The sequence below is a fragment of the Sminthopsis crassicaudata genome, chromosome 3, assembly GCF_048593235.1.
Source record: "Sminthopsis crassicaudata isolate SCR6 chromosome 3, ASM4859323v1, whole genome shotgun sequence".
NCBI classification, from domain to species: Eukaryota; Metazoa; Chordata; class Mammalia; order Dasyuromorphia; family Dasyuridae; genus Sminthopsis; species Sminthopsis crassicaudata.
Genome location: NC_133619.1, coordinates 16,469,275 through 16,540,705, shown reverse-complemented (window position 1 = coordinate 16,540,705; position 71,431 = coordinate 16,469,275). Strand labels below are relative to the sequence as shown.

Below are 71,431 nucleotides of genomic sequence, written 5' to 3'. Positions count from 1 at the left end.
AGATCAAAAAAACTGAGGCTGAAAGGAAGGGGACTTGCCCAGGGTCACATAGCTAATAAGTGATTTTGGGAAGATTCAAATTCAGGTCTTGCCTGAACTTGCCTATAATTTCTGTATTGATTCCAAATGTGTTTAATGAGCACTTTCTGTGGGTCAGGCACTGATGCAAGACAAAAACAAATTGGCCTCTGAACCAAAAAAGACTAGAGATTAGGGTATGAACGTTTTGTAACCAAAATCTATATGAAACAGATTAGAGAGTAATTTCTAGGGAACGGCATTAGCAACTGAGGGATGGGGATAGCTACAGGCAGGAAATGGCTCCTGATGGAAAGATTGGAGGAGTCTGGGATTAATTCTAATATTGATGAGGAGTATTTGGGGAAGAAGGGCAGAAATAGGAGACAAAAGGGTACAAAAAGCACATGAGATGAGGGGCAATGAGCCAAGAAATCAAGGCAAGAAAGTGAGCCAGATGCCCAAGAACAAGAGTCCATTTTTAATCCTAGAGGCAAGAGGGAGCCACTGGGGCTTTCTGAGCACAGTCAGACCGCTGCTTTTGTAACGTCAATGTGGCAGTGGTGGGGAAGATGGAGAGGAAAGGAAAAAGGGAACGGTGCAAGCACTTAATAAATTGTCACAATAATCCGGGCCAGAGGTGAGAGAGAGTCTGGACTAGCCTCGGGGTCATGTTGGTGGCGAGTAAGAAACGCCTGCCCAAAACACGATGCCAAAAATGGTGGAAGCTGAGTGGGTATGGTGGGAAAGAGCAAGGGGTGACTACAGGACCGTTCAGGTTGTGAACCTGACCATCAATACAATAACGGCTTTATTTCCTCTCCTATCTCCCTTCCATAAATTGGCTTTGAAATAATAATTTCTATTATTAATTTCTTGAAGGGAAAACTTGTAGGTCTTAAAGGAAAAAAAGATAAGTTGAAAGACAGACAATAGACATAGATAAATAATGAGAGAAGTAGATAAATTTATAAATGATAGGTAGATGATAGAGATATAGATAGAAGTGGAAAAAATAAATTGATAGACAATAAACATAGATAAATAGGTGATATAGAAATAGATAAATTGATAGATGGATAGATGATATAGATAAATTATAGACAGACAAATAGATGATAGAGATAGGAGAGGATAAGTAAACTGACAGATGATAAACAACGATAAATAGATGGTAGAGACAGAAGTAGATAAAGAAATTGGTAGATGAAAGACAGGTAGATGGCAGAGACAGAAATAGATAAATAAATTGATAAATAGACATTAGCTATAAAAGACGATAGTTAGATAAGTTATAGGTGGTAGACAAAGATAAATGGATGATAGAGATAGAAGTAGACACATTGATAGACAGACATACAGATAACCTGTATTTCAATAACTGATTTCCTTTATAATCCCTAAGTATTTTATTTGTTCATTTAAAAACATTTGGAGAAGGGAGTCACAGCTTTACGAAAGTGCCAGAGAGGTCTAGAATATGAGCGCAGTGAAGAAGTGCTGGTTACCGTGGTTCCTGCTGGACTCATTTACACTTTAATAAGGAATGCCTGAGCATAGGATGCTGTCATCAGTGGAGTGGATATAACCAACTGACGTCATGGAAAGCTCTCTGGCCTTTGAATCAAAAGCCCCAAGGGGCAATGCCAGCTCTACCCCTCCCCCTCACGCCTGCCTCAGTTTCTCCATCTGTAAGGTAGAGGTAAAGGTGTTTACGTTCCCAGCTCACAGGGCTGAGCAAGGGCCAAATGAAGTCATGGCCGCCAAGCTCTTTGTACCCACAAAGTGGCAAATAAATGGGTTGTGGGTAAAGTTTTTGTGACCCTATTTGGGGTTTTCTTGGCAAAAATGCAGGAGGCATTTACCATTCCTTCTCCAGCTCATCTTTTACAAATGGGGAAACTGAGGCAAATTTTCTATGTCTACAAGGGTAGTGTAAATGATACATATGCACCGCCCAGAATCAGGAAGCCAAGGGTTCAAATCCTGTCTCTGAGCCCCGGGCTGAGCGCCCCAGAAGCATGGAGCTCCCGCATTTCCCTCGGATTTCTCTATGGAGCCACGTGCCGGGCGCCCGCCGAGGAGGGGAAGGTCCCAGAGCCGCCCGTATTTTTGCACGTTTTAAACTGTAAAGCGGCGAATAGATGTTAGGCCCGAGCAGCTGGTGCAGCGGAGTGAAGGCAACCGGCCCCGGCAGGGGAAAAATCGATACGCAGAGTGGGCTTTCACCGCCCCCTGGCGGCTGCTTGGGCGCATGACACCGACGTTTCCCTTTGGGAAGGGTCCGGCGCCCTCCACCCAAAATCTGTGGGAAAGAAAACCCGGGGATCGGAGCTTGGGGAACGTGGGACAAGCTCCGTGACCCCGGGGCCCGGGATTCGCTGGAGAGACGCCCAGACAGAACGCCTCCGGCCCAGGGAAACTCGCCGAGGGCCCCCGGCAGCACGTGGGAAGCCCAAGCAGATACAACCTGACTCCCATCATCCTTTGCCTTCATGGGCCAGGGGCCTTCTCACCTGCAGCAGATGGGCAAGGCTTCCCAAAGAAGCATCATGCAGAGACAGGGGAAGTGGCTTAAGGGGGAATCTTCAGGTCTCTTGGAAGGTGCACTTTTTAAAGAAGGGAATTCTTGAAAGACAAGGAACTTAATTAACCCTTCTTTTTTTTTTCCTTTTTCCTTTTTCCCTGAGGTGGAGTTAAGTGACTTGCCCAGGGTCACACAGCCAGCAAGTGTTAAGTGTCAGAGACCAGATTTGAACTCAGGTCCTCCTGACTTCAGGGCTGGTGCTCTCTCCACTGTGCCATCTAGCTGCCCCTAACCTACTTTAAATACACACAAACACACAAACACACACACACACACACACACACACACACTTGGATGGATGTTGGCAGCCTCCCTACAAAAATGTCAGGGAACAGAATGGATGGCAGGGAGCATCTCAAGGTCATGAAGAGCTCTGCTCACTTCCCTAAATAAAATTCTAATTCATTTTCTCCTCATCTGCTCCATTCTATGCCTACTATTTTGTCCCAACACATTTAAGTCAAGCCACTCTGGACTAGCCCGGCCATCTTGTGTCCAAAGTCTGAACAATATTTTCTTTCAGCTGCTTTGTTAAGTGTAGGATGTATGTAGGGAGTAGGATGTAGGATGTATGTAATGTAGGAAGAATGCAGGGTGATGACTTAGAATGAGAAAGGGTGGGTCGGATAGAATGGTCTTCTGTGGGTTTCACTGGGAGGCCAGTCGATCAAGAAGCAGAAGGTGAGGGTGAGATGAGACAAACAGAAACAATGAGACTGACTCCTGACAGCCAACATCTCACAGGATTTCCAGAGTCTCAAGACCTCCCCCAAGTGATTGTTCCTTGGTGATTGGTCCCGAAAGCTTCATGATTGATGTCTACTATCCCTCCCTTTGTCTGCTAGAGAGACAAAGTTACCAACTGAGAGCTGAGATCCGTGCAAATAATGAACCCTGAGAAGTGTTCCCATATATTCTAATTCACATTGAAGTCATAATTGTATAAGACGTTGTCCTTGGTTCCAAGCCAATGGAAATTTGCGGTGTGGGTTGGAATGATGTGGATTCATTTTTTGCCCTCATTGGGACTTTCTGAGCCTTCTTCCCCTCATCTGTATAATGATACAACACTTCTGAACTACCTGCTCATACAATTGCCATTCCAAAAATATTTGTAAACCTTAAAAAATAAATACATTTCATAGTTTCATAGCACTTAAAAGTTTAAAAAATATCTTAAGGGGCAGCTAGGTGGCACAGTGGATAGAGCACCAGCCCTGAAGTCAGGAGAACCAGAGTTGTAATCTGGTCTCAGACACAACACAGTCTAGCTGTGTGACCCTGGGCAAGTCACTTAACCCTAATTGCCTCAGGGGAAAAAAAAAAGACTTTATGGGTAGTTTGCCCAAAGTCCCACAAATAGAGTCTGGAGCAGCATTTGAACCCAGGTCTCCTGATTGAGCATAGTATCCACTACTATATCATTAGAATCCCCTGCCCCCTTTTGAAAGCTCCTTTTCATGGCTATCATATATTCTATTCTGAGCAAACAGGGCTCTGGTAATTATGGTCATCTGCTTTCCTCCATCCGAGCAGACGGGAGTTTCCACTTCCTTTTTTTCTTGCAGAACACAAGAGTTGTGATTACTGGTCACCATGAAGCAACGCACCGAGGCAAGACAGGTTTTCTGAGTTTTACAGAGCCAGGGCCCATGTTGGCAGAGATGTCCAAAATGCCCCCCCAACCAAAAAGAGACTTCCAGGTAATTAAAGGAATTAAATCGACCTTCTTCCTACCCAGCCCTTGTGAGTCCTTACTCTCTCTGGGGGAATGGCTATCATCCAAACCCATTTCCTCAGATGAGACTGACTAGGGCTGACTAGAGCTTAACCAGGCAAAAACACTCTAGAGCTCAACTAAGCAAAAACACAATGAGGCAAATTCAGCAAGGAAGAGGGAGGGAGGAGGGCTGAACATGGGGGAGGGAAGCAGCAATATGAAGGAAAACCAGAATCAGGGATGAGTGTACTGCCCTCAATGTGTGCCCCTGGAGCAGAGCCCCATTGGCACAGGGCTAGTTACAGCTCTAAATAGGACAAGAAACAGGAAACAGCCTAATGTCCTTGACAATTGAGGACTACTGACTGTAGAACGTATGGAGCAGACCTTAATGCAAGTGAAGCGTCCCGTCCTCAGCTAGACCTTTAGAGTTAGGATTCTCACTTCATTATTTTGAAGTCAGCATGAATAAGAAAGAAATGGACGGTTCTGTGATCTTACTTTGAATCTTCCTATTTGAAAATAGTCTTTGAAGAGCATTTTAATCAAACAAAATAGCCAACATTTATTGTATTATATATATATATATATATAAAATATTATGTACTTTCTATATTATATCAGGAACCGGCCTCTTGACGGTATCTCATTTGGTCCTCACGGTTACCCTGGAAGCGAGGTGCTGTTATTCCCATTTCAAGGATGAGAAAAATGAGAATGAGGAGCTAAATCATCTGATCGTGGCAAATCTAGCAAGCAGGAGCCCTTTGATTCAAACTCAGATTTCCCAAAGCTTTGCATTCCATTCCCCCACCCATTCAATCCTGCAGTATCTCATGTTGTCCTCTGGGGGCAGCACAGTACAAAGAGTCCTGGCTCCGACCCAGAAAAACCCACTTCCAGGCTGCCGTTGCTGATGGCAACCACCCCAGAATCTTTGCTGCCCCGCTGGACAGTTCCCATTCACTTACTGGCCACGTGATTTTAAGTAAGTCACTTATCCCCACTCCCAAACTCTTTTCTCATCTGCAAAATGGGTATAATTCTCTCCCTCACTGGTTGGGAAGAAAGCACCCTCCAAACTACACATACCACATAAATTTGGACTATTATCACTGCTTTCCCCAATCCAATGGTTTACTAGCTTAAGGTTAGAAGCCAAGTTTTCTCTAGTCCTCTAAGAACTGGCCGCGCAGTGAGGGCTCCATAAATACCTGGAATATCTGAATGTCTGATTCTCCTTCTAGGTCTCAACTTTGTATTTCCTATTTGTTTCTATGTTTCCCTTAGTGAAACCCACAAAAGACCATTCTATCAGTTTCTTCATCTGAAAAATGGGAGTAATAGTAGCACGCACCTCCCGAGTTGTTTTGTGGCTCAAACGACATAACATGAAATGATGATGTAGACCTTAGACAATGATATAAATACTATCTGTACTCTTGATTCTTTTCTTTAAGGAAGGGAATTGGAGTTGAGACTTGCTCAGTCAAGCTAGGAAATGTGAAGTATCTGAGGCTGGATCTGAATTCAGGGCTGGTGCTCTATCCACTGGGCCATCTAACTGCCCTTGTACGATTTTATTTTAATAATAGCTTTTTATTTTCAAAATATATGCAGACAGTTTTCACCATTGTATTATTAACTCTTAAAAAATCAAATGGGATATTTATAAAGAGCCTAGCCTGCGCCTGGCACATAGTGGGTGCTTAGCACGTGAGATCCTTGGGAGTGGGGCCATGCTTATTTTGACCCCAGTGCTTAGAGGGCTTGCCCATGTCTCCAGCAGGAGTGATAGGGAAAGGGGGATAGCCGTGGTTACATTAATGTCATCTCCCCATTCAAATCTGTTTATTCTGCACCGAGTAAAAGCACCTGGCTTCCCGCTCAGATTTGTTTTCTTTCATGCTCCAGATGTCGATACGGTGAATGCCCTTCGTCATTCAAACGAGCCCTCCATAAAGGCCCAGGCGGACCCTGACCCGAGGCTGCAGAGGCTCCTGGCCCCAGCTCGGGCTCCGGCCTTGGGCCACCAGGGACGCAGAAGCCCTCCGCACCCGCTTCACCTGCCTTGGAGGAAAGCCCCAGGAGTTGTCATGGGTTTGGTGCCTGATCTGAGAACTTCCACCCACCCTGAAGCAAGGAGCAGCCAAGCTAACAGAGGGAGATCGCTCACCCCTCTGCTCGACAGCAGCTTCCCTTTCACAGAAGGGTGTTGGATTGGAATCTGAGGTCCAGCATTGGAATCTCCGTTCTGCCATCGAGAACCTAAGCGACTTTTGGCTGGTTACACCCTCTTGGACTCTCTTTCTCCTTAGTAAGCTGAGGAGATTGGGTTAAACCATTGCTCTAGTCCCTTCTTCTCCTCAGTCCCTGCCGGCTGGAAGGGGAGTCAAGGAGAATTGGGTCCCAGCCCTGCTTGAAGGCTGCAGCCCCAGGTGGTGGAAGATTTAGTAGAAGAAACTGTCCGAAGTGGGAGTTCCCTAAACTGACAAAAACTCAGGACTGGTAAAAGATGATTTGTCGTTGTTTGGTTTTTTTCAGTCTAGTCTGATTCTTTATGACCCCGTTTGAGGTTTTCTTGGCAAATGGCTCGCCATTTCCTTCTCTAGCTCATTCCAGAGTTGGGGAAACTGGGGCAAACAGGTTAAGTGACGAGCCAGGGGTCACGCAGCTAGGAAGTGTCTGAGCAGAACTGGACTGGAACGGTGAGTTTTCCTGACTCCAGGCCTGGCACTCTGCCTCCTGGCTGTGGCACAAAATAGTTATTTGCATGAATAAAGATTTATTTACACTTTCACTTCTAAAAAGAGATGAAGCAGACAGACAGCAGTAAGAAATGGCCTTTAGGAGTCATGAACAATTAATGGTCGTCAAGAGACCTGTGATGTATAAACTGCCCATCAGCGTCTGTGCCAGCAGACAGAACAAAGTGTTTACTTAGTTTAGCAGCACCATAGTGGCTCAAAGGAAATAAAATTAGTGAAAAAAAGCGAGGCTTAAGGAGGCAAACCCGGACGGGACTCTAGACTGCGGTTCATGAACACAAGAGGGGCCGCCCTTTCTCTTCTCTCGCTCACTTTTTGATCCCCTCCGGACTGGGACTGTCGCATGTCCTGAGGAAGGTTCTGCGCGAGGCTGTGGCAGGAACCCCCCCACCTTGAGCGGTGCTCCCCTGTCTTTTCCCTCTGCTTTCCCACAAGGGGAAGCTGGCGGTCTTCATGGAGCCCGACCCTGTATAATGTCACATCTCTCGAAGGTTCTTTGCCAGGCTGTGGCAGGAACCCCTCCTTGATCCCCTGCCTCTCCGGTGCTCCCCTCCCCCAGAGGTGCTCCCTTCCCCCAGAGGTGCTCCCCTCCCCCAGAGGTGCTCCCTCCCCCCAAAGGTGCTCCCTCCCCCCAGAGGTGCTCCCCTCCCCCAGAGGTGCTCCCCTCCCCCAGAGGTGCTCCCCTGCCTCTTTCCTCCGCAGCGGTGGACCAGTGGAGGCTGACCCTGTATGTACATGTCCTGAGGAAGGTTCTGTGGCAGGCTTTGGCAGCACCCCTCCCCCCTTGAGCGTGCTCCCCTCCCCCAGAGGTGCTCCCCCGGCTCTTGGCTCGGCTTTCCCACGAGGGGCAGCGGCGGGCCCATGGAGGCGGACGGCGGCCCGGGGGCCAACGCGTCTCGGGAGGCAGGGTGGTGTCTCGTGGCGGAGGACTACAAGCGCTTCTACCTGCCGGTCACCTACAGCCTGGTCCTGGCGCTGGGGCTGCCGCTGAACGCCGCGGTGCTGTGGCTGTCGTGGTGCCGCACGAGGCGCTGGAGCTGCAGCACCATCTACCTGTCCAACCTGATGGTGGCCGACCTGCTCTACATCGCCACGCTGCCCTTCCTGATCGTCAACTACGCGCTGGGCGACCGCTGGCCCTTCGGCGAGGCCTCGTGCCGCCTGGTGCGCTTCCTGTTCTACGCCAACCTGTACGGCAGCATCCTGCTGCTCACGTGCATCAGCGTGCACCGCTTCCTGGGCGTGTGCCACCCGGTGCGCTCGCTGGCCTACCGCACGCGCAGGCTGGCCCGCCGCGGCGCGGGCGCCAGCTGGGCCCTGGTGCTGCTGCAGGCGCTGCCCACGCTGGCCTTCTCCGAGACGGGCTCGCGCGCCGGCCGCACCGTCTGCTACGACCTGAGCCGCCCCGACAACTTCGGCCACTTCTTCGTCTACGGCATGCTGCTGACCCTCTCGGGCTTCGTCCTGCCCTTCCTCATCATCCTCGTCTGCTACTCGCTCATGATCCGGAGCCTGCTGAGGCCGGCCGAGGTGCGGGCGGGCACGGGCTCGAGCGCGCGGGCCAAGTCCGTGCGCACCATCCTGGCCGTGTGCGGCCTCTTCGCCCTCTGCTTCGGGCCCTTCCACGTCACGCGCTCCGTCTACTTGGTGGTGCGGCTCCGCACCACCAGCTGCCCGCTGCTCACCGGGGTCAGCGTGGCCTACAAGATGTGGCGGCCGCTGGTCAGCCTCAACAGCTGCCTGAACCCGGTGCTCTTCTTCCTGTCCGGCGGCAGCAACAGGGTCCGGCTGCTCCGGGAGCTGTGGCCGCACCGGTGAGGGGGGAGGGGAGGCGGGGGGGGGGGCGCCCACACGCTAGGGAGGGGCCCCTCCGGCAGGCCACCAAGGTCCAGCTGCGCCCGGAGCTGTGTCCGCACCGGTGAGGGGGGAGGCGGGGAGGGGGACGGCCACACGCTGGGGAGGGGCCCCTCCGGCAGGACCCACCAAGGTCCGGCTGCTCCAGGAGCTGTGTCCGCACCGGTGAGGGGGGAGGGGGCGGGGGGGGGGGGCGCCCACACGCTGGGGAGGGGCCCCTCCAGCAGGACCCACCAAGGTCCGGCTGCGGGAGCTGTGGCCGCACCGGTGAGGGGGGAGGGGAGGCGGGGGGGGGGCGCCCACACGCTAGGGAGGGGCCCCTCCGGCAGGACCCACCAAGGTCCGGCTGCTCCGGGAGCTGTGGCCGCACCGGTGAGGGGGGAGGGGGCGGGGGGGGGGCGCCCACACGCTGGGGAGGGGCCCCTCCAGCAGGACCCACCAAGGTCCGGCTGCGGGAGCTGTGGCCGCACCGGTGAGGGGGGAGGGGAGGCGGGGGGGGGGGCGCCCACACGCTAGGGAGGGGCCCCTCCGGCAGGACCCACCAAGGTCCGGCTGCGGGAGCTGTGGCCGCACCGGTGAGGGGGGAGGGGAGGCAGGGGAGGGGGGGCGCCCACACGCTGGGGAGGGGCCCCTCCGGCAGGACCCCAGCGAGGACTTCCTGTTCCCAGGGCACTTAATCAGGCAGGGGAAAGGGGCAATCCAGGCCATCAGGCTGCAGGGGGCTGGGCAACTCATTCCCAACAGTCGCATCTGTTCCCCATCCGTCCTTGGAAACCGGACCATTGAGCCCCCACTCTGGGGGAAGGGGGCCTTGGAAAGGGACCACAAAGGAGACAGGGGCCCAGGATTAAGTCCCCCAGAGTTAGAGGGACCACAGGCTGCCACTCCCATGCAGTGTGGGACAAAGCCCCCGCTGCCCTGCTGTGTTACAGCCTTACCCCTCTGACCAGCTTTCAGCAAAATTTTTAACGGAGAAGTGACGGAAACTTTTTGGAAGATCAGGAGACGATGCTGAGCAAAGGGAAAAGGGCCCTGTCCCAAAACAAGGAGGAACGTGGCCCGTTTATTCCCTGCTCTTCTAAGAGGTCCCAATGAAATCCCCATCACTGAGATGAATCCCAACACCTCCTCCCCCAACCCCCCCTCCCGGGGACAGGGGGAGCCCAAGGAGGGCGGGAGAGAACATATCAGGAGCGTAAGCTATTAGAGGAAGTAATTTTGAGCAGTCCTGCAATTCATGGATGTCCCCAAGTGTCCTTTCCAAATTAAGTTTAGGTCAAACTGCCTTATTGGAGAGGGGGAAGGTGAGAATGGGGAAGGAGGGAGAGAAAGAGGGAAAAGAGCAGAAAAGAGGGGAGAAAAGAGGAAGAGGAGGGAGAGAGGGAGGTAAAAGGGAAGAGGACAGGAAAGCAAAAGGGAAAGGGAAGAAAGGAGAAGAGGGAGACCGGAAGGAGAACAGGAGAGGAAGGAGAGGAGAGGAACATCATTTGGAGAATATCAAGTACACTTTTACTGCTTTTAAAATGTTCACAGTAGCTTGTATAAGTTCCTTGTAATTCTTTCTTCTAATGAAAAATATTGTACTTAAGTGTGTCGTGCATCCATTTTTTTCCACATTTACCAGCATATCATTGCCTGGGTACCTGGATTATTCTTCCCAACATGTAATTCCCCATTTCTGCAAGTGAAAAACTGTCTTTTCTCTGGGATGACTTCTGATGTCGCCTTCCTCTTATAGCTAGTCTTCCCTATTCCTGATCATCCCAGTCAAAATTGACCTTTTAAAGTCTTTTGACTTTGTTTTAATTCTATTAAATAGTAAGCAACTGGAAGTCAGGTGCTATGTCTTATTTACCTTTGTTATTTCCATTAGCACATGGCATAGTAATTTGTGGAAACTGAATAAATTTTATTGAATTAATCTTTAAAAAAATCTTAAAAAAAGAAAATATTGTGGTAAGTCTCAAGTTTCATGTCAAGTACTGATGGATACTGGCAAAGTCTGGTGGCTTGTGGTTTTTATTTTTTTAATTCTAGCTTACTAATATGACAAAGGAAAATAACAAATGTTGAGAGGATGTGGGGAAATCGGGACACTGATGATGGAGATGTGAACTGACCCCATCATTCCAAAGAGCAATGTGTGAAGCTCCACCGAAAGGATTTTCAACCCTTTGATCCAGAAACACCACTGCTAAGTCTTCTCTCTAAAGAAATCACCGAAAAGGAATAGGACCTATGGGGACAAACAATTACCGCAGCTCTTTTCACAGTGGCAAAGAGCTGGAAATTGGAGGGGTGCCTGTCAATTGGGGAATAGTTAAAATAAGCTATTAATGGAATACTATTGTGCAAGAAGAAATGATGAGCAAGTCGGTATTAAAATAAAAATTGCTGAGTGATTCACATGAATTGATGAGAACCAAGAGAATATTGTAGACAGTAACAGTAATATTATACAAAGATCTATGACTGACTTAGCTCTTCTCAGGGGTACAATGATCCAAGACAACTCTAAAGGACTCATGATGAAAGTTGCATCCACCTCCAGGACAATAACTGGTCTTGTCTGAATACAGACCAAAGCACACTATTTTTCTTTTTTTTCTTCTCCTTTCTTTTTTTTCTTTCTTTGGGTTTTCCTGCACAAAATGACAAATATAGAAATATTCTACTCTTGCTTACTATCTCGGAGAGGGGGTAAGGAGGAAGGGATAGGCTTTGGAACTCAAGATTTATATAAAACCCAAATGGTAAAAACTTTTTACATGTAAATGGGGAAAAAATAAAATATTTTTCAAAAATTATTTTTTAAAGTGAAACAAAATTCTTGCTTATTCAGACAAACTTCCCAGCACAGGGGGAAAAAAAAATCACAGGATGGGGAAAAAGAGGGGCTTCCAGTTCCATTTTTTTACAAAGATGGGGGCGGCAGAATGAGTTGGGTTCAGGGGCCAAGCTATGATCAGACTCGTGGTGCAAGAGTCCAACAAAGGTCAGAGATTTGGGGTGCATTGGAAGGGGCAGAGCTCCCAGGAGTAGGAAGGGGACTGGCCCATTATCCTCTGTAGACCTCATCTCCAGTACTGGGCACCACAGAACAGAAGGGCATGGGCATCTGGACAATGGCCAGGATTTCAAAAATAACAAAGTGTTGTGAATCCCATGACATCAGTTTGGCCAGGCTTCAATAATACTCGGGATGACCTCAGGAAAAGGTGAAGGGCTGTCCTACAGAGGAGGGACTGGGTTTGTTCTTGGGGCCCCAGAGGAGAGGACCGGGAGGAAGAGGCAAATTTAGCCTCTGATGTTAAAAAATAAATTTAAAAAGATCTAAAGTCAGAACTGTCCCAGAGTAGAACAAGCTCTGAACTTTGGCTTCAGAGTGGCAGGCAACCATTTGTGAGGCATGTTAAAGTCTCTTTTGGTTTAGGATTGGACTGGATGGACACTAAACTGCTTCCAACTCTCATATTCTGGGGCTGAGGATGATTATTTAAACTGTAACTAGATTTTATTATAAAGCAAGATTACTGCAAATTAAGACAACTCTGAGATACCACTACACACCTCTCAGATTGGCTAAGATGATAGGAAAAAATAATGATGAATGTTGGAGGGGATGCAGGAAAACTGGGACACTGATGCATTGCTGGTGGAATTGTGAAAGAATCCAACCATTCTGGAGAGCAATCTGGAATTATGCCCAAAAAGTTATCAAACTGTGTGTATCTTTTGATCCAGCAGTGCTACTACTGGGCTTATATCCCAAAGAGATCTTAAAGAAGGGAAAGGGACCCACATATGCAAAAATGTTTGTGGCAGCCTTCTTTGTAGTGGCCAGAAACTGGAAACTGAGTGGCTGCCCATCAGTTGGGAGAATGGCTGAATAAGTTACTGTATATGAACGCTATGGAATATTATTGTTCCATAAGAAACGATCAGGAGGATGATTTCAGAAGCCTGGAGAGACTTACAAGAACTGATACAATGATGCAATGTGAAGTGAGCAGAACCAGGAGATCATTATACAAGGCAACAATACTATATGAGGATCAATTCTGATGGACATGGCTCTCTTCAACAATGAGATGATTCAAACCAGTTCTACTTGTGCAATGATGAAGAGAGCCATCTGCACCCAGAGAGGGGACTATGGGAACTGAGTGTGGAACACAATATAACATTCTCACTCTCTCTGCCATTATCTGCTTGCATTTTGTTTTCTCAGTTTTTCTTCTTCTTCCTTCTTGAACTGATTTTTGTTGTGCAGCGAGATAACTGTATAAATATGTATACATATGTTGAATTTAACATGTATTTCAAAATATTTAACATGTACTGGACTACCTGCTAGCTAGGGGAGGGAGTGGGGGGAAGGAGAGGAAAATTTGGAACAGAAGGTTTTCCAAAGGTCAATGTTGGAAAAATTATCCATGCATATGTTTTGTAAATAAAATGCTTTAATAAAAAATGTTTAAAATAAATAAAGTAAGATTATAATAGCAGATTAGCAATATGGAAGCCAAGTTACCAGGTGCAGTGAAACCACACTCCATTTAAAACAGCTTTAGTTAAACATTTTAAATAAACAAACACCTTTCAAAGTCTACCTGTTCTGGAATGTGATTTACCACTTGCCACTGTTTAAATATTTGAGTTAGCACCAGCAGGAGCAGGCTCATAAATAAATATCTGGCCTCCCAAAGCGGCTCAGACAGTGAGGAAACCAATTCCTGAAGGTGACTCTTTCAGGGTATTATCAACCCATAGACTCATGGTACAAAAAATGGGTTCCACCCCATCATTTTGTTTTCTTTTTTTCTAAGATGATGGCTTTACATCTTATTTCTCTAAAAGCTAAACCATGTAAATGTTACTCATCTGGGGAGGGATTTATTTTCAAAATTAATTCAGTGGTTGTAATATGTCCACATTTGCTTTGTCCTGACTCACCTATTAATTTCTGATTGAGATTGGAAATGTTGTTTATGTATGCTATAAAAACAAAAATAAATGCTCATTTATATATTTATTAAAATAATAAATAGGTTTTTCCTTCTGTAATTTTTCATCTAGTTGTGTAAAGATATAAAATCATCATCTTAATTAGTATATATTTTAGTCATTACAAGAAATGTAAAACTTATTTTGCCAACAGGACTACTGTAAGATAAAAAGAAGTCAAGAAATAGAAAAAGAGCTCTATCTTAGTTAAGGAGATCTAGTCATGACCAGTCATGAATGTCCATAAATAAAAACTGCTTTTACCTTCATAGGCCCCATTACAAAAACAGAAGCAATATACACTTCAGTTTACACTCCATTTTATTTGGTATAAAACTTTAAGTTTCTTTTGGTTGGTTGGGGAGTGCTGGGCTGTTTGGTTTTGGTTTTTAAAAAAAATAACCTACTAAAATTTCCAGATTTGGAAAATACAAAAAAAGAGATAGCCTAAGGGAAAGCCTCTGGGCAGAGCCAGTCCCTCCCCTTCAGTCCCTCCCCCTGGCAAAAGGAGCCAGGCTCTCCAGAGCACCTTCTCCAGACTTACTAAATTTAATTAAATCATTATTAAATTCTTAGCAGGCAGTTAAAGGCAATTCCTTCATAGCCAACCACAGAAAAGACATGATTGAAGGTCATGGATACTCTTAAGAAATACACTGGGAGAAAAAAACTCTGAAAATAAGTTGTTGCTGACACAGTAAAAAGTGATTTCCAAAAAGCCATTTCTCTCTTTTCTGACCCGTCATTACTTCCCACGTGTCCAGCTCTCCTAAGCACCACGTGCAACTGCCTCGCTGGTGACTTCTCTTCAAATTCATCTGCAGAAACACATAAAATGAGTAATTAGGAAGGAAATAGGACTAGGACTCATGAGGACTCACAAGAATGCTCTAATAAGCTTTCAGAGCCTTCATCTTAGTCATACTGAATGCTGGGATTTTCTGTCTTGCTCTGTAAGGGCCAAAACCCAAATGCACACAGACAGGATCACTAACTGGTTAAATGGAGGGATCTGTAATATATAATTCCCAGAATGCATTTGCTGCTCAGTTATCCCTTCCAGGAGATATCAACGTAATCAACGCTTCTCTCCTATTATAAGAATACCAATTCCCCAGTATTAAAGAGAATGGAGACTTTCTGAAGGAGCGGCAGTCAGTCTTGCCTGCCCCGATTCCTGCAACCTTCTTTGTGTTAGGTGCCTATAGTATTACAGCATCTTCTCACTGAGGAGTCTTGGCAAGACTAATCAATCAAACTTACTTTCCTGGCAAATCTCTCTCCAAAGCAGTCAATCTGAACCCATTTTTCACAGCAAATAGGGAAGAACAGAGATGCACCGATCAAAAGTGCCTGGAAATGAGCCTAAGATACAGTATGTTGTTCTAGCTGCTAGAGAAGCTTCATTCAGGCCTAGTCCCGACAAGAAACAATGCCTAGAGCTATCAAACTGTACACACCCTTTGATCTAGCAGTGTGTCGTTATTGGGCCTGTATCCCAAAGAGAATTTTTAAAAAAGGGAAAAGACCCAAATGTACAAAAATGTTTTATAATAGCCCTGAATAAGTTATGGCACGGGAATATAAGAAAACACTATTGTTCTATTAGAAATGACGAGCAGGCCGAATTTCAGAAAAGCCTGGAGAGACTTATAGGAACTGATGCTGAGGGAACCAAGAGAAGATCATACACAGTAACAAGATTATGTGATGATCAACCATGATGGACTTGGTTCTTCTCAGCAATTCCAATAGACTTGGGATGTAGAGAGCCATCGGCATCCAGAGGAAGATCATGGGGACTGAATGTGGATCAAGGTATATTATTTTCACTTTTGTTGTTATTGTTATTTGTTTGTGTGGTTATTTTTTTTCTTGTGTTTTTTCCCCTTTGATTTGACTTTTTAAGCCTATGGAAATATGCTTAGAAGAACTGCACATGTTTAAATTATTGAGAATTGCTTGGTGTCTTGGGGAGAAGGGGATAGGTAGAAGGAGAAAAATTAGGAACACAGATAAATTTTGAAAACTATCTTTGCATGTATTTGGAAAAATAAAAAGCTATTAAAAAAGAGAGAGGGGCAACTAGTTGGTATAGTGGATAGAGTACTCAGGAGGACCTGAGTTCAAATCTGAGCTCAGAAACTTAACACTAACAAGCTGTGTGACTTGGACAAGTCACTTAACCACAATTGCCTCAGCAAAAAAAAAAAAAAAAAAAAAGAGAGAGAGAGAGAGAGAGAGAGAGAGACAGAGAGAGAGAGACAGAGAGACAGAGAGAGAGAAAGAGAGAGAGAGAGACAGAGAGAGAGACAGAGAGAGAGAGAGAGAGAGAGAGAGAGAGAGAGAGAGAGAGAGAGAGATATGATGGCTGCTTTCCAAGGATCAGCCTTCCTAATCCAGGGAGGCCCATCACAAATAGGCTGGTCCCCCAAAGATGAATTCTCTAGCTATGACAAGTCATAACACGAAATTTAAAAGTTCAAGGGTTAAAACAATGTTTTACAAGCTGCTAATTGAACTTTCTTTAAAGTCCCAAAGACAGTTGGATAATAAATAGTGTTAACTGAAACCCAGACATTAAGCCATGGAGTCTGTTTGGGACTAATTTTGCAAGAAAAGTAATTCCTAGTGGCCCTGATCCCTTCAGACTGAAGCTGAATTGAATCCACCAGAAAGAACTTTTGTCTCAGCAGGTCAAAGAACCAAAAGAGCCCTAAATTTTATGTTAAGATATCTTACGGCTTCTCAACATGAACTAAAGAATATTCCATAAATGTGCACACCCTTTAGCAGTTCCAGAATAAAACAACTGCCTTCTTTTTCCTTGAAGCATTAAAAGCGATGCTGACTCTCTGTTTCTCCTGGTAATCTAGGATTGTGGCCTTATCCTCTTTGTCAGAAGGACAGGGTGCTGGGCACGTAAAGTGGCCACACTACAACAAAACAATCCGTTTGATCTCGTGGGGAAATGAATGGGTTCCTGATGTGGGTGACCGAGTCAGGACACGGTCACAGGACACTGAGTATCCCAATCCCAGTAAGGACATGGGACCTCAGAAATCCTGCAGGTTACTCTCCCTGCCCCCACCTAACTGATCAGGACTCCAAGGAAAACCTCTCACCCAAGGCCCCAGAGGAGGTGAGCTGACCAACAATCGGGACACAAACCCAGGTCTTCAGGGGCCGAGGCCAGTGGAATCCTACATGCTTTTTAAAAGATGCTTTGAGCCTTTGCGTGTGACAGAAAGAGAAGCTATATAAGTGAGAGCCAGTCTGAATGGCAGCACAGCACCAGCTCAACATCAGCACTGTGCACAGTGGTCGCGGGCGCCTCCAACAAAGAGCATGGGCAGAAGCCTGTACCAGATTTATAAACCAAGAACGAATTCCATGTACTTCTGCCACTGTGACACGGAATATTAAATCAGAGAAACCCCCCCTTCCCTACACCTAATTTCACCAGGAATTAAGAGAGCAGCTTGATTCCAGGGCCAATTACTCATCCTTGCTGCCATTCTCCAAAGACCCACCATCACTGGGGCAGGATCACCCAAGTACTCAGGCAGGCCGTCCTCACCAATCACCACTTATATGCCAGTACAGGATGGCAGGAAAGAAGCTATCTGCCCTTCTTACCAACTCCTAGGTCTGAGAGAGCTCCCCACTATCTACAACCGGCCTCGCCTCCCTTCCCCCAATGTGCACAGCCGAGGCTCCACATTCCTTCAGCTACTCGACATGAGAGCATTTCTGACCCTGACAACAGGACAGAGTTAGCAATCGCCACACAGCCCACGGTTAATAAGTAAACGAGTTCAGGACGCACTCAGGACTCCTTGCCTTCAAACACTTACTTGGTGTTGGTCAGCTTTGACAGTGCAGCCCTTTTCCTGGCAGAATAATTCAGGTTACCTCCTACAACACAAAAAGGGGGAAGATGCTCAGTCAGGTAAATGCTCACAGCCCCTTCCAGGTACAGAGCAGCACTCCCAGCACACAGTGGGTCATCTAGAGCTCCCCCACCCCTCAGGAGGTGCCTAGGGGGCTCCAAGAGCTTTTGCTCATAGTAACCCAGTGATGTGAGAAGGGCATGTAGTCCAGTTACAGCTGAGCAAACAATCTGGGAGTCCACTCAGCTAGAGAGCTGCAGGCCAGGCCTTGAACCCAGGGCTAACCCCAAATTCAGTGTTCTCTTCCTTATACTACACACACACACACACACACACACACGAAAATGTGTGTGTGTGTGTGTCTACAAAATATTATTTTTTATGTGTGAATGTACGTGTGGGTGTGTAAGTTACTCTATGGCTAGAATGTATATATAACATTTATATAAAAAATTTTATATATGTATATAAAAATTTATGCTCAAGTATTCTTTTGTAGGCCTAAATTGAAATATATAAAAATCAAGTCCACTAACAAATGCTAAATACTAATGACAAACCCTCCTGAAGAACTTTTGTAGAATGAAATTGTGCCTCTGCTAAAATGAAGAACAGCACAAAATGACCACATTTTGCTAAGGCTGGGGCATAAATGTAGCTGTGTTTAATATGACACAAGGAAAAGAAAGGGAAAAAAGAAAATAACTTTTCAGAAGCGCCCACTTCCCGACACCCAGTGTGGCAACTTCGGCTAAGGATGTTCTATATTCCAGGGGACTGATTTGGCAATGAACTGGAGAAACACTGAAATTTTAGGGCGAACAGTATACAAAATAACATCCCTAAAACAGGAGGCCACTTCTAGCGATGCACATTTAAAAACCAAGATAGAGGAAATTATGGGGGAGAAAAAGAATCCTCATCAATGACCTCGTTTTGGATGATCTGAAACGGGAATAGCCAGGGTTTGATATTCCCCTTAACACAAATGGCAAGTGTTTCAACGTCACCGTCAGAAGGACATTCAAAATCCACAAGACAATTAGGGGGACAAATTATGAGCACCATTAACAGATTTAAAAGCCAAGATTGAATTCAATGTACTTCCGCTGCTGTGATAAGGAAAATGAAACCTGTCATAGAGAAATTCCCCTTCCCCACACCCCAATTTCACCCAGAATTAAGAGAGCAGCTTAATTACCTCGAGTACAATCCACCAAGTACAGTAAAACCACTGCCAAAAAGGATACTAGAAGAGAAACAAAAGGAAAAACTGTTGAAAGAAGTGTTGCTGCACGATTAAGTCTGAAATCCTCCTCGACAAGCTTTGAGAACTCATCTTCAAAGGACACACTTTGCAGCTCCTCCTCCCAAGGAGCCAAGGGGAGCTTAGAACTTACTCACCATAATCAGGGATGACAAAGTAGGGTGGGGAGCCTGGCACCCCAAGATTACCCCTGCCATCATCTGCACCCTTCCGAAGCCTGGACTATATCTTTCTTAGTTATCAAAGTTTAGGACTATGATGGCTGGATCTGAAAACTAACTCGGTCATTAACCCCAAATCACAGAGGGAGGACATCAATGGCACCTCCACCCCTAGAACCCAGGTCTCCTAACCCCTCCCCCAAAAGGTCATTTTTCCACCTGCCCTATTGGAAGGCACAAATCTCAACACATCCACTGAACAACTCCCTACAGTTTGGCCTCAGGAACAAAAGAAATCTCCCCTTACTTATAAAGGCCAAAAAAAGACTCCAGACATGTTCATTATCAAGTACTTACCAGAAACACAGGCAATGAAGAATATTTCCAGAAAGAAATACCCACAAAGATCCAATATCACACCAGCAACAATGGACATAACGGCCAGGCCGAGATTCTGGATGGACTGCATGCTAAGAAATAACAATTCAAAGATACAAGTTTTTCACTCAGATGCTGCAAACATATCATTTATGGGCAAAATCACCAATGTGACAACTAAAGCCAATGCACAAAATGTTTATGAAGTAGAGGAGCCTGATTTTGAGTGGAGGCATCTCAGCAGTGTGGGGTCCTCCATCTCACACAGATCTACCTTGCCGAGGCCTTCTCCCCCAGGAGGATCCCTGCTCCTGCCCTTCCAGGGTCCGCCACAAGAGGCCTTCCTTTGGGATTCCTGACATTTTGTGGCTCCTGGACGATCCCCGGGCGGTCTGCCAGCCTAAGCGGGAGCTGCATGACCAGTTCTCCTCTGCTCTAAGCCACAGTTCTACTCAATGATGACATGACTTCCACCTGTGTGCCTTTCCAGAGGCCTCTGGCTGATCTGGATCCACACAGTAGCAGTGGGAGAATGACCAAGTTCTCAAAGCCTTCTGAGACTGGTCCATGCAAGGCAAGCGTCACTGATGGAAACGAAAAGCCGCCACATCTTTATGGCAGAACCATTTCTTCCAGTGCTGTGAGTGACGCGGAAGAGCTCACTGTCTGTGGAGGACAAATGAGCATCCCACTCGGGTGATGACAAAAGTAAGCATCCTTCATGCATCTATTCAGGTCCTATCAGCTTCCCTGGGAGATGCAGCCAGGAGAGAGGAGAGGAGGAGGTGCTCCAGGAGTTTCCCAGGCAGATTCCCAGAAACATAATCCGCACCATGATAAAAGATGTTTTGGACTGGACAAGAGCAGCTCGTATAGGGCTCGTCCTTCAGTGCCAAGCTCGGGCAGACATCCTCTCCACAATGGGGCCCACGGCACTCCGGGCATCTCCCACATGGCCCGAACACCGGCTCATCCTGGAAGATTCTGTCAGTGAGGAACTCATCCCAGGGAAGGGCCCTTCCCCGCTGGGACCCCTCTCTCTGACAGACCCCAGCTGTCCCTTCACCCCTCTCAGCAGGCTGCTTAGGAGACGTCTCCATCATGCACCTGCACCCCTGCCCCTTAAGCTTCCTTTTCCATACTGCTGTCCGCATTAAGATGGAAGCTCCTTGAGGGCAAGGACTGTGTGCGAATGTATGCACGCCATTCTCAGAGCTTAGCGCAGCGCCCAGCATCCAATGTTCTTGTGATAGAGCCAGAGAAGGACTGTGAGGACTGAGTGTGAATCAAAGCTAGGATTTTCATCTTTGCTCTTGTTGCTGTTTGCTTGGACTTTTTGTCCTTATGTTTTTTTCCCTTTTGATCTGATTTTTGCTGTTGCTGTTCAGCATGAGCAATATGGAAATGTTTGGAAGAACTGCACATGTTTAATCTACACTGGATCATTTGCTGTCTACGAGAGGGGGAAAGGGAGAGGAAAGGGAGAAAATGTGGAATTTGCAAAGATGAATATTGAAAACTCTGTATATTTTTAAAAATAAAATGCCATAAAAAAAGGCTTATTCTCACCTTTCTTAAGGACAGGACACTGAGTATAATTTCATTTTTTTCTTTGATATGTCAGGATTGTCATTACGAACATCAGTTATTAGTGCAAACATCAAGTGGAAGGGGGCCAACGGGGCGGAGCGAAGGAATAAATAACTCCTAGCCCCAAGGACTGCTCTGCTTCTGGGCCCCGACATAAAAAGTACAGGGAGGCAGAGGCCACCACAGGACCTTTAGAATAGAGTTGTCCAACCACAGTCAAGGGGTCAGAAAGTGAGATGCTGCATCCTTCTCCAGGAAAATCGCTTCTTGCTGCCTTCTCTTATATGTGTGTTGGGCGCCCACCAGGTAAAGGAAGGGACAGAATGGCCAGTCGGACACAACTTGGGGTCACCATGGAGTGTATTTAGACCACAAGGCTCCAAGTGGCAAACACAGTCAGGACATTGGTGGTTAATTTGGTGGGCTCCAGTTCTCACGGGGGCACAATCTGCCAGCAGCTTCTCTTGTGTGCACAGGGTAACGAGCCCACCAAGAATCCCACAGGGGTTTTCCATGGGGACAGGCCTACCTCCTGTCATGGCCCCAAAGCCTTCACAAGCTACCGCTGGGGTTGGGGCTCCTGAGTGGCCAGGGCCTAGTCAGCAGCCTGGCCCCAGCCACACCATGGCCCATGGACCCTGAGCCTCCCTACAGCCCAGGCCTGCTCTAACCACGGCTGTGGGCAAGCCCGGCCATCACCGACCCCAAGTGCTAGCATTTGCACCCCACTGAGGTGTGGCGTCCACAGAGAGACTCCCAACTATGTCCCAATGGAACATCTACATCAGCATCGGTTCTCCTTCATATCTTGCCTCACTGGATCTAATAGGAATGAAGACTCCCCTGCCATTTCGAGAACCATGCTCGACCATTCACAAAGGGCCTGAGTCAAAGCCACAAACTTCTTCACCTTCCATTGTTTGGAACAATCTCCAAACGCTTACCCGTGAACCTATAAAACATTTCATTTGGTGCACAGAACAATAAATCTTTAACCTCAGTACAAGACTTGGGGTCCCGCACACGGACCATCTCCTTTGTAAGATGGCACGCTCTGAATGCATTGCAGTTAGATGGGGAAGGGGAGATGGGAGGCTACTCTTGGGATGACAGACATTAACAAGGGGCCGGGCACTGGGCCGCAGCAGGCGCTAACCAGAGCTGCCGCCCCTCTGCACACTGACACGCACTTACACTCAGGAAGCAACAGGTCAATTGGGATACCTTTAAAAACTCCCCAATGCCTAAAACGTTCCCACAAACTTGGCTTCTCTATACGAGAGCCCACAACCCCACACTTAAGCCCGTGAAATCTTTACTTAACTGGCTGAGGGGAAAGGGGGAAAGCATCCCCCAACTGGCCTCCTCACATCGGTTCCACCAAAACGGTGGAGAAACAGCCAGTAAACACAGGGGGCTCTCAGAAGAGCCGTGGATGCTGCCACCAAGCTAGATAACTTGGGCACGTTCCCTCTTGCTCTCAATCACAGCATCCCATGGGGAAAGGGCCTGTCTAAAAGCATGTGGGGTGGGAGAGAGGCACCCCTCACAGACATCCCTGACCCAAAGCCGGCCATTCCTCCTGGCTCCCCGCACATCCCTGGCCACGTGGTAGTGGTGGCGAGAGACTTCTTTCCTTCTACCAGCCACAAGCCATCCAAAGATCTGGATAAAGCCTGGCTTCCGCACCACAAACTGGAATAAGGCACAAGGCCCCAGGGAGCCCTGCGGCGGCCCCAGGCCGGAGATACTTACAAGCCGTATGCAGTCCCCAGCTGATGTTCAGGGATGACAAACGCCACCATTGGCCACAAGGCACAGGCAAGAAGGGAATAGGAGACTCCAAGGAGAGACTGTAAGAAAGAGAAAAACAGAAACTTTTAAGTTTCCCCAGACTTTCCCCCAAAGACATTTGTTTTGCTTTGTAGCATGCTTCCAAACCAGAAAAAGCAAGACTAAAAAAGCTGATTGTGGCTCAAAAATTCATGTTATAAAGAAGCTATGTAGAAAATGGAATAAATATGTACGCACATATTGGATTTAACATATATTCCTACCATGTTTAACACATACCGGACTACTTGCTGTCTAGGGGAGGGAGCAGGGGAAGGGGGAGGAAATTGGAACACGAGGTTTTACAAGGGTTAATGTTGAAAAATTATCTATGCAAAGGTTTTGAAAAATAAAAAGCTTTAATAAAGAAAAAAAAATTAAAAATGAAAAAAAAATTTTTAAAAAGATGGAATAGAAAAAAATATATATTAAATTTTTGTACCTTAAAAAAAAAAAGCCATGTGTCAATTATTTGAGATTGATAGCAAATCTGAATTAAAAATCACACAAAAAGATAGCTTACAGACCAGACCTGCTGCCCCCTTAAACCCGCGAGTGCTGACTTGGCCCGCCATTAGTATGCAGCAACTGTGACATCCCAAGAGCACGCTGGATTTGCCTGGACGTCCACATGGCTGCAGCCCTCCAGCCCGGTGCCCACAAGTACCCCCATGAACATGGGCTGACTGAGGGGTGGCTTGTAGCCCTCTGCTGAGTAACCAAGCAGAGTGAACTAGGTCTACATGGAGGCTGGAGCTCCACAGGAATTAGCAGTGGCTCCCACAAGTGACAATTCCTGCCATAACGAGAGGACAACTGGCCAGTTCTCATTCACCAGCACAAAAACTGAAGCGAAGAATGGAATCACTTTTTCATCTAAATGAAATTCTTAAAAGAAAAAAAATTCATTTTTAACCTTCAAAAAGCAACCATTTCAAGTAGCTTTGACTCTCTGAGTGCAGGACTTCACACCATTATTGGGGCAGCTAGGTGGCGCAGTGGATAGAGAACTGGCCCTGAAGTCAGGAGGACTAGAGTTCAAATGCAGCCTCAGGAACTTAATAGTCACTATGTGATCCTGGGCAAGTCACTTAACCCCAATTGCCTCAGCAAATTAAAAAAAAAAAAGATTACACCATTATTAACATTTACTGAAATTTACTGAAATTTAATTCAAGCCTCATTCTAAAAACACACGGACCTACAGAAAAGCCTTATTCAAAAGTTGGAGATTCCCGATGGGATGCAATGAGAAGAGACAGCCAAAAACCGCTCCTGTGTTCTTCTGAACGGCATCCCGACTTTCGCCAGCTTCTTACAGCGAGAGAGACTTAAGTCTACAGAAGGTGAAAATGCCATCTCTCCCCCCACTTCAACCCAGCTAATAATAATGGGGATGATGATGGGAGCTATGGGCCAGGCGCTGCGCTAAGCCCCATAGCTCGGCCGTTCAGCCCAGTGACTGCAGGACGCAGGAGCGAGGATTGTTTCCATTTTCACAGAAGAGGAAACTAAGGCAAACAAAGCTAAATGAGCTACCAAGGTCATTCGTGCGGCCAGGGAATGGAGCATCAGGAGGGAGCACAGGAAGGAGGCCCACGTAACTGAGCGCAGATCATGGCAAAGGCACCGGAGAGGGACTGTAGGGACAGCTGGCCAAGGACTCTCAAGCTTCCATGTGCGCCCAAGGGCCATAGGGCGTCAGGGACAGGGAGGATGCACTGGAGAGGAGACTCGGGAAGGAGGGCAATGAGAGCACACCTGCGACAGTTGAGGCAAGAGGTGCCGGGAGCTGACCTACGGTGGGAAGTGAGGGAGGGTACAGAGGCAGCGCTCCCCCAAGACTGACAGCCATCAGGCCTGTGCAGTGAGAACAGGGTCAAAAGAAGGCTAAGAATGTGGCTAAGGAGATGGAAGCTGCATCTGGGAGACATGAGGATCTTTGGGAGACCCAGAGGCCTCATGCCACGGGATGACTGACCAGACTCTAGGACAGCGGGGCTTTGTGCACACACTCCCCACAGGGAGTGACCCACACGGAGACCACAACTAACCCACCAGAGCTGACAGGGTCAAACTGAGAGCAGGAGGCCCCCTTGAGTCTAGCAGGCGTGCCCCAGGTAGGAGGCAGGACAAGGACAAGGAACCACAGGCCGAGAAGGGGCCGTGGTGAGAAGTGGACCAAGAGAAGAACAAAGCCAGGCTAAGGAGAGGATATGCACTCCCAGGGAACACTGGCAGCAGAGGAGGGGATGCAGCAAAGGCCCTCACAGTCTGCACTTAAGCACCCTAATTCTGGGTGGGACAGTTGTTTCATGAAGCCACTGGGCCAGGTCGAAAGGCCTGGAGAACAAACAAGAGGAAAGGGCAGAGGATGGCTACCAACTGGCACATGCTCTCAGAGCACGGCCAGGAGGGGAGGTGACATGAGACAGGAGAAAGGGGCTTGTGTCAGGCAGTGAGATCGGGGTTCCGGGGGCCCCAAGGGAGGGCCCAGAGAGAGGCCAGGCTCATCCCTATACAACCGTCTCCTGGAGGCCCAAAGGTTGGCATGACGATGGGCCCGGACAAGGATGAGGGTCACCCCATCCCAGAGACTGACCTCAGGAAGAGCTCACAGCTGACTCATCTCTGATTAAGGATGAGGGGATGCCCTCACCTGACAGGGAAGGGGAAAGGGAAAGGAGACAGACTTGAGGAGATGTGGGGGGTCTGACAGGGCAGAAGGAGGAGGGGGCGTGGGCTGGGGTGAGGCCACAGGACCCCCCCCCCCCCAGGAAAGTCAATTGGATCTCTCCACTGCAATTGCCACTCAGAGACGCTGCTAAGCGATCTTGACCTAGCCCAGGGTTGTAAAAGTTCTTAGAGAAGCCGGAAGGGTCTCCTCATGCCCTCACATTACCATGGCAATCCACGGGTTCCAGAAGGTAAGCGCCAGCAGTGCGTGGGAAGCCACGGTGGCCAAGACTGCACACAGAACCCAGAAGATGTTCCGGCCGACTTTGTCCACCATCAGCCCGAAGACAGGAGACAAAGGAGCAGAGATGATGTAGACGATGCTGAGAGACAAGGGGGGCAAGCACAACGGGCCGGTGAGTGCAGGCCAAAAGCGGGGCTCCCCTTACTGGAGCTCAGGTGAACCCTTATCTGGCAGAAGTGACCCCCAAGCCCATCAGACAGACATGTGCACGCACACACATGCCCATCTCTCCCGCCTCTGCAGGGGGCCCTCAGGGCAGCTGGACCACCTCAGCCCTCACTATTACTCAGTGTCACGCACTATTTCGTCTAAAAAACAAGGAAAAAAACCCTTTTTTTCACACCAATTTTGCATTCCCCCATAACAAACAACATTAGTGACGAATAAATGTGTTTGATTCAATACCTGTTAATTGCACTTGCCTCTTGTGAGGATAAATTAAATTTCTCTATGAAGAAGACCCTGAAATTGAAAGGGAAAGAGAAAGAAGAAAACAGCATTTTTTAGAAAAGACTTCATTTTTCAAAAAGGACCAATTATGACAACATGTCTTCCATGCGACGACACTGACGGATGAGGTGGAGGGCGCCGGCGCCCAGGGCAGCCCCTTCCCACCACTCGGGCCCTCCATGGCTCCTCCCACCTCAAATTCCATGAGCCTCTGCTCCTAAACTGACTTAAAATGAGGCTCTTTGGAGCCTATTCAGTATTAATTTTGAAATCTAGAAGTTAAACTTGAGTGACCGCACAAATACCTAATTATCTAAATGGAACAAACCACTTACTATCAATTTCCCGACGATTTCTGACACATTAATTGTAAATTTCAGGAAACAAGAATAACATCCAATTGGATAATGAATTTCCTCTCATAAAAAAAAGGACCGCACTAATTTTCCTAATTGAGTTCCCCCCATCATCATGATTCCCAACTTGTACAAATCTACTTTAAACCATGAGTTAAATGAGAGAGCCACAAGGCCAAAAGTGGTCTGTTCACCCACGTGAGGAGGTGAGAAAAATTCAAGGAAGCCCAGTCAGGACTACGAAGCTGCAGCTCTGGTCAAGTGGATGTCCAGCCGGACCCACGTTTCCTGCTCCCGGCCCAGCTGAAAGTACTGAGAACTTCAAATTTCTCCCAGCATTTTCTGTGATTCAGTCATCTGAGTGACTGTCTAAAGGGAAAGGACTGTTAGGAGAAGACCAGAAGCTTCCTGAAAGGGGCCGAAGGGATCGTTTTGGTTCACTTTGCATCTCTAAATCGCAGCTTCTTAAACTGTGGGTCATGACCCCATATGAGGTCACATAACTGAACATGAGGGTCATGAAATTATGATTTATTATCAGTAAATAACATTTAGTTTGTATACCTATTTTGTATATCTATATACTTGGGTATAAAAAGGGGTGACAAATGGAAAATGTTTAAGAAGCCCTGCTCTCTAATCCTTCCTTTGCAACAACAACAACAAAAGTCGGTTCTGCACATATATATTGTACCTAGGATATACTATAAGATATTTAATCTGTGTGGGAGTGCCTGTCATCTAGGGGAGGCGGTGGAGGGAAGGAGGGGAAAAACTTGGAACAGAAGGGAGTACAAGGGATAATGTTGTAAAAAAAAAAAAAAAAAAAAATACCTATGCATATGTACTGTCAAAGAAAATGTTATAATTATAAAAATTAATTAAAAAAAAAAAAAAGAAGCCCTGCTCTAGTACCATTGGACAAAGGTGGCTCATGACGATAATGTGTTTATTTAATTAATGCTGAATATGGCAGTCTTCCTAGCTGCACTGAAACATACTAAGACTTAAGAGGAATCAACTACCGGGCAAGTCACTTAACCCCAGCCTCAGAAAAAAAAAAAAAAGAGGAATCAACTGTGCCAGTCATTATTATAAAGGGTTTCCTCAAGATTAACTACAAACACTAACCAAAGGCTATCAGAATCACTTATGCATCCAACAGATGCTTATCTTTTTTATATATTCCCTCGTCTCCACAATCTAAGTCTATAACCAACACCTAAGAGTACCAGATCTGCCACTAGAGTATCGCCTAGTCCAATCCAGGAACACAAGCGATACGCTGCTATCGCACAGGGGAGGTGAGATGCTTACTTGCCAAGTCCGATAAAAGGAAACACGGCCACATAATAACACGCACAAATCACAAATATGAGCCACAAGGATAACGAGAAGTCCTTCATGTCTCTCAATTGGATAACTTCACCTGTAGGAACAAGAACAAATCTAAGGCAGCAAATCTCATCAGTTTTCTTCCGCCATTAGGATTTTATTTACTTGAGTTTCCCATGAAGTTAAATAATCTCTGAGCCAAGTAAGTTACTAACAGAAGGGCAGCTAGGTGGCGCAGTGGATAGAGCACCAGCCCTGAATTCAGGAGGACCCGAGTTCAAATCTGGTCTCAGACACTTAACACTTCCTAGCTGTGTTACTCTGGGCAAGTCACTTAAACCCAGCCTCAAAAAAAAAAAAAAAAAAATTACTACAGAATATTTGTAGAGAGAACCAAATGCATATATGCAACCTCAGTATCTGAAATGTCCAAAGGGAGATTATCCCCTTAGTAACACTTATTTTTTTATTTTTTTGCAAATATTCTACTTCCAAGAAACACAATATAATGTTTTCAAACATGTTTGAAGGAAAACATTTAATTTAGACAAAAAGAAATTGATTTTGAAAGTAAAAACAAAACAAAACAAAAATCACATCATTTATTAAGCCCTCAATTTGGGCAATGCACTAAGCAACTTTTCCCAAATTTGTAATCCCCAAATTGAGAGTTTAAAAAGCTTACCAGTTTTCCCTTGTTCTTTATGAAGGATTCGCTCTGCTCTCCAGTCCAAGTATCCAAGGACCAATGCACAGATTAATGAAAAGACACATGTTATGCCCCCTGAAATAAAAGCCAAGAAAGAATTTAAATCTGCAATATGGATTGCAAAGTGCCTAAAAGCAGGGATAGACTTTCATAAAGGAAGCCCCGAGCTTTGAGGGAATCGCCACTAACCATCCTTCCAAAAGAAGGTCCTCATCATTCTGGAAGGGTCAGAATGGAGCCAGGAAAATCCTACCAGATCTAGGGCTGGACTGCTACAGACAGGAAAGCCTCAGGCTTAAAGCCAACCAATCCCATATCCCTTTCAATGATGACTGATAACTGGAGGAAAGGCAAAGCAAGTCAAGTCTACTTTTGTTATCTCTTCAGCCCAGGTGCCCCACTGGCAGCCCTGCAGAAATCTCTTCTGCCGCCTGCCCTCCACCTCCCCCAAAATGCCCATTTCCTGAGCACAGCAGGGAGAGCCAGGTACTGCCATTTTGTTAAAGCAATCTGAGTAAAGGAATAAATGAGGGTCAACTATCCCAAAGGGCTTTGCTTTTGAAAGAGCTGCTACCTCAACAACAATACTGTAGGAGGATGGATTCTGATGGAAGTGGAGATCTTCAACAAGAGAAGATCTAATTCAGTTCCAATTGATCAATGATGGACAGAATCAGCAACAGCCAGAGAAGGAACACTGGGAAATGAGTGTAAACTGTGAGCAATTTTTGTTTTTCTTCCCAGGTTATTTTTACCTTCCGAATCCAATTCTTCCTGTGCAACAAGAAATTTGGTTCTGTACACATATATTGTATCTGGGATATATTTAACGTGTATGGGACTGTCTGCCATCTAGGGGAGGGGGTGGAGAGAAGAAGGGGAAAATTCGCAACAGAAGAGAATGCAAGAGATAATATTGTAAAAAATTACCCATGCATATTGTACTGTCAAAAATGTTATAATTATAAAATTAATTTTAAAAATAATAATTTTTTTAAAAAATTTTTTAATTAAAAAAAGAAAGAGCTGCTAGATCCCACACCATCTCCAGCTGGTAATCTGCCTAAAAGAGTGACATGGTTTCTAGAGATTCAATATCAAAATAACATCTAAGCTTTTGCTGCCTCTTTAAGATAACTCTTCTTAGTAAATCTGTCAGGAGGTTTACTATAAACAATCAGCATGTCTGGGCACCCCAATATCCCCCTTCTCTGCCAAAAATCCTGCAACATTTGGGGCTGGATAAGCCAGTCACCATCATGGCAGATGATGTTTATTAGAAACTGAAAGACACCAAAAGTACTTCCTCATATACACCCTCTCCCTATGAGCTAATAACTATCTGAAAATGCTCCTCCCTTACTTCTTTCTCAAAAGGGAGACAAAGCCTGGATCACTACCTCCACTTTCCAGATTAGGAAACACCCTTCAGAGAGCCGGTCTGACTCGCTCTCGGACTCGTTTCCAGGAGGAGCAGGTGTAGCCCTTCTATCTTCCAATTACTCAACCTCTTCCACTATATTCTTTAAGTGACAAAGATTCACTAACCTATCATGAGTGTGACGCCCAGCGTTGTGTGACCAGAGAAACCAAATAAAGCCTCGATCCTGGAATACAGCCAGCCCATGACATTCAGGTTTACTGTACTTCCCTAAAAAGTGAAAAAAAAAGGAAATTGGATTCTTTAGTCATAATAGCTTTTAAAAATACAAAAAAAGGATACAAGGGCAAATTAAGCTTCTGGCACACCATAAAAGCAGTGATCAATATTTTCAATTTCTTTTCCAAGCATAATTTATAGGAGTGAGTTAAGTTTGGGAAAGATTAAAAACAAAAGAAACACACTTTATTCTAGATCTTTTTAAAGGTTATTGAGAACCCCCCCATCTGCCTGATAATCAAAACTAACAAATAACAAATATTTACACTGCATCAAAGTGAAAATATTCCCATAAGGGGATTCCACTTGTTTAAAACCATCTGAAGCAAACAAACAGCAAAAGCGGTCGATGAGTCTGCTTCTGACGATGCTAAAACCCAATGTGATTACTGAACGAAGTGGTGAGTTACAAGTCATCCTCATCTTGAAGGAAAAAGTGCCTAAGCCCAATAAATTCTAGCTCAGTGGTCCTCAAACTTTTTAAATAGGGGCCAATTCACTGTCCCTCAGACTGTTGGAGGGTCAAATTAGAGTAAAAATTAAAGCTCGCACTCTGTCTCCGCCCCTCAGCCCATTTGCCATAACCCGGCGGGCGGCATAAATGTCCTCGGCAGGCCACATCTGGTCCACGGGCCGTAGTTTGAGAAGCTCTGCTCTAGCTTATAATTGTTAAAGCTGCAAAATGGACTGGAAGGAAAACCAGCTTAAATCCCTCCCCTCCAGGCTAAGAGGGGCCTCTGGGCACATCCTGTCTATCTGCATCCAGAGAAGCCACATTATAATAGGATGCTGCTGGTTTGTACCGACCAAAGGATTATGACTAAATATGCTACTATTTCTTGAGATCATCCTTTCTGAACGAATGAAAGAACTGCAGTTCAAAAGAAGAATCTCATTAAAAGCTTCTGGGGAAAAAAAAGTTTATCGGCATTTACTCATTACACGAAAAAAATGAAAACTTAAATCATGTGGGCACTGAGACCCTGCCAAGCGTTACCGACAGCCATGTGAATCATGGGTGATTTAACTCTTCTAAAAATCCTCATTAAATGAAGCTGGCTGAGCCTGGAAACTCCCCAAGCACAGGAACACAGACATTCTGACCCCATCCACGTAACCTACCACAGACACTAGTGCTCTCGCTCCCAGCAAGAAGGCATCCAAGTCCACAAGGAAGGGCAGTTCACGTATGCAACAAGAGACAAGACAAACCCGCTCCTTTTCTTAAAGGCTGGGTGTCCCTTCCTCTCTGAGGCGGGGTGAATCAAAGGCCTGACCAGATCACTCTTTCTGACCCCCCCCCCAGGAGTCCACCACACATATTAAAATCAAGTTTGATTGATGGACACCCAAGGGGCTTATTCCCTTCCGGCTCAGAACTTCCAGATCGAGCGATCCCCCAGACTCAGTCGGCGCCCACCACCACCACATCTGAACACAAAACCCTCCTCCTCCCATCCATCTATACATTTTACCACATTATCAGTCATTAAAAATAAGTGTATTTAACCACAGACACTATTTTCAAAAGTCTCCAAACAACCAGCAGCCCAACAAGAGACCTGTTTGGGGGGCAGAGGGGAGCACCCGCTGAGTTTTCTGAAGGGAAATCTATAAGGGGCCTTCAGGCAGCATGCAGATGGGGCCATTGACTTTTGTTTCTGCTTTGTCTATTAATAAGAGAAAACTGTCAGCTTAAACAGGGTGCCTTGAACAAAACCTTAAGAAAAACCAGAAAAAGTCCCAATAAAATCACAGAACTACAGAAAGTAATTGTGAGGGAAGGGGTCCCCCTGTAAAGAGAAAACACCAGTTCTCGCCCTTGCCCCTAAAGCCAGGAGCAGGCTGGGCCTCGGGACTCTAGGGAACAGGAGAGGCCAGGGGAATAAGAAGTAACTCTGGAGGCCCATCCCCAGTGGGACCTCCTCTCTGTAGATCATGGTTTTCACACCCTGAGGAAAAGGAGGGAGGACCACAGGGCCTCCAGTGCCCCCGCTACCTCCCTTTCCAAGGACTGGAGGACAATCTCCCCATGAGCAGAAGAGGAAACATCACTCTCCCCATCACAGGGACCCAGAGTTGTACAAAGAAGGATCTCCCTCAGCATTCCCCAAGTGGTCGTCGGTGGGAGGGAAGCCAAGGCAGAGACCACTCCTCGTCACTGGCACTTTCCCACCTCCTTCTTCCCCTCAGCCCTCAATTGGACTCTCGCTGCCACCTGGTGCCCACAGCTCTGCCCCAAGGGGCCAAGCAGAACGAGACCGGGCCCCTTTCTAGGCAACAGGCCGAAGGCTGGGCCTCAAGGCCTTCCCAGTCCAGGCTCCCTCTTGCTAGTGACTCTCCTCACGTATTCCCCTTTATCCTGCTGCCCCCAATGCTCCTCCTAAACTGTGGTCCCAGAGTTGTCCTAGTAGCAGGGCAGGGTCCCCTGGACCGGCCCCTCCCCAGGCCTGGATGAGGGTTGCCCGTGAGGCCGTCAGCCATCCTTGCCTCGTGGCCGCCATATCACAGCGCCGACTCCCACCAACCTCAGCTCTGGCCACTGCACTGCCCGGCCCAAGGGGCGAAGCTTCAGATGTAACTCTTCTACAGTTCACTTCTAGACCGGCCCCACAGGCTCCCAGGCCTGACCAGCACCTGAGTGCTCCATTTCCAAACCCTGACAAGTTTGCTCTTAGTGATCGATAGCAACATTAACTAGCACAGGACCGGATACAGATCCCGGGACCCTCTTCCACAGGTGACCCCAAGCCCTCCAACCGCTTCCAAACACTCTTAACTTCCATCATCCAGGGCAGACCTTCCCATCTCATCCATGAGGGCAGCACAAGGTTTTGTGCCACACCCTTTACTAAGATTTTCCAGCCAGGAACCCTGTCAAAGGACACCCTGGGGGCATCCTGGGGCCTACTCTCCCCTTAGGCAGAATTCTGCCAAGAAAGCAGTCCTGTTTAGCAGGCCACAGACAGCAGATATTCTGAGCATTACAATGAAGAGATATACTGAGACCAAGGCAAAAGCAGAAAAGTTTGGAAATCGTTGGATCTCAGGAATAATTCAGGGAATCCCAGTGATTACCTACTATTTGACAGCCCCAGAGCTATCTGAAGCCAGGTAGCAGCAGGAGGTCAAAAGGGTAAAACTGCAAGGCAGTCATTCGGGTTCTAGAGAATAAAGAACTTTCTCAAAAACTTGTCATTAAAAAAATTACCTCAAAAATAGGGAGCTTCTCAAAACACCTTCCAGGAGGGATAGGGTGAAAGGAGAGAGAATAGAATAAATAGGTGGGGAGGGGAGGGAGTAGCATTAGTATTGTGAAAAGAATTTTGAAGCAAAATTTCCCCAATGGGGTTTCATTTCTCAAACATATAAGGAACTGAGTCAAATCTATTATAAAAAAAATTATAAAGTCAGGAGGACCTGAGTTCAAATCTGGCCTCAGAAATGTAACATGCGCTAGCTGCATGGTCTTGGGCAAGACACTTAACCCCAATTGCCTTAAAAGAACAAGAATTAATAATGATAAAGATTGAGAATTATAAAAATAAGAACCATTCCCCAAATGATTAATGATTAAAAAATATAAAATCGAATACAGAGAGGCCTGGAGAGACTTAAATCAACTGATGCTGAGTGAAATGAGCAGAACCAGAAGATCACTGTATACTTCAACAACAATACTGTATGAGGATGTATTCTGATGGAAGTGGAAATCTTCAACATAGAGAAGATCCAACTCACTTCCAGTTGATCAATGATGGACAGAGGTAGATACACCCAGAGAAGAAACACTGGGAGGGGAATGTAAATTGTTAGCACTAATATCTGTCTGCCCAGGTTGCATGTACCTTCGGATTCTAATGTTTATTGTGCAACAAGAAAATGATATTCACACACATGTATTGTACTTAGACTATATTGTAACACATGTAAAATGTATGGGATTGCCTGTCGTCAGGGGGAGGGAATAGAGGGAGGGGGGGTAATTTGGAAAAATGAATACAAGGGATAATATTATAAAATATATATATATATATATATATATATATATATATATATATATATATATATATAATAAAAAAAAAATTTAAAAAAAAAAATATAAAATCTTCAGTTAAACTAATTAAACTATTTATAGTTAATTTGAGTATTTGTAATAATTAATGATCAAAAATATATAAAGTCTTCAGATAAACTAATCAAGCTATTTATAGTTAATTTGAGCATTTGTAATAATTAATGATCAAAAAATATAAAGCCTTCAAGATAAACCAATCAAGTTATTTATAGTTAATTTGAGTATTTGTAATAATTAATGATCAAAAATACAGTCTTCAGATAAACTAATCAAACTATTTATAGTTAATTTGGGCATTTGCAATAATTAATGATCAAAAATATAAAGTCTTCAGATAAACTAACCAAGCTATTTATAGTTAATTTGGGTATTTGTAATAATTAATGATCAAAAATATAGTTTTCAGATAAACTAATCAAGCTATTTATAGTTAATTTGGGCATTTGTAATAATTAATGATATAAAGCCTTCAAGATAAACCAATCAAGCTACTTATAGTTAATTTGGGTATTTATAATAATTAATGATCAAAAATATAGTCTTCAGATAAACTAATCAAGCTATTTATAGTTAATTTGGGTATTTGTAATAATTAATGATCAAAAATATAGTTTTCAGATAAACTAATCAAGCTATTTATATTTAATTTGGGCATTTGTAATAATTAATGATCAAAAAATATAAAGCCTTCAAGATAAACCAATCAAGCTACTTATAGTTAATTTGGGTATTTATAATAATTAATGATCAAAAATATAGTCTTCAGATAAACTAATCAAGCTATTTATAGTTAATTTGGGTATTAATAATTAATGATCAAAAAATATAAAGCCTTCAAGATAAACCAATCAAGCTATTTATAGTTAATTTGAGTATTTGTAATAATTAATGATCAAAAATATAAAGTCTTCAGATAAACTAATCAAGCTATTTATATTTAATTTGGGCATTTGTAATAATTAATGATCAAAAAATATAAAGCCTTCAAGATAAACCAATCAAGCTACTTATAGTTAATTTGGGTATTTATAATAATTAATGATCAAAAATATAGTCTTCAGATAAACTAATCAAGCTATTTATAGTTAATTTGGGTATTAATAATTAATGATCAAAAAATATAAAGCCTTCAAGATAAACCAATCAAGCTATTTATAGTTAATTTGAGTATTTGTAATAATTAATGATCAAAAATATAAAGTCTTCAGATAAACTAATCAAGCTATTTATAGTTAATTTGGGTATTTGTAATAATTAAGATAATTCCTTTATTCAAAGTTGTTCTAACAACAATATTGCTGTTATACAACAACAACAACAACAAAAGGGAATTTTTCATCCAGTAAAGATTGGATGATTGAATAAGAAATGACATCAGGGGAATTCCAGTGCCCAGGAGGAGACCTTCTAACACTCACTACATATATATTGTATGTTTTCTATATTTGAAAATGGTTCAACAATTATATAGCAAGTAACTAACAAAATATTGCAGAATTTTACAGAACCTTCTCAAAAGTCAAATGTTAACAGCTTCATGTACGTGTTTATGTCTCTAACACTTACATAACAAATATAAATAAAAAAATTTTAATAATCCTAATGATTTACTAGCTTTACTCATTAAAATACACACACGGAGTTATCTACAAGACTAAATAAGAATACAAGAAAAATAAAACTACTTCTTTACTGTCTAGTCTACTTGAGTAACACAGACTTGTCAAAGCAAAAGTGCACGATATACTGTCATGGAAACATTCAACAGATGGGAAGCGCAGGGTCCTACTCACAATTCTAGCCATGCTAAGTTGGAGTCCAAATACCAGGTTTAATTCTTTGCCCTTAAACCAACTCACAGCATAGGTATTTTGTGCAACTGCTAAGGACTCCCCACCAATCCTAAAAAGAGAAAACGCAAGTCAATCATTCAGTTCCAACAACGAGGTGCGATGCATCTTAAAAAGTATCTTAGGAAGCCAAAGATGAAGGGCAAGGATGTCAACGTCCACTTCCATTGGCCACAAATCCCAACCCGAGTGCATCAGAAATGTTCTGACGGGGATGGGAGAAGGAAAAGGGAAGAAGGTTGCCACCAAATTCTTAGAAGACAAAGATTTCAAAAAAGCAGAGACGGAACAGAAGATTTCCAGCAGGGCTGGCAGCAAGAGCAGAGACAAAGGCAGGAATCAAGACCAAGGAGGACAGCTGGGGGTCCAACTCAAGACTCTGAAGAGTCTCCCCTTAGGAAACCGCAAGTGAGCATCAGCTAGGCTATCTTGTATTTTCACTCTGTTAAACGCTTCCCAATTGCATGTTCACCTGGTTCTGTCCTGGGGAGTTCTGCCCAGCTCAAGGCTCCGTTGCAGAGAATCATTAAGTAAAGGCTGATGTGTGTGGCTGCTAATGAGCAGCAGAGACTGAGGATGATTCTTAGCAGAGAGGAGAGGAGACTCATGCATTGGGAAGCTCCCTGGCAGGTGTGGGAAGGATGAATGCGAAAAAGAGAGAGCAGAAGCATGAGGTTGAGGAAGAAGCGCTGCCACGGGGCACAAGGGCGAGGGGCCCGATGGGGAGCAGAGGGGCAAAGGCAGCCGGGGAACACCGCTCATTCCGACACACATTCTCTCCACTCCACTGCGTCCTGCCCAGGCCTGGGTACTCCGCTCCTCTTCCCACTATTACCCCAAAGGCTGGGCTCCCCACTGCACCACAGCTTTCTTCCTCGTTCCTCCTCATCTCATTGGAGACAATCAGGGGCTCTTAGCGCAACACCCATGAACCCCAAAAACCAGGCCACTCGAAGGTTGACCCCCAACAACACCCATAGAGCGCATCCTGAGGCTGCAGAATCAGCCATCCTGGCGGCATGTTAGGACACTTGCTGGTAGGCAATGGTCACTGACTTTGTGTTTTTGCCATGCACCCACTCCCCGACACCTGCCAGAGGAATCCCCTCCACACCCGGCCTGACCACCTGGCTCTTCAGCCACTGTCTCAGGGCTTTGCTGCTCATCTCCTCCGGCCAGCCCCTGGAAAGGTCTTCTCCCCTTTCCCCCATTCCTTCCCTAGAACAAACCTAGAGCTTCCCAGGCACTTTTTGGTCTCCTCTGACGGACTGCTGGCACCTGAGTCTCGACACATTAACCTAAGGAACCCCACACGCTCTGGCTAGCAGACGTTATTATGGGTACGGGCAATCGGCAACAATCTGCTAATGATCTATTTACCCTGCACTCAGTCCTTCATGGTACAGTGCTCCGAAGGCTGATCTTGGCTCCCTCTAGCCAACGTTAGTGCCCCTGGGTATCTGAGACACCAGTAAGGTATGAGGCCCAAGGTTACAGTATGCCCCTAAATACACCCACGCCTACCCCAGGGATTCATCAGCAAGCCTCCTCCATCAGGGGATCTCTTCTCTCCCCAGATCCTACAGCTTCAAGAAAGAGGCCAGCTCCTCACCGTGAAAAAGTTGGGGACCTGAAAGCATCATACTTTGCCCTAACATTCCTATATTCAATTAAATGTACTCCTTGCCTGAGTTATCTTAAAGTCACTTCTCATTGGGGAGGCCTCAGTTTTCTCATCTGTGAAATGGGGTTGCACTCAATGACCTCTGAAGTTCCATTCCAACTAGATACAGGGATCTCAAGACCCCCTTCCCAACTGCCACCTCATGAGGAATTGACTAAGTTTCTCCTTCCCTTCTAGACACTATGCTCTCACTCATTTACCTCATCTCATATTCTTTAGTCACTTCCTGCCCGTCTCATTTCCACAACAGGCCTGGTAAAGCCACAGAAAGGCCACAGGCTGCCTCCCCCTATCCTTCCCTTCACCAACTTCATCCTCATCTCATCCCCTTCTCCCATGACAACTTCCGGCTTAATGGCCCTGAGCCCATTTCTCCTGGGAAGCTTTTCCCATACTCCCCCCAGAGTACCTCTGCTCTCCCCCACAGGGTAGCTCGACTTTCTCTATTTTTTTTTCCATTTTCTTATTTGTGCACATATTGCAGAAAAGCCTCCAGGCAAGTGCAGTGTGGTGCTGGGAGTTGGGAAGAGCTGAGCCTAAATATTCCTCCTCCCCCACTCATTCTGTGGTCCCTCTCTGTGCAATCCCTATGAAGCCAGACTGTGAGTGCTGTTTCTTTCTTGGTCTTTATATAATTGTAACATAATTGGGGCTGTATATAATTCTATTAAAAATTTTAAAAGGGAGCAACAAGGTGGCGTGGTGGATAGAGCACCAGCCCTGAAGTCAGGAGGATCTGAGTTCGAATCTGGTCTCAGACACTTAACATTTCCTGGCTGTGTGACCCTGGGCAAGTCACTTAACCCCAATTGCCCTAACAAAAAATAAATAAATAAATGAATGGATGAATAAATGAATGAATAGATAGATAAATGAACAAATGAATGAATAAACAGATAAATGGATAGGTGGATAAATAAATGAGTGAATGAATGAATAAATAAATATAGATAGATAAATGAATGAATGAATAAATAAGTAAATAAATAAGTAAATAAATGAGTGAATGAATAAATAAATAAACAAAAACCCTGCTTCTTGGTCTTTATATAACTGTAATATAATTGGTGCTATATATAATTCTATTAAAAGAAAAACTATTTCTTAGTCTTCACATAGTTTGTATAATTATAATATAATTGCTGCTTTATATAATTCTATTAAAGAAAAAACTAACAAATAGAGAAAGGAAGAATTTTCAATAAATTGACAAGTTAGCCATGAAGAAATAAATAAATTTAGATTTCTAACTTACCCAAATACAAATCTTCCCAGCTGCATCAGCCAAAAAGCATTAACTAATGCACCCATGGCAAAGATGACCTGTAATTTAAAAAAAAAGACATTTAAACAGAAGTGGCAGAGAGTCAAAGGGGCCTGCCAGTCCCACTGCCATCCTGTCCTCCTGGCTCCCGGTGCAGCTCTCAGCCAGCCCCGCTGACCCATGAAATCTACAACGTTGACAAACATCTCTCCTCAAACTGAAGGCAGATATGGCGTAGATACAACCTGGATCCACCACCTCAGAGTCTGTATTCGCAGCTCACATCTAGCTAAGTCCGTAAGAATTCATGATATTTTTAAAATGCATCGATTCAGGCAAGAATTCCAGTCCTCCTTACCTGTCCAATGCAAACAATGAAGCTAAATATAATGGAGCCCCACCTAGAAAGAAAGAGTTGAGAACAAGTTACTATGATCCAATCACTACCAACAATCTCTCTGCTCTCTCGGGGGGAAATCCCAGTTAGTTTATCATGGAGGTAGATTGTTCTATGGAAACCAAAATTTCTCTAGAAAATTCTGAAGGATTCAAGAACAGCAAATTGTAATTTAATTCCTTCCTTCCTTCTTAAACAAAATTACGAGGTGAACGTCACAATGTTTCTGACGCGGACCACCCTGGCTGGGAAATGAGTAACCCCAAGATCCCAGCAGCCACACCACCTTCATCTCCAGCCAGTGCTGGTTTATCTAACTTCTTCCTCAATGCAGATAAAATGCAAAAGCAAAGGTTAAAAGAAATTCTGGAACGTGGAATCAACCTCCCCCAGCACAGCTGGCTGGCACGTTCTCTCCTTCCCTTGTTCATCTGCGGGTGGAAGTGCGAGGATGGGATAAGGGAAGGGCAGCCATCCCTCTCCCTAGACAAACGCAAGCTGCCTCAACTGCAGTGAGCTTCATGTCTTCTGCCGAATAAAACAGCGCTGATTTACCTTACGCTACTTTGGGAACCAGTTCTGGAGAGAGCCCTGCGGACTTCTCGGAAAAGCCCAAATCGCATCGATCCCAAGGGTCACAGGGTACGGCTGCGGGCTTACCGGATTCCAAACACCCGATCGATCAAAAAGCCTCCAAAGAAACAGAGAACCACGTTGGGCCAGGAGTACCAGGAGTACAGGAGCATGAAGGACGCGGTGTGGAGCCCCATGTCCTGGAAGGAGAGAGCCGCCATCGTCATCGGCACACTTCGGACCCGGGCCAGACGGCTCAAGACCGTCCGGGGGCAGAGACTCTTTCTTTGCTGGGAGACCAGACCACTCTAAGGGAAGAGGCTGATCCTCCTACTGAAGGCCAAGCCTAGGAATCTGCCCTGTGCAGAAACCAAGCTTCCGGGAAAAATGTCAATATCTGAGGGAAGCAGAAAATTATTCTACTCCATTTAAACTTGTAAGAGACAAATAGCCAAAGGTTAAAATGTGTCAGGAAAATTACAAATGAGCAGCAAAGTCATAACAAATGTAAATGTGCGATAGGAAACGAAGCAGTTCAATGGTCAGAATACAGAGTCTGGGGTCAGGGGTCAGGAAGACCCAGTTCAAATCCTCCACGGACACTGACTGAGTGACCTGGACAACTACCCGCTTATCCGAGTTTCCTGTCTCTAAGTGAAGGTCATGATAGAGCCCATTTCACAGTTACTGTGAGAATTCAATCAGACACACACACAGTCATATTCACACACACTCACAGTTACACTTGCACGCAGTCACAATCGTGTGTAAACACACACACACACAGACACTCACAGACACACACACACTCACACACACACACACACACAGAGATACACACACAGACACACACTCACACACACACACATATACACACACAGACACACACTCACACACACAGACACACACTCTCACACACAGACACACACACACACTCACACACACACACTCTCACACACAGACACACACACACTCACACACACAGACACACACACACACTCACACACACAAGACACACACACAAACAGATACACACACACACACACACACACACACTCAGACACACACACACACACACTCACACACACAGACACTCACACACACAGACACACAGAGAGACACACACACACTCACACACACTCACACACACAGACACACACACACACAGACACTCACACACAGACACACACACACTCACACACACAGACACTCACACACACAGACACACACAGAGAGACACACACACTCACACACACACACTCACACACACAGACACACACACTCACACACACAGACACACAGAGAGACACACACACACACACACACACACACTCACACACACAGACACACACACACACTCACACACACACACACAGACACACACACTCACACACACACACTCACACACACACACACACAGACACACACACACACACACTCACACACACACACTCACACACACAGACACACACACACACACACACACACACACACACACACACACAGTTACTGCCACCCTGGCTCCCTGGGTCCCCCAGAGGGAGACTTGCCCCCCCCCCAGGCCCCAGGCCCCCTTCAGGTCAGTTGAATGGGGATCTTGCAAGCACAAGCAGACGCGGGGGGATTTGGCAGGTCCATAGGGTAGGACGTGGGGTCTGGGGAGGTGGGGGATGGTCCTGGCTTCCCTCCTCTCTGCACCAGGCCCCCAGGTGGGCGTGGGCTGAGCGCCGGGCAGGGGCTCCAGGACCCCGGGCGGGGGCACTCACCGCTTGGATCTGGGTCTGCAGGGCCGCAGGGTTGTCGTAGCAGAAGTAGCTGCCTGCAAAGGACAAGGGCGGGCTGAAAGCTCCCCAACATGGGCCTCGGGGCTGTGGGGGGCTGTGCCTCGGGCGTGCCTCTGACAGCGAAGGGCGGCGGACTGGAGGCCTCGGACAGTGCCCAGCTCCTCCCCGCCCCCTCGCTCCAGAGTGTGCCCCTCGAGAGGCGGGGCCCCAAAGCTGCAGAAGAACCCACACATCTGGCCCTGACCCCCGACCCCCGCCCCTGGGCAGGTCCCGCCCTCCCCGAGGCTGCTCCCCCCCTCCCCCCCCCCCGCGGGAGGACCCCGAGACCGGCCCCGCCCACTTTCCGGGTCCGAGCCCCCCAGCCCCCCCATCCCCGCCTGACGCCCGGGGTCGGGGGTCCCCAGGAGGACGGCGGCCCCGGACCCACCACTCACCGAAGCCCAAGAAGCACATGAGCGTCAGCGCCAGCAGCCGGTGCGCCAGGTGGGCCGGGTCGCGGAGCGCGGCCAGCGGGGACACCCGGGCCCGGGCCCCAGGCTCGGCCCCGGGCCCGGCCTCCGAGATCTCCGGCTCCGGCTCCGGCGCCAGCAGAGCCCGCTCCCCATCACCATCCTCCTCCATGGTTCCGCGGCAGCCCTCGGGTCTCCTCCAGTCACATGACTTCTCGCTCCGGCGGTCAGGTCACGTGGCCAGATCTCTCACGTGAACGGAGCGTCAGGAGGGGAGGGGTCCCACGTGGGCGGGAGGCGGAGCCTCGCCGCCCCGCCCCAGCCTCACGGGGGCGCTGCTGCCCGGCTTGGTCATTGGCTGGCTGCTAGGTCACGTGTCAGGGCCTCGGTTTCCTCTTCTGTACAAATCGATTGACTTTTTCAATGGATGTATTTGTTTATTTTTATCCAGTTTAAATCAATAAACATTTTTGAGCGCCTACCACGTGCTGGGATACCCCGAAAAGAGAAAAGACGACCCCTGCCCTCGGGGAGCTTTCAGTCCAGCGGAGGATAAAAGGGAAGAGTCGCCCCTGAGGAGCTGGGGGCGGGATACACATTGACCGCAGGAGGGTCCCAGAATGGCCGGAAGTCAGGGCCCGCCCCTTCCCTGGGGGGGGGGGGCCTCACTTGGCTTAGCTGGAGTGGGAGACCCAAGCCTGCCTCTTCTCTTCTAGGTCTCCGCCCCACAGGAATAATGAGTGATTGATATAAGAGATAATATTCTAAAATCTATGTCTGCAAGCGCATTTGTCCCTCACAACAAATGGGTGCTGCTGTTATACCCATTTCAGAGATAGAGAAAACTGAGGCAGAGGTCACACAGCTAGTGGCGGAGGCAGGAATAACCTTTGGCTTTTCTGGATTCCTAGTCAGGTCATGGGGTCACCTGCTGACTGAGCCACCCTCTCACTTCCTATCCTTTATCACACTTGCATCAAAACGCTGGATGCAGACTCTGGAGGGAGGTCTCCTGAAGGCGCCTGGCACACAGTAGGTGCTTAATAAATGCTGCCTCGTGCCCTCCTGAGCATTTAGCTCCCCTGAGGCTCCATTTCCACCATTCGCTGCTGTTAAGATGCTCTGAGGGCCCTTGTGACCCAGTGGTTCTGTCTCAGACTCACAGCCTCGGACAGAGGCTGGACAGTGGTCGGGACCGGGATCCGCATTTGGCCGTTAGCTGCGCCGCAGCCCGCCTGACTTCTCTGACTCCCCGGCCGCTGCCCGCTCGGCTAGTTAGGGGCCAGTCCGGCTTGCCTCCATGACGTCATGCTTTAAGTGGCGGCTGTTTAGAAGCTGGCGGCGCGCGGCGCAGCGGCTGGGTGAGGGCTTCGGGTACCTGTCGGCCCTTCCCAGGAGTCCGGGCCGCGGTGCGGATGTTCTCCCCTTCCCTCAGCCCGCGGGCAGTCTCCGGCCTGGCTGCGCTCCAGACACAGATCGGTAGTCGGGATCCCAGCGTCCCAAGGCCCAGGCCGGCTGCTCCCCCACTGTGGGAGGGGGCCGACACTGAGGAGCGGGGCCTCGTCCTGAGTGCCAGGGGCCTCGTCCGGAGTGCCAGGAGCCTCCTCCCAAGTGCCAGGGGCCTCCTCCCGAGTGCCAGGGGCCTCCTCCCGAGTGCCAGGGGCCTCGTCCCGAGTGCCAGGGGCCTCCTCCCGAGTGCCAGGGGCCTCCTCCCGAGTGCCAGGGGCCTCCTCCCGAGTGCCAGGGGCCTCGTCCGGAGTGCCAGGGGCCTCGTGGTCCCACGGGAATCCGGACGAGAGACTGAGCCCAGCGGCTGCGATCCTCCCGTGCAGACAGCCGTCCGCAGCGCCGGCCACAGCGCCAGGGGGAGGACTGTGGGATAAGGGACTGGGGCTAGTGTTCTTCCACAGTTAGAAGGCTCAAAGCTCTGAGCCGCAGGAAATCAGAATTTCTTTGGGGCCCAAAGGTCGCCCGCCAGGCAAAGGCCCCGCGGAATTAGGGTCCGCTCTTAGGAGACCCTTTTTTGTATGTTCTTCTGTTTCAGACACTCCTGTGGAGACCTTCACACTAAAGGAGCTTTGCTGCTTTTGTGGAACCGTACGAGAAAGAACGGACTTTCCAAGCGAAGCAGAAGAGCGGAAGCAGAGGCCGCGGGTGGTCTTGGCCGAATTCCACCCTCCACTAGGCGGGCGGCGTCTCGCGCCTCCACCGGGAACTTGGAAGGGAGAAGTTTGGATCGGGTGCTGGAAAAGAGCCGGTTCCGGCTTTCTTGGCGGGAAGCATCTTGGCCCTCCGGGCGGCTCCCACCCTGCCGTCTCCCCGGCTGACTTCTCCGCGGTTTTCTGTCCCGGGGGAACCGCTTGTGGGATCTCCCAAGTCCCTGCACGTCGGGGCAGTTCTGCAGGTGGGAGCCGCACCGGGTGCCCTCCACGACCCTTTCACGGCTCCATCTCTAGGACGCTGTGCGTTGTACCGGGCCTGACAGCACCTCCGGGACATCCACGCCCAGGAGAGTTACAGCCGTCACTTACGTTCTTGATGCAGAGGCGCGGGCTTGGAGACGAGCCCGCAGAGCATCCCCTGCAGCAGGGCTTCCTCGCCCTTTCTTGTTGGAGGATCAGCACCGACGTGGTTTTGCCAGAGGAGGTCACTCTCGTCCCACCCGGCCCAGACATCCCCACGGAAGCCTTTTATTAATTTCTCCCTTCTGTTCCCATATTTGGAGACAACAGTCTTCTTAAAAGACCACCTCCCGGGGTCTCAAGATAAAACAGCCGCGTTTCCCACGAGCCCAGGTTGCTGCAAACCTCAAGAACGAGACGCGGAATGGAAGAGGGCGATTTGTAAGGACAAAGGAAATGAATCCAGTGTGTCCAATAGGAGTCAGAGCGTATGTTTCGTTTTGATCTGGTAACAGAGATCGGTTAAATTAAGAACAAGATTTATGAATGATGTGACCTAAAATATAACCACATGGTGTCTGATTTATATAAACGTTAAAGGCTCTAATGAAACTTCCTACAGCTGTCACAAGAGCAAACGTAAGCAGCCGTAGCCACCTAAGGGAGGAGGGAAGGGGGAGCGAGTACTTCGGCATCTGGCGACATCTCCTGACATGAAAGATTCTGGGGGCCTAGTTTATCCATCACAAGCCCTCGCTTAATATGCTCTACAGAACCTTGTTCTTTAAGTTAATCCCTAAAAACTTTGATGTTCAGAGAAGAAAGTGATTGGGAGAGAGCCCTGTCCGGTTCAGAATTTGTTCTTCCGTGAAGTAGGAAAAATCGAGAATCTCTTCATAAATCATTTTTAATCAGACAGAATTTTGTTACATAATAGTACTCCCTTGTGCTTAGAAAAGCTGATTGCTTTAAAAAAAACCTGGACTTATATTTTATTGTGTGTGTAGGGGGTAGGGGAGGTGTCCCTCAGAACTCCTTCATTAATGTTATCGGGCAATTCTGCAGTTTGAGTGACTCCTGGTACAGGCAGATTTGTGTGGCTTTCCCAGAGTCACCTAGCCAGGAGGAATAGGAACCCAAGGCCGTAACTGCAAGATCGGCCCCTTACCCACCATACCAAGAGCTGGGGGATCTAATAAGGTGACATTTCTGCACTGTGTTTTCACCGCTGTGAAATGCGGGTTTTATTTCAATCACAAACATTGGGTTTAAATGGCAGAGCTTAGATTTTGGGTGGTGTCTGCGGTGGTGCTTTGGGGTGTTTTACTTAGGACTTCAGCCCTACTCTGAGGCCATACCATAGAACAGAGGCAAATCCTAGGTTCTCCAAGGCTGTGTCCACTTGCTGCGAGCTCTGTCAGATTCTACAAGCTGGGAAGAGGCCCAAGAGGGGCTACAATCACCTCCCTGAGTTAGAGATAATTCTTTCATTTGCTGAGAAGGAAACTGAGGTTAAGTGATTTCCCGAGATCGCACATGTGGGATCCCAGCCAAGCCCGATCTCATCCTTGTAAATGTAGAAGCAAGGCTTGTACCTCTCAGGCTCCTTCCCCATTACCTCCCTTAAGTGGCTTGCATGGAAATCTTGAGCTCTCTGCCCCCTCTCAGTGTGCACTGTGAATACAGAGATATGTCCTCTCGATTAGTCCATCAGAAACCAGAAAAAAGGTATTAGACCCAGATTAATGGAACATGGATTGCTCAATGTGGATCTTTTAACAGGCTATCCATGCTCTAATGCACTTTTGAAAGAAACTTCCCACTCAGGTAGACTGTCTTCTTGGCTGGAAAGGGCTTTGTAGGATTTCTTTTTCTAAAACAGCCTAAAGACAACTGAAAACAGTCTAAAGACCCTCCCCAAATCTCTTAAAGGTCCCTCATTCCAGTCTTCTCTGGCAACAGAAGTCCTAGGCCAAAATACCTTTCCTTTCTCCTCAGACAGGTTTGTCTGACTTGCAACATCAGGATCTAGATTCAAGGTTGCTACATAACCTGCTCAGCACTGATTATTGTCCAAGAACTGGGCCCCTGCAGCTTGCCGACATTCTCAAGCTCATTCATACTCTGCCCATTTTAGCCCGTCCTTTAGGCATTTGAATATATAAATACATAATATTTAAATAAATGGCAGTATATAAATGCCTTCGCATCCAAGACTTGGTATCCCTCTTATGCCCTGGATGGAAGTGTAGCCATCACTCACCTGCTCAATCCCCCTGCTGATTGGCATGAAGGCTTTAGCGTTGTTTCCAAATTGGGCCAGTTCACAGCTCCTGAGGCAGCCTTGGGGTCCTCTGCCACCAGGGACTGACCGTATTGATACCCAACATAGCGGGGACAATCAATCTGCTTTAGCCTTAGTGCAGTTCCGGGCTCAGAAGTGGTCCCCCAGCCCCAGCAGCCCCAGAAGCAGAGATTACAGGCATGAACTACCTACCTGGCCCAGCCTACAACCCAATTCCGAAAAAGACCAAACTGAATTTAAAATGTCACGGCAAATGGTTGAGGTTGATTGATTTCATTTCAAAGCTACTTCATATGACAATTCTTCCTACTTGGGACTTTTCCACATCCCTCTCTCACTCCAAAAAAGTGTCTGCCAGTCATGTTGCAGAACACTGATTTATCCAAACCCAATTTGTTGAAGTAAATAAAACCATGAACTAAATGACCTGCAGCTCTATCCCAGCCAGCTCAAAACAGATGATCCCATGGACAAAGAATGATAAATGCTTATAGAACAGGCCCTTGTGGAGACACTGCCCTAGAACATTTTGCTGCTGCTAATGTGTACGGCATCTTTCAGCAAAATCTTGTCCCTTTGCTGATATTGTAATAAGGACTAACCAGATTACAGATCCAGGGAGGAATCTTTGCCTACCCAGAATTCTTTCTTCATGCAGGGAGGAAGTCCACTCAGAGTAGTACATGTCCCTAGGGAAGCTGGAGGCGTACCCTTGTTGCTTGACTATGGACTCAGGTAGCGCTTTCTCTTGGGTGATGCCTTCTTAGCCTAAGTACCTTCATGGGAGCGGAGAACCTGTTTTATTTTGTTAGGGACTGCGGTACAAGCTAAATTCTGATATTCTCAGGCAAAACCTTGAGTTTTATTAGTAATTGATATATAACTAATTTACATATATTTATAATTTATTTATTTGATATATTAATAATTTACATTTTTTGAAATATATGTTAACAAGGAATAGACCTTAGATTTCCATGCAAACCCTGGAAAAATGAGCCCAAGAAATTTTAGAAAGAAGTCTTCAAAATTTAACCCAATTTGGGAGATTTTTTTTTTACAGCAAGTTACTCAAGTAAGGCCTCATTTCTCAAATATACAAGAAAATAAATGAAATTTACCAAAAAAAAAAAAAAAAAAAAGAGAGAGAGAGAGAGAGAGAGAGAGAGAGAGAGAGAGAGAGAGAGGCATTCCTTAATTAATAAATGGTCAGAAGAAGAAATCAAAACAGTCAGTTGTCATATAAAAGTATCTAAATCACCATTAATTAGAGAAACAGAAATTAAAACAACTCTAAGGTACTCTCCAGATTGGTCACATCCAACATCCATTAAATTGGTTAATATGATAGAAAAGGAAAATGATAAATGCTGGAGCAGATGTGGAAAAATTGGGACACTAAGGCACACTTGGTAAAGTTGTAAAGTGATCCAGCTTTTCTGGAAAACACTTAGGAACTATACCTAATGGGCTACCATACTCTTTGCCCCAGCAGTAGCACTACTAGGGATGTATCCCAAAGAGATCAAAGAAAAGGGGAAAAGATGCAGATACAAAAGTATTTATAGCAGTTCTTATTATAATGGCAAAGAATTGGAAATCCAGAGCATGTTCAATTGAGGAAAGTGCTTTTATAAGATTGCAATGGAATGCTATTGCACCATAAGAAAGGGTGAGCAGAATGGTTTCAGAAAAACCTGGGAAGACCCTTGTGAATCCAAACAAAGTGAAGTGAGCTGGATTAGGAGCACATTGTTACTGCGGTAATAACAATATTATAAAGTGATCAACTGTAAAAGATTCTGATCACGACAATGACCCAAGACAATTCTGCTGAACAGAATGAAAAATGCCATCCACCTCCAGAGAGAGAAATAATGAACTCTGAATGCTGATTGAAGCTTTTTTTTTTTTTTTGGCTTTATATTTCTTGCTTTTTTTGGCATCATGACTAATATGGAAATATGTTTTGCATAACTTGATATGTAAAATTGATATCACATTGCTTACCATCTCAGTGGGTTGGGGGAGGTTCACACAGGAACTCAATTTTTTTTAAAAAAAGAACATTAAAATAGATAAATGAATAACAAATGAATGATGTATTTTTTTTGTAAAATACAGCCCAGTTTGTAGCAATTCGGAGTTGTAGCTGGTTCTGAGCCATAGACCATACCATGTAAGTAATAGATATGAATCCCAGGAAACCTCCTAGAAACCCTCAAAGCCTGGAAACTCGACCCAGTCAAGTCTGTTGTAAAGATCAAATGAGATCATTTGTAAAGTATTTAGCACAGTGCCTGTCACATAGTAAGCACTGTATATTTGTTACCAATTATTTTTATTATTATTATTATTATTAGAAATTAGAGTTTCCAACTCCCATCTAGTTTTCTCCTCAGAGTTTTACACCCAATGAGGGCCATTTTATAAAACATAGGTTTTAGGGCATGGAGGGAGGGAGTTTGGCAGTGGAATATAATAATCCATAGACTCACTCATAAATCTTTTCAAATATAGGGCTCGTGTTTCCATTATTAAACAAAAAGAAGAAAGGAGTTTACATTCAAATCATCAGAAAAACAAATCAGTTACACAAATCAGTTATACTCTCTTCCCCCCAGACATACTTCCTACTAGCCAAGGAGGTCCACTTCAAAGTTCCATGGCCAACTCTTGGTGACCCCATTTGGAGTTTTCTTGGCAAAGATACTGGAGTGGTTTGCCATTTCCTTCTCCAGCTCATTTGACAGATGAGGAAATTGAGGCAAACAGGATGAAGTGACTTGCCCAGAGTCACACAGCTAAGAAGTATCTGAGGCTGGATTTGAACCCAGGATGATGAGTTTTTCTTACTTTGCCCACTGAACCATCTAGCTTCCTCCCACTTGGATTTGTTCCTGTTTCCCCCCCCCAATAGTATTAGCCTTTGTCTCTTCAGCCCCGGCATATATTAAACATACTAAATGCTTGCCAATTTGTTAAGTGGAAGAGGATCTAAGAAGAGAGAATGATGGTGGTGATGATAGAATAAATGATAGAAAAAAATAATTGCAAAGCATAAAAGCAAAAGGCATCTATATATTTTTTTAATTTTTAAAAGTTTTAAAATAATAAAATAGAGCCTTAAATTGGTACAGTCTCCTGAGGAGAACACAGAATTTGGAGGGAGAGAATCATAACCTAATGCTCGTTTTGTTATTATACGAGCTAGGGGCCTTGAAATGGATAGTGTCTAATGGGTCTTTCCTCTTTGCTCTTGTGAGAAACATAGAAAATGACTTTTATTTTTGTCCTTTTCCCTCCAAAAAAGCCTTTTTTTTTTTAACACTCCTTCCTTCTAGTGCTTATTTCCAATGTATTTGAGATTAGATAATCTCATCTAATTTGAAATTGTTTTAAACGAATTATAAAAGGACAGAGACAGAGCAAAGAGTTCTGTTTGCTGATGATTTTCTGAAATGATGCCTTATTTTTCCATTAAGTAATTTTATACAGAACTGCCCTGTGGGTAAAAGAGTAAATCAAGCAGAGTTTGTCTCTGGTTTCCTCCCATCTTCCTACAGGCCTCTACCTAGCCTGGTAGCACATCTTGCCCTCCCACAGAGAGGAGAGGTCTCTAAGCTTCTCTCCCTCCTCCTGCCCTTCTCTGTGGCTAGGAAGGACCCCTTATGACCAAAAAACAATTCAAACTATCCTTTTGGGGATGGACTATCAAAATTGACCTCTCCTCTCCCACTTTTTATGCCTAAGAAACACATTTAGGGGTCCCACTCAAGTTAGTTGTCACAGAAAATCTGTCTTTAAAACTAATCATAGAATTGGATTATTTGCCATCTAAGGGAGAAGTTGGAGGGCAAGGAGGAAAAATTTGTCACACAAGGGTCAAATGTTGAAAAATTATCTATGCATATGTATTGAAAATAAAGAGATTTAATTAAAAAAAAAGGAAACTAATCATAGAATTTCAGAGCTGGAAAATGGCAGAAATCATTGAGCTTTATGTTTGAGATTCAGTAAGAGCCTCAAATTGTTCAGATTATTGTTTATTTGCAGCACTGATTTGCTGATACCCAGCCATCCCATTATCTACACTACATCAGCAAGTCCTCTGCCACCCTGATTAATTCCCAGTGCATAGACTGTAAACAGAAGGCAGCACAATGTGGAAGTAGTGAGGGCTCTGCAATCTGAAGAGAGTTTGACTAATAGACAGCTCTGATAAGTAATTGCTGTATGATTGTGAGCAAATCAATTAACTTCTCTGAACCTCAGTTTCTTCATCTAGAAAATGAATGTGTCAATAATTGTATTCTCTGCCTCATAAGTTTTGTCAATATTTATAAATCGTAAAAACTAGAAATGAGAATTGTTATTAAACCAAAAGAGTGCTAAACAAAAAGTCAGTAGGCTTGGATTCTTGTCCCGACCCTGCCATTAGCTTTTCTGGACAGGGAATGACATTTCTGTAGTGGAATATGGAATACGGGGAGAAGGCCCGCCCCACCTACACATGGGATTGCTGTAAAAACAATATATGAGCCATCCTGGGAAACTTGAAGTTCTATGAAATGCAAGATATTAGCAGAATTGAGTGATGTATTTCAATGAACATCACCCCATGATTATCTAAGATGCTAAATCAGCTAATGGATAAAATCTTTTTAAAAATTAATCTTTTTAAAGTAGATCTTTTGCCATAATGTTTGAGTACAAAATTGAAGCTTCGTGGTAATTGTAATCTGAAATTAAAGTACATCCATATAAGTTATCATCTTTTTGGCTTACTGCTCCTTGACCATCTCCTCTCTGATTTGCAAAAGCATTACCACAATTCTAGCACTTCTGTGAACAGCACAACTGTCATTCCACCAAAGCTTGGGACAGTATTTTCTCCCAGACAATCCTTGTACTACACAAGCAGAGGGACATGTGACCCCTGATCACCTGAGAGAACATCGAGTGGATATATAACACAGATTGTGTATGTATATATATAGTTGAAAGATTCACTTACTCGTGTGTAGTTTTTTTTTTTATATATATATTTTAATCTGTAGAACTTGCTGTGTGATGAGGGATGCTTTCTATTTTCTGTTTTTGTTAAGGGGCAGGTCAATTCTCTGAGAGCCTCTACAGCTGTGGATCATAACATCTGAAGGAGTTGCAAGGGAGCCTTTGACACAGGTATTGCGGACAGAGAATGAGATAAATTGGAGGCAGAGAGAAGAGGAGAGAGATCAGAGAATGCAACTGCCTCTCAATGGAGAAGTCAGAGAACAGCAACTGCCTCTCCGTCTCCTTGTATCATCCTCTCACACGAGGAGATGTGTGAGGTCTGGGTTGGATCTCCAGCAGCCAGTGTCAGGTGGCTCCCTCTGTATTCCAACATGTTTTGAGCAGATTAATTCATTCACTCACTATTCACTATTTCTCATGGTCTTTTGTGTAACCAGCATTGAGGTGGAAAGGGACTTAACTAGTGATTGTAAGCTAAAGTCTATCTTAACCTTTGAGAGAGATCAGAAAAACAGCCTTTATTTATTTTTTTTAAACTGATAACCCTCAGAAAGTGCTGCAGATGAGCAATAAGATATTTGAATGGGTCAGCTAAACATATAAAGACATACCTCAGTGGGAGGCATAGATAGGCGGACTCTGGCCAGATTCAATGGTCCCATACCCTGCTTGCCCCTCTCTCCAATTAAGTAGTGACATGGCCCTCCAACACCCCCACAAAAATAGACCAGATACCACCTCTTCAATGACTGCACATCTTTATATATTTAGACAACATATACATGTGTTTTATGTAGATAACTTTTACATATCACTTATGTTTTATAAATCATATATGTTACTACAGCAATGCCTCTCATTATGTCATTTAATTCACTTCAACCAATATTTACTGAATACCCTTTATGAGCTAAGCACTACAGACTGGAATACAAAAGCAAAAGAGAGCTATCTCAAGAAACTTAATTTAATTCATGAAGATAATGTGTTCTAACAATATTCTGGTTAGAAGTTTAGTTACTAAATCCACAGATAAATAAAGATCTTGTATCAGTTCATCAGAAGAGGGAGATTATTACATAAAATTATTATTCAACATATATGATACAAGGCTTTAATGTTGTAACTAATAGAGAGGCAGGAAGGTACAATAAAAGAAGCCCAGATCTGTCAGAGGTCTTGAGTTCAAGTTCTGATTCTGTTGCTTATTCTCTCTGGCCTTTGGATCATTTTACCCCATGAGTTTCCATTTTTTTCATCTATAAAATGAGGTTGTACTATGTGAATACTCTATGGTAAAGTCCATTTCTAATCTTCTGAACACTTTCCTTCACATTTATATCAAGCTCAATAATTATTTCTTGCCTAAACAACATTTCTATATTTCATGATTGATCCTCTACAAAGATCCTAAGCTTCCCCAACTCTGGACTCAAGCCTTAAAATGAGATGAATTTCTTCCTATGTCTCCATGACTAGCTTTAGAAAGAGAAGGGAGAATTTCTTCTGTGATACCTCGAGGGAGTTAACCCATTCTTCCCCTAAAAGCATTCAGTTCACAAGGGCTTAAAGAATAATCAGGTGTGTTTGAAGGGTAATGAAAATAAGATGGAGACGTTCAAGCTCATAGATATGAAAATTATGCCATTTGCAGACATACACTGAGTAAACCTTCCAACAGCCATTCTCTGGTATTCCCCCTCAGCATATGACCACTGGAGAGACCCCTTGGGCTACTTTAAGCACTTCATACTATTCTAGTTTAGCTTTTCCTTGGCCTCTGGCAGATGTCTCCAGTCTTCTGCTACTCTTCTGTGCCATCTTGAACCTTCCCAGCATTCCATGTAGAATTGTCAAATGCCTACTTGTCCCATTCTGAGACAAATTCTATTCCACTGTCTCCTATGAGACTCTGCTACTGGTGTTCCATTTAGGTTATTCCTCAGCCAAGGCTTTCTCTCAGAAGTAAGCTATGGGAAGGGAATAAGCTAGAAATTCACACATTTTCTGGGCAAAGAGCCTACACCACATTTAACAGTGGAGCCGTTCTTGGATTCTTCTATGTTCTATGTCTCAATAGTTGTCTTCCCCAGAGGCCTATCCAGAGGCATTCCATTTTTCCCTTCTTGTGGCTTGGGACCCAAATGTCCCCTAGGCAACTCTGTTTTGCTTCTTCCTCTTCAAAACCTTTGGATGATGGACTTAAGACTAAAATGAAGCATACATAATGCAATCTGTTCATCTTACATATGGGGAAGCTGAGACCCAGAGAGTTTAAACGTCTGGTCTGGTATATCTGATATGAACTTGGGTCCATTGTGCTCTTTCCACTCCCTCATGCTAACTCTTACAGGCTCTCTGTATTCCTCACCTCAAGGGATTCTTATGAGGCTCAATGAGATCATGGAGGATTTGTGAGAAACTTTGGATCAGTCCAAGCATTCTGGGAAACAATTTGTAGCTGTACCCAAAGGACTATAAAGCTGTACGTACCCTCTGATTTGGCAACGCCACTAGAAGGTCTATATCCCAAAGAGATTAAAGAAGAGGGAAAAGAACTTACTTGCACAAAAATATCTGCAGCAGCTCCTTTATTGGTGGCAAATAACTGGAAATCAAAGGACTGCCCATCAACTGAGGAATGGCTGGCCCAGCTGTAATTGCATGATTGCAATAGGATACTACGTTCCTTAAGAAATGATAATTTTTTTCTTTCATGTATTTTTTTTTCTTTTTGATCTGATTTTTCTTGTGCAGAATGATAAATACGGAAATATGTTTAGAAGAATTGCATATGTTTAATCTATATTGGTTCGCTTGCTGTCTAAGGGAAGTGAAAGAGGGAGAGAGAAAAAATTTGGATTTGCAGGCTTTGCAGAAGTAAATGTTCAAAACTTTCTTTGCTTGTATGTGTGTGTGTGGGGGGGAGATTTTAAAGTGCAAGAAAACTATATGTAATTGGAAAAAACAAAATCCTAAAAAGTATAGACTGGTTTCAGAAAAACCTGGAAAACTTATATGAACTGATGCTGTGTGAAGTGTGCAGAGCCAGAATATTGTATACTGGAACAACAACATTGTTCCTGCTTTTACACCGCCATCTTGGTTCCACGTAGAACAGCAACATTGTATGATGAACAACTATGATTGCTTCCTATCTATGGGAAGTAGAAAAAAATCGGAACATAAGTGAGCAGAGCCAGAACATTGTACACAGGAACATTAACATTGTTCCTGCTTTTACGCCACCATACGTGGCTCCACCTAGACCAGCAACATTGTATGATGAACAACTTGAATAACTTTAAGACTCTGATCAAGACGATGATCCTAGAAAATTCTGCAAGATTTGTGATAATAATAATTTTAAAAAAAGCTGGCCTCCTCCAGAGAGAGAAATGCTGAAATCTGAATGCAGATTGAAGCATATTTTTAATTTTTTTTCAATTTTCTTTATTTTTCTCCATTATCTATTTTCTCTCACAACATGACTAATATGAAAATATATTTTGCTTGACTATATAAATCTATATCAAATTGTTTGCCTTCTCAGTGAGAGGAGAATGGAGGGAAGGAGAGAAATTGGAATTCAATTTTTAAATGAATATTATATTTTAAGAATATAATTGGGAAATGTTTAACAAAATAAATTTAAAATATTTATTTTAAAGATAAAATTTATACTAAAATAAACTTTAAAAATGAAGCTTTGGATCTTGGCACAATTTTCCAAATGGCCCAAATCACCATCCATTTTCAGGGCCTAAGATAAAGAATGATGGACTAATTCAATGGATTGCCCTTCTAGGTGCATGTCATAATCTAGACAATATAATATGCCTGTATTGATTTTACTGAGGTTTGTAGAGTTCTGGGGTTTGATGCATTTTCTGCAGAGAGAATTGCAAAGAGGAATAGCTGAAGAATCTTGTCTTTTAACAGGGGAGCTTTGTATTTATGTTCTTTGGAGAATATCTTTTACATTGCTGCTAACCTTTCATGAGTGTATGTCTACCTGTTTTATGATGAACTTGGTGTTGATTCTCAGTAGATCACTGAAAACGCCCATCTCCATGGGTGTATCTGTCATATAATTTTGCATGATTTTGACATGGAAAGAGATCTTGTTTTAGAAGGAGATAATTTCTAGCAAGTCAAATTCTATTTTGAAATAAGCAATAGACACTATAAGTTCTTTTGTTTTCTGCATAGAGCAGTCAATAAAATAAATTCCTTAAAAGTACAGAAAAATAGAAATGATAAGATGGTTTTAGAAAAACTGGAAAGACTAAAAATGAGATTTGATGTCAATTTTTTTTCCCTGAGGCCATTGGGGTTAAGTGACTTGCCCAGGGTCACACAGCTAAAGTGTCTATGACCAGATTTGAACTCAGCTCCTCCTAATTTCAGGGCTGGAGCTCTATCCACTAACCAACTAGCTAACCCCTCAAAAGTATTTTTAAGTTTTCCTGTCTACTTCATCAAGGATAATAACTTTGGTACATACAAAAAATGACTCATTCTTCTAAAGATTTTATAGAAGCAAATGAGGAGGCACATTAGTTATTTTTCCCCCCCAGAGGCCAGGGTTAAGTGACTTGCCCAGGGTCTCACAGCTAGGAAGTGTTAAGTGTCTGAGACCAGATTTGAACTCGGGTCCTCCTGACTTCAGGGCTGATGCTCTATCCACTGCGCCAACATTAGTTATTAATGTCTGTATTTATTACCATTGCTTCTTCTCTCTTTTCACTCACTCTATAAACCTTAGCAATGGAATGAGTTTGGAAGCTACTCAACTGTAACTACTATCTTTAATTTCACCACTTCAGATGTCGTGGTCTTTTCTCAATCCTCATTCCTTTTGACCTAGCTGCTGAATTGATGCTACCAACTTCTCTCCCCTCCTGGATACTCTGGGTTTAGGGGAGTCCTGGTTCACCTCCTACCCGTCTAACCATTTCGTAGGTCTACCTTCCATATCACGTCTCTAACTGTGGGGGGTTTTCAAACTTCTGTCCTAAATTCTTCTCTTTCTCTACCTTCTCACTCTCCCTTTCATAGTAATTTCATCAATTTCCATGGGTTTAGCTATCATTTCTATATGGATCATGGATTAATTACACCACAGTTATCCATACCCATAGTCCTTCAGATGTACAAAGAACAGGAAAAAGGTAGTAGACACATTTTCATCTCTCATTTCTTTCCCAGGTCATCACCCTTCCATTGCACCCTACGTGCACTATTCTACCCCCCTCATTTTCCTATTTTTTCCTGTTGTGAACCAGATTAATTGTATGCTATTCTCTATCTGACCAATGCTCATCTCTTTTGCTGCATGTTCATTCCTGACATGTCTCCCAAGGATCTGTGCAGGAACTATTTCTCTCTCACTATACTAGCTCATTTGGTGATCTCATTAGCTCCCATGAATTCATTATCATCTCCACACAGATGATTCCCAGATTTATTTATCTAACTCAAATCTCTCTCCTAAGCACCTGACTCACATGCACCAGCTGCTTTTTGGGCATCTCAAACTAGATCTCCCATAAGCATCTGACACTTTAAAACATCTCATCTTTCTACCCAAAAGCTCCTCGCTCCTAACTTTCCCATTACTGTTGAAGGCAACACTGTCCTGCCACTCATTGCGACTCACAATCTTGATGTCACCTTCAGCTTGTCACTCTCTTAGGCCCCATACCCAATCAAATGCCACATCTTGTCATTTACCCCTCACCATATTTTTTCTACATCCTCTTTTCTCCGCCAGGTTCCATCACTTCTCATCTGAACCATTGCAATGGCCTTTTAATTGCTGTTCCTGCCTATGTCTGTCCACTCCAATTCATCCTCCACTCAGCAGTCAGTGATTTTCCTAAACTACATGCTTATGTCACCCCTCCCCAACCCCCCCACACACTCAACAAATTGCAATGGATCATTTTTACCTCCCAAATAAATATAAAATCTCTATTTAGTTTCCTGATTCCTTTAAGTCTCCCCATATATTCATCATAAAATTAAAATTTCTTACAGCCCACAATTATTTAGCCAGTCTCCCTTTGGTGGGCATCCACTTTGCTTCAAGTTCCAACTATATCTTTAAAAAAGTATATCATGATTGCACACAATGTCATCTTACCTTCATTCTTACTCCTGTTTTGATTACCTTTCTTTAACCAATGATCCAGACAGTAATCAACAGACAATACGAATTACTGATGGATGAATAATCAGCCATTCCCTCTCTATGAGAATGACTCAAGACCCTTCCAACTCTCTTCTTAAAGATGTCTTTGATATTGTCTACAAGCCTTTATTTGCTTTCATTTCTTGATCCCAAACCATATCTTCTGACATATTTTCCATATCCTTCCCTGGGTCAACTTTCACTCAGAAATCAATAGTATCAAAGCATTTGTTGACTCTGTTTGGTAACAGTTATCATGTTCCACACAAATTTTCTCCAGATATCTTCGCGTAACAGCTGCCATTCCTTTCACGGTGGTCCCTACTTATGTTCATCTTAAGAACCAGAAGGCCAGATACCCATATATCCCACAAAATGATGTTTCTTATTTTCTTTGGGTCCACAATAAAACCAATTCTTTGATTTGCCTTCTGAAGAGAATCTGCAAGCCATCCTCCCTTTGAACTACAATTCCCTCATGTCTTATTATTTAATCCCACAGCAAGAACATCAATAATGATGTAGTCAGGATCTTCCAGAAATATATCAACATGTCTGTTGGACAATGATTACACATTAAGAAAAGCAACACTTGAGTTCATGTTGGTAAATGGTCGAAGAATAGTGATTCTTTATTTCTTAATATGTTTCAATAATTGTAAAACATGCATCACTATTAGGAAACTGTTTAGAATTGGCAAATCTTCATTCTGTTTCATATTCAAGTCATTCTGGTGGTGATTGAATTGCATCACCCAAGAACAAATTGTCTTTGTGTTAACAAAGACAAAACAATCCACATTAGGATTAACTGAAAAGACATGATTAATCAGGGATACACACAAAGAAGAAACGAGCATTTCTTTGCATTCCAAATATCTTTGCTATTTCAGCTTTGATCTTTTTCCTCGGCAGAGTATTCACCTTGATCGTGACCTTGCCGTGTCTGAAACATAATGTTCTTAATACAAGAGTTAAATCTAAGATGCTTCTCCAGTGGATTGCAGGTAACTGTTTATGTCACAAATAAATACAGCAGATTACACTTAAAACCTATATTCAGGAGCCTTTATTGCACACGCAATTGCAGCCTTCTCATAAATCAGGGTACTTAAAGTGCCAGATGAATCCAAACGTTTAGTTTAACAGCGGGAAATGGGGCAAAAACGGAGTCTGGTGCTTTATAGAGGCTATAAAATCCCAATGCTCATGGCCTCCCTCTTTTGCATTGCCCTGATCAATCAAGGCCTCAGAGCATTTTGGAGAGTAAATACTCCCGGGAAACAACGATTAGCTTTCAAAGCTCAGGTCTCCCCAATTATCACCATCACAGGTGAAGACAGCCACGGTTCGTAACATGACTTCAAGGCAGACACTAGGCCTGGCACCATAACAAACCTTGCATCATGCAGGCCATTTCACATTTTCCACCAGCCTCTCCTATTAATAATCCATTCCATAACCTGTAGTCCTTTTCAACTTTGATTGCTCATTCTATCACATAGGTCATTTTATTTAATTGAGGAAAAAATCCTTTAAAATATAACCCTCCCAAAAAATTTAGTTCACCTTTCACCCATGAGAAAAGGCATTCAGTCTAATACTTAATGTGCAACAAGAAAATGGGATTTACACACATATATTGTATCTAGGTTATACTGTAACACATGTAAAATGTATGGGATTACCTGTCATCTAGGGGAGGGAATAGAGGGAGGGAGGGGAAAATTTGGAAAAATGAATACAAGGGATAATGTTATAAAAAAATTGCTCATGCATATGTACTGTCAAAAAATTTTATAATTATAAAATTTTTAAAAAATTTTTAAATTTTTAAAATTTTTTAAAATTAAAAAAAAAGATAAAAGGCATTCAGAAATTAAATTCAATTCACTAAACATTATCAAGTCCCTATTGTGTGCAAGGTGAAATAAATCAAATTAGATAATCTATATAAAACTAAAGTGCAATATAAATGCTAGCTTCCACTGTTGTTGTTATTATTATTATTATTATTGATGCTTCTTTAGTCAGACTATAGTATAGACTGAGAATTTGGTACCAGGAAAAAAAACTAACATCATTTTTCCTGGTTACATCACTAATCTCACAAATGCTAGAAAAAGAAAAACAAACAAAAAATAACTCCTGATCATCCCCCCCCATATCTGTCAATTCTTGAGATAGTAAAAAAAAAAAAATGTTTCCAATATAAATGACCTCTGGAGGTAAATTCCACCTAAGATGGGAAAGGAACAAAGCTGGCTCAAAAGGCAGTTTCTTTCTTCAAATTAATGGATTCTTTATCTCAAGACACAACTTCATTGAGAGTGTTTTGCCTACACAGCACCAAACATTAGGATCAAATAAAATTGAATTTGGTCAGATATTTTGGCAGGATGTCACCACTGTCAATTTTGCACAGGTCTTAGTTTTGTTAAATATATAGTTTAATAAATGTTCATTGAATTGGATTGAAATTGCCCACAAATACTGAAATTCCATCTGTACTGTTCCCAACTAATTTTCATCCAGCCCCCATTTGAATACTTTCAGTGACAGGGAATTCACTACTTAACAGGTAGATCATTAGCTCCTCTGGGGGTAATTCTAATCTCAGGAAGTTTTCCCTAATGCAAGGGATCAAGGAATTCCCTGGATTCCTTTGATGAGCTAACCAGGCAATGGGCCTTTCTGTGAGATTTTCAATGTAAAAGATCATTCAAGGATGAACATAAAGAGAAGCTGGCCTTTGATTTCATTATTTGTTGATTTGGGGGTAGCTTTTCATTATACCTCCCCCGGGGCCTGTAGATATCTTCCCTGACTCCTCCTGAAGCAAGGATTCTATTTGTTTTTTTAAAACATACATACCTACATATATGCATGCATATAAGTAACTATTTCAACATAACTGATTTCCTTTGCAATCCCATATTGTTCATTTTATCCATTAAATGCATTATTCTAAGAAGGGTTCCATAAACTTCACCAAAGTGACAAAGAGATCATGACACCAGAGAGATAAAGCTCCTTAGAGAGTGGGTTCCAGTGAGCAGGGAGGGTCTGACTGGCCCAAATCCTTTCAAGGATGGATGTGTTTTGTTGTTGTTCCGTTTGTCTGACTCCACTCTTTCTTAGGCACTTCTGGAATGATTTGCCATTTCTTTCTCTAGCATGTCCCCCATTTCACAGATGAGAGATTGGGCAATGCACTTACTCCCCATTTGTCTCAGAGTCACATAACTAGGAAGTATGAGGCCACGTTTGAACTCAGCACATTACCTGCTGCTCCACCAGCTGCCCCCATAGCTGTTTGTAAGGGGATACATTTCCGTCTTCCAGCCTATAAAAGACCTGACGAGCTCCTCATGGCTCCTTTCTGAGTTTTCTTCATCAACATTTATTCTGGAGAGAGCCTGAGAATGGAGCATAGGAGGAAAGGAAAGATTCCCCCTCTTACCCAGAAGCACAGATGGTGACTTTGCAGACGTACTTGGTTGAGACAGACATACTCACATGAGCAGAGATTTTTATACATTTGTGGTCCCAAATCCCTGCCTCCCAATTGGGGAAGGAGAAATTTCCAAGGCAATATGGTCTGAAATGCAAATTTCTAGGAGTCTAGGGGCAGAATTTCTTGGGTAGGGCTCACCTCAATGTCTTTCCCATGAGAAATTTCCAATTCATGGGATGTGCCCCGCTCTCTGGAGAAGGGGGACTTCCTAGGTAGCATGCATCCTAGGGAGAGAAAATCATTGTAGTTCCTACCATTGGGTGAAGTGGAGCCAAGGGGACTAACCCAAAAAATGAAGGAATAAGTGACCCAGCCTTTGCACTCCGGTGAGTTACTCCGACACTGAAGGTCCAAGAAAGGGACTGTCTCTCCAGACGCCTCAGATTGTTTCCTTATGGGGTCAGTCTACACCACAGGGTGGCACTAGAAGTCTGGAAGGGACTGTGGAAGGGAACTATTTGCCAAAACATTAGGATGGCTTGCCTGACCCTTTTAAGAAGGTTCCAAAGCATGAAATGGTGTTAGATACAGAAGATTTTAAGACCTTTGGGGAAATGGGACCCAGCAAAGAGGGAGGAGAATTGTGTTGATTGTCTAGCATTCAGAACAAGTTCTTTTATGTCAAATCAATAAGCATTTATTAACCACCTAATGGGTGCCCGAGACTGTGCTAAGATTTGGGGATAGCAAGAAAGGCAAAAACTAGTCCCTGCTCCTAAGAGAGGGGCCCTAGGAGGGGCCGTTATGTCCCGTGGGAAATTTGAACAACTTTGTTCACACAAGATATAGACAAGATAAAATTAGAAATAATTTCAGGGAAAGCACTGGGATTAAGGAGAGAAAACTTCTTGCAGTAGGTGAGACTTTAGCTGAGACTTGTTAGAGAAGCCCATAGGAAGAGATGAGGAAGAAAAAAGTTACAGTGAAAAAGCACTTTGTCAGGAAATGGCATGTCTTGTGTTAGGAACAATCCGGAGGCCGTTTGTCACTGGATCACAGAGAATGTGGCGGACACTAAGGTTTAAGAAGATTCGAAGGACAAGAAAAAATCAGATCATGAAAAAGTTAAACACGGAATTTTGTATGTTTATGAAATTTAAAAACATTTCATATTTTTTTTTTGCTTTTTGTTATAGGCTTCTCTGAATCCTTCTAATCTGGGTTCTGAATATGCATTTGCTACTTTCAGTACTTAAACAATAGCAGTGGGTAGTTTTGTTCACGTGTATTGAGAACTAAACATATATTTCTTGCACATGGTAGTTCAAATGAGACAATATTTGTAAAGCTCTTTACATAGCGCCTGATAGATACTAAAAACTTAATAAATACTTATTCCCTTTTCCTTCCTTTAACCTGCAATAATATTTGAAAGGTAGGGATCTGAGTTCAGAAAGAAAGCTGCTCCCTTTTTGGAGTGGCTAGAAGCTGGAAGATGAATGGATGTCCATCCGTTGGAGAATGGTTGGGTAAATTATGGTATATGAAGGTTATGGAATATTATTGCTCTGTAAGAAATGACCATGGGGCAGCTAGGTGGCGCAGTGGAGAGAGCACCAGCCCTGAATTCAGGAGGACCCGAGTTCAAATCTGGTCTCAGACACTTAAATCTAGCTGTGTGACCCCGGGCAAGTCACTTAACCCCAGCCTCAAAAAAAAAAAAAAAAGAAAGAAAGAAAGAAAGAAAGAAATGACCAGCAGGAGGAATACAGAGAGTCCTGGAGAGACTTACAGGAATTGATGCTGAGTGAAATGAGCAGGACCAGGAGATCATTGTATACTTCAACAACAATACTCTATGATGATCCATTCTGATGGACAAGGCCGTCTTCAACAATGAGATGAACCAAATCAGTTCCAAGAGAGCAGTAATGAACTGAACCAGCTACACCCAGCGAAAGAACTCTGGGAGATGAGTGTGAACCACTACATAGAATTCCCAGTCCCTCTATTTTTGTCCACCTGCATTTTTTGTTTCCTTCTCAGGTTATTTTTACCTTATTTCTAAGTCTTGTGCAGCAAAATAACTGTTTGGACATGTATACATATATTGTATTTAATGTATACTTTAACATATTTAACATGTATTGGTCTATCTGCCATCTGGGGGAAGGAGGAGAAAAGTTGGAACAGAAGGTTTTGCAACTGTCAATGCTGAAAAATTACCCATGCATATATCTGGTAAATAAAAAGCTATAATAATTAAAAAAAAAAAAAAAGAAAGAAAGCTGCTTATATTCAGAGATTTTCTTGGAATAAACACTGGTTGGTTGGGATATAACCAAAGACAGAGTGATCTTTTGTTGTACTTCCAAGATTTATCTTAACTCAAAGATGATGCTCTTTTGGCCATAGGTTGTAATTAAACTGAGCCCAAATCTGTCTTCCCTTTATAGGGGAGGGAAGATCCACCCTGGCAAAAATTCATGGAAGGAAGCTTAGTTGAAGAGAAGAATGAAGACTTAGACTGTATTAATAGAAGTATTGCTTCTGGGTCAAAGGAAGTAATTTCAACAGCAGGCTGGGGGTGCTTTGTTCATATGTAGAGTATTAAGTCCAGTTCTAGATCTTCTCTTTTAAGAACTTGACAGGGGCAGCAGGTGGCACAGTGGATAGAGCCCCAGCCCTGAATTCAGGAGGACCCGCGTTCAAATCTGATCTCAGACACTTAACACTTCCTGCCTGTGTGACCCTGGGCAAGTCATTTAACCCCAGTCTCAGGGGAAAAAAAAAAAAGAACTTAACATATTTGAGTTCAGATGAAGGAGTTTGTCCTAATTGGTTGATAGTCTGGAAATTATATCTTAATTAGGAAAGATTAAGGACATATTTGTGAAATGTCATCCTGGCATAGTCAGGAGAAGAAAGCTGGCATTAGATTCTAAAAGACTTGGATTCAATTACTGACTGTGTGACCCCAACAAGTTACTTAAGTCATCAGTTATCTAAACAACTCTAAAATTTAAAAAGGCAGAGAAGATATCAACCTGCATTGGTGGAATAAGTTCCCTCCTCCGGGAATTCCTGTACTCATGAAATCAAAAGTCTAGTCCCTATCCCTTGGAAGGTAGTGGTGATGTCTGTCTTGGGAAGTCTTTTAGATAGGAAGGGGATCAGAATCCCCTTCTGTCTTCCTCGTACACAGAACTAGCAAGAATTTTGACTCGGATCCAGGGCTATCTATCGGTAGCAACAGAGAAGCTCATTCTTCTTCTTGGATGAGAGGACCTTTCAAAGATGGCTACCTCGGGCCTTAGACTTTTCCAGCAGCGAATATGAGGATACCAAAATATCAAACCACTCCTGAAAGTGGCGGGCCCATTTATCATCTGTTCAAGACTCTACCCCATGAGCATAGCCCAATTTTGTGTTCCCTCTTTTAACTGTTCTCTCCCATAACATTTGCTTATGTTGTGCTTGTGGTCAGCTAAAACCTGATGTATTTTTCATATGAATTGTTATACAATTAGGTGCTTCCCATCTTTTGTTCAGGCAATTGTGTTTTTTAAAACAAAAAAGTAGAGTTTTTGTTGATTTATTCAATTTCACCTTGGTTTGAAGTCATCATTCTAGACTAGGGATTAGTGAACCATGGTCTGGAGGCCACATCCACCCCTGCCTGTTATACGGTTTATTGACCCTTGATCTCCACTATAAAAATGTCTTTCTGTATTCTGATTTATCATCCAAGCATTAGCTACCTCATTTAAAGTTGTGCCATCTGAACATCTTAAAAACATATCTTTTATGCCCTCCTCCATAAGGATAGAGACATCACTGCAAGTTCCCATTGGTGTAGTAGAATAAGCTCTAGTCTTGGAGGGCAACCAGATTTGAATCTTTGCTCTGCTACTTTTTACTCCACTTCAGGAAGCCACTTGACATCTTTGAGACTCTGTTTCCTTATTTGAGGAATAAAAGAGATGGATTAGATCAGGGCTTCTTAAACTCCTTCCACTCAAAGCTCCTTTTCACCTGAGAAGTTTTTATGGGATCCTGGGGACAGAGGCATATAAAATAGATATACGAGTCAAACATTTACCGATAATAAATTAAAAGGTCAGAATGACCCTGCAGATCGATGAGGAGCATTCACCCGAGACACGATTTTGATTTTGTGTAAAAATAAATGAGTTACAAAGTAAATGCCAAGGTAGATGGACAAAGAAAATAAGGAAGATAAACATCAGACCAGAAAGGGCAAAATGGGGAATGCTGCCAAAGTTTCTAAGCAACCAGGAAAGTAGACTGGAGGAAGGCGAGGGGGAGACGCGCTTCAGAATGTCCTGACTCCGTTCCATCGATGTTCTGCTTGCTTGTTTAGAGAGCTAGGATCTTTCTGTATTTGAGATAATTAGTTGACATAGAAACAGCATTGCTCTCCAATGAGGAGGCTGCTCCCCCACCCACGGCTATTAGGGCATCTAGAACCCTCCTGTTTCACAATTCCATGAGAGCAAGAGCATCAGCTTGCACTTGGAATTTCTCCACAGGCTCCAGGCCCATGGTTAGTTCTGCTGTCACCAGTGGTTACCGCGGGCCATGGGTGGCTACAGACAGTGATGTGACAGATGTCAACAAGGCCGTGGGGGCAGGAAAGCAAGCCTGATTGCTGATGGAAGGACAGCTTAACCAGAGGGGAACTCCAGCAGAGTCCCTGGAAATAGGTTCCACTTGGGCTTAGTGTAGACAAGAGCACAGGGGCCTTCCCAGAAAGAAGGAAGGCTGGGATACAGACAGTCCTGTGCGGGGAGGCAATTCAGCCACAGAGGGACAGGTACTGGAAGGAGAAACCCAAGTGGCGAGTAAAGCTCCAGGGGTATAGCCTCCAAGTGTAGGAGCTGAGCAAGAAGCCTTTCTGGGATTCCCACATCAGCCCAGAAATGAATGGCTGCCCTTACAGTTGCCTTTATTGTGGACAAAGGTCAGAGGGCCGATACCTGATTTGTTAGGGCAGACATCCAAGTTATAAAATACCCTAGATCTGTTCAGGAAAATCTATGGCCACGGGAGCCGGCCAGAGGAAAACGAGAGGTCAGAGACTGCTGTAGTGCAAGGGAGAAACTGCACACCTCAAGCCACGTCCATTTGTACCCAAGACGTCTCATCCTGGGAACAGCTATTTACTTGGGTGCCGAATGCTTCGGACCCTGTTTGATTTTCGAGGTCAGGTCATCTGCTGGTTCTGCAGGCCAGGTAAGGGGCACCTTCCCTTTAAGATGAGACAGGTGGATCCCGGACTCTGCTCACTGGAGTTTGGCTGCAATGGGGGTGGTGAGCGGGACTGCTGCTCCACCATGGCTCGAGAAGGGCTTCAGGAATGGTGTTTCCTGTAGACCTGATCACCTGGTTGGATTAAGGGCTGAGCCTCAGTTGAGATTCCTAAAGAATGGGACTATGAGACAAGGTGGTAAGTCTGAGCCCACCAAAAGGAGGGAGTCTTTAGTTGCTGTGTATCCCTCCCACATCATTGGTGTCCTGTTGCTCTCTTAACTGAGCTTACGGGCACCAAATGGCCCCTAGGAAGGACTTTGGGTCAAGCTCTTCAGAGAACTTAGCAACAGAAGCTTTAAGTATCCCATCAACTCTTTCCATCATCCCTGAAGTCTGGGGCTGACAGACACAATGGAAACGTTGAGTGATTGGCCAGCATGAAAGCAGCTTAGCTAATGAAGCCCCTATAAAAGGGGGGCCTCCATCACTGTGTATTTCTTTAGAAAGCCTCCCATAAGGGAACGGTTTTTTCTGAGTGGATTTTTGCTAGCCCAAAGGCTGTGGCAGTATGAGAGGGGAACACTTTTACCCATTGGGAAAATGTACAGACTGTAACCAAAGCATATTTGTAACCATGGCCGGGTGGCAAGTGAATGAAGTCCATCTCTGTGGTTTCAAAGGGCGCGTCCGGGACGGAAAACTGCCTATGAGCCGGCTTCAGGGGCCTGGACGCTGTGTGCTGGGGGCAGGTGGGACCCATCTCAGAGTCAGTGACAGCCCTCCGTGAAAACCCTCAGGCTGGTTCCCCCCACTTGTCAGGTCCCCAATGGCTGAATGAATGAAGCTGTTCCATCATAAGGAAGGACAAGTCCTTCAGGAGTACTACAAGTCCACTTGGGCCAACCCATAGTCCTCTAGTCTTGTCAAGTTGAAGCTTTTCTTGCTTTGTGATTCTCTTCTGCCTGTAGCATCTATTCTCAGGCAGGTCTCAGGACTATGCTTTCAGAGTGAAAGTTCATGGGATTTCTGCTGCAGGAACTGGGTCTTCAGGAATTAGGAATTTGGTTAAAATTGTGCTTTTAGCTGCTTGGTCAGCAGAGTCATTTCCACTGGCATGAATACTGTTTTCTTAACTGGCCCTGGAATTTTAATTACTGCTACAGCCTGGGGAAGCAGTCAACTGTCTGATAAATGGAAAATTTCTTTTTTGATTTTTTTTTTCCCTGAGGCTGGGGTTAAGTGACTTGCCCAGGGTCACACAGCTAGGAAGTGTTAAGTGTCTGAGTTCAGATTTGAACTCGGGTCCTCCTGAATTCAGGGCTGGTGCTCTATCCACTGCGCCCCCTAGCTGCCCCTGTTTTTTGATTTTTAATGGAGTGTCCCGAGGAGGAGAGGAAGCCCCGAGGTTCCCATGGCCCCTCCAAATCATGAGCCACGGATACTTGCTATCAGTGTAAATATGATTCCTTTTTCCTTTTCCTTTTCCTAATCCACGAGCACCTGCTGCTGCCTTGAGTTCAGCTTGTTGTGCTGAATAGATATGGCAATGATGAAGCTTCAACCACTTCTGTGGCGGTGGTGATCCCATAAGCAGCAGCCAAATCTCTTCCTCATTTCAGAGGCGGGATCCATCAGTGGACCAAACTCTGCTCCGTCTAAGGGGGTTGCCTTCAGGTCCTCCCGGGGAGACGGCAAAACGTCCAACTAAATCACACAGCCCTGGTCTAAAGTCTCACCCTCCCTTTCCACCTCAGGGAGAGACAGGATCGATGGTCAGGTTAGACTTGGATATCAAAGGCACTTCCAGACTGGCTAGCCTGCCAGAGAGCAGATGCCCAGTAGGGTGTGGATTCAGGAATATTTCATCGACATGGGGAGAATTAATGGAGAATCAAGACAAATGTCCCCAGTAGCAGAGACCCCTGTTCCAAGGCAGCCTGGGAATCTTTAGCAGCGCTGTCCAAAGTTTTACTATAGTATCCCACGGGCCAAAAGTGTTCACCATCTTTCTGTGTCAGTACACCAAGTGCCTTGCCTCCTTTCTCAGAAATGAGTAAATCCAGTGGGAGAGAATAGCTTTCTAATTCAGACTTATGCTCTTTCCTTTACCTCTGAATACCATTTACTTTAGCTGTCCCATCAAGAGGCTGAGTTTCTGCCTTAAATACTCTAATTTGATCTTATCAAAGCTTCCCTAATGAGGCCAGCAAAGTTTGGGGGTTGGTGCTAAGCAAATCAACCTCATCCTGGCAGCAGGAGGGAAAGTCAGGACCATATCTTTTTTAATTTTCAATAATAGCTTTCTATTTTCAAAATCCATGCAAAGATAATTTTCAACATTCAGCCTTGCAAAATCCTGTTCTCCAAATTTTTCTCCCTCCCTTCCTCCAACTCTTTAGACAGCAAGTAATCTAATGTAGGTTAAACACATCTATTTATTTATATCTTATATATAAATTTATCATGCTGCACAAGAAACATTAGATCAAAAAAAAGGGGGGGAAATAAGAAAGAAAACAAAAAGGAAGCAACCAAAAATACTATTTACATTCAGTTCCCATCGTTCTTTCTCTGGTTGCAGATGGCTCTCTCCATCACAAGGCCGTTACAATTGGCCTAGATCATCTCATTACTGAGAGTCACATCCATCAGAGTAGATCATCACATCATCTTATTGTTGCCTTGTATAATGTTCTCTTGGTTCTACTCATTTCACTTAGCATCAGTTCATGTAAGCACAACCATATTTCTTATACATTTAAAAGGCACATGCTTGCTCTGAAGAAGAGTTGATGAGAACCACCTCAATCTTCTTTTGCCTTTACCACTTATCTGTTCTGTTTTAAAGGTGAACACTCACAAATAATAATGCCACTTAATTAACAAGAACACACAATACGCAAATATAAGTCCTCTGTAAAGGGAAACGACAATACAGATATGGAAATATAAATGATTCACACTGTTCTAGCAATCCACTTAAATTATACAAGTAAATATTCTACAATTCTAACCAAAAGGACAATAAAACTTATTTTCAACCTGTTTCAATAGCACATAAACCAACTGAATAAACAATTCTTATACAAACAAAATTTATTGAATATAGAAAATAAATCCTCACATCGATAGCCAGACATGCATTTATCAAAGAGAAAAAAAGCACTCAAAAGAGTAATCCATTGAAAAAAACAAAACAAAGTGATCCAGATCAAGAAAAGGATCCCTGGAACATTCCTTGCAATAAAGGGCTAGATTCAAAGGCTGGACCTGATAAAAGTTGAACTAGACAGACAGGCAAGTTGGGATTCTGGAAAAAAGATCCAATGGCACCTATTCCCTTCCTCCATATACAACAAGGCTTCTCTTCCCCCATCTGCCCCTTAAAACTGCTGCCACTAATTAATGTTCACTGAATTTGTCTGTGTTGGTCTCTAAATTGTGAATAGCTTCAGCCGCACAAAGCCGACCCAGAGACAAGTTTTAGAGATCAATAAGCAGTTTAATTAATCCCTTTCAGAGTGAGGAATACAGTTTGTAAAGTGGAAGCCCTCTTGGGCCAGAGACTGACTCCTATTATTGCAGAAAAGGAATCATGAGTGGGAAGGAAGGGGGAAGATGGATTACAATCAATCAGCGTCAGGGCCTGAGGGGTCTCCCATGACAAGGCCATGAGCAAGGGACAATCCGAGTCCTGTGGAAACAGTTCTTAAGTGATTGTTTCATATCACAGGGGTCATTACTTAGTGGGGGACAGGACCAGAGCTGTAACAAGTTCTGCAGTCTTAGATGCAATTCACTTAACATACACAAAAGAGCAAGAATTGATGGATCAAGTGCTAAATGAAGTAAATAGAACCAAGAGAACACTGTACACAGCACTGTACATAATGCTTATTCATAATGTTGGTAAGTGTGATGTGACAGAATGTTTACCTTTTCTTGGCTGCCCACTGTAGAAAAAGGACACATCAGCCTTGCTGAATCTGCAAAGAGCTACCTCTCTCCTAGCCAGTAAAGTGTATCAGCGGAGCCTCTGACACTTCTTTTCTTCTCGGAAACCGGAACAAGACGAGAGAAGTGTTTCTGGAAGATTCTTTGGCAGGGGCACGCAGGACCGATTGGTACAGGAG

The 71,431-nt window shown here is 44.4% G+C and overlaps 3 protein-coding genes and 1 long non-coding RNA gene across 5 annotated transcripts in view; 3 read left to right on the top strand and 1 right to left on the bottom strand.

Moving 5' to 3' along the window:
• The first annotated feature begins 7,947 nt into the window (after positions 1–7,947).
• LOC141561844 (P2Y purinoceptor 2-like) lies at positions 7,948–8,911 on the top strand. The gene has a single exon (XM_074301945.1). The coding sequence runs from the start codon at positions 7,955–7,957 to the stop codon at positions 8,909–8,911; it is 957 nt and encodes a 318-aa protein (XP_074158046.1). The 5' UTR covers positions 7,948–7,954.
• A 5,346-nt stretch (positions 8,912–14,257) lies between these two features.
• Positions 14,258–42,900, bottom strand: MFSD1 (major facilitator superfamily domain containing 1). Of its 2 annotated transcripts, XM_074298084.1 has the most exons (16): positions 42,631–42,899; positions 42,179–42,231; positions 40,500–40,612; positions 39,801–39,843; positions 39,434–39,501; positions 36,438–36,546; positions 30,455–30,557; positions 28,883–28,981; positions 28,180–28,291; positions 26,462–26,518; positions 25,979–26,135; positions 22,999–23,096; positions 19,633–19,745; positions 19,049–19,096; positions 17,812–17,872; positions 14,258–14,772 (listed from the first exon to the last, which is right to left on the bottom strand). In XM_074298084.1, exons 1-16 carry the CDS (start codon positions 42,815–42,817, stop codon positions 14,769–14,771), a joined length of 1,425 nt encoding a protein of 474 aa, XP_074154185.1. In that variant the 5' UTR covers positions 42,818–42,899; the 3' UTR covers positions 14,258–14,768. The 2 variants fall into 2 exon arrangements, with proteins under 2 accessions (XP_074154185.1, XP_074154186.1); XM_074298085.1 differs by lacking the exon at positions 14,258–14,772 and having other exon boundaries at positions 17,808–17,872; positions 42,631–42,900.
• Positions 42,901–43,633: 733 nt separating this feature from the next.
• On the top strand, positions 43,634–45,963 carry LOC141561842 (uncharacterized). Its single transcript, XM_074301944.1, has 3 exons — positions 43,634–43,677; positions 43,964–44,124; positions 44,690–45,963. The coding sequence occupies exons 1-3, from the start codon at positions 43,634–43,636 to the stop codon at positions 45,340–45,342; spliced, it is 858 nt and encodes a 285-aa protein (XP_074158045.1). The 3' UTR covers positions 45,343–45,963.
• A 20,591-nt stretch (positions 45,964–66,554) lies between these two features.
• The window catches only part of LOC141560232 (uncharacterized), a 15,558-nt gene continuing 10,681 nt past the window's right edge, over positions 66,555–71,431 (top strand). Inside the window, exon 1 of the long non-coding RNA XR_012487663.1 lies at positions 66,555–67,280. This is a non-coding gene — a long non-coding RNA (uncharacterized LOC141560232). The remainder of the gene's footprint in view (positions 67,281–71,431) is intronic.

Excerpts from the sequence above, each read along its gene's own strand:
- LOC141561844 (XM_074301945.1), top strand. The coding sequence starts at position 7,955 with ATGGAGGCGGACGGCGGCCCGGGGGCCAACGCGTCTCGGGAGGCAGGG.
- MFSD1 (XM_074298085.1), bottom strand. The coding sequence starts at position 42,817 with ATGGAGGAGGATGGTGATGGGGAGCGGGCTCTGCTGGCGCCGGAGCCG. Across the intron at positions 36,547-39,433 it reads CTGGGAAGATTTGTATTTGG|GATTGGTGGGGAGTCCTTAG; the intron begins GTAAGTTAGAAA and ends TTCTCTTTTTAG. Across the intron at positions 17,873-19,048 it reads CTTGGTGGATTGTACTCGAG|GAGGTAACCTGAATTATTCT; the intron begins GTAATTAAGCTG and ends TTTGTGTTGTAG.
- LOC141561842 (XM_074301944.1), top strand. The coding sequence starts at position 43,634 with ATGCAGACTCTGGAGGGAGGTCTCCTGAAGGCGCCTGGCACACA. Across the intron at positions 43,678-43,963 it reads CTGAAGGCGCCTGGCACACA|TGGCGGCTGTTTAGAAGCTG; the intron begins GTAGGTGCTTAA and ends TCATGCTTTAAG. Across the intron at positions 44,125-44,689 it reads TGCGCTCCAGACACAGATCG|ACACTCCTGTGGAGACCTTC; the intron begins GTAGTCGGGATC and ends CTTCTGTTTCAG.